Source organism: Fusarium fujikuroi, chromosome FFUJ_chr01, assembly GCF_900079805.1.
Source record: "Fusarium fujikuroi IMI 58289 draft genome, chromosome FFUJ_chr01".
NCBI classification, from domain to species: Eukaryota; Fungi; Ascomycota; class Sordariomycetes; order Hypocreales; family Nectriaceae; genus Fusarium; species Fusarium fujikuroi.
In genome coordinates, this window is record NC_036622.1 from 3,183,806 (window position 1) to 3,249,853 (window position 66,048).

Consider the following 66,048-nt stretch of genomic DNA (forward strand, 5'->3'; position numbering starts at 1 on the left):
TGCCTAGACTGACTCCGAATCTTTTCCCGAATTAGCCGAAAGAATACCACCAAAAAGACACAAATGCCTGCTCGTTTCCCCATTAAGCACCCACAGGTTCCATGATCTGACGCCCAGCTCCATCGACAAAAAAGTGACTGAACGATTCTTCGTCGTTCTCATCTATGAGAAGCGACCTGTCTTCTGTATCAGGCAGTAAATGTGAGTATAACCCCTGGCCAGCCTTTGCCCAAGTTGGCGGCAGAATATTGACATTATCTTCCTCTGGAGCACTTGTGATGACTTCTATGACCCGAGTGCGTTTGAGTATCTTTTTCGTAGTCTTTTGCTTCGGCTTTGCTGCTCTGTTGACAAGAACATGGCCATGTCGAGGTTTCTCGTCATGCTTTGTTTTAGGAGGGCGAGAAGTGTTTGACAATTGACTATCCCAGTCTGGCGAATCGAATATGGGCATTTCAGGATGCCGTTTTGAGATAGATACGAGTACGTCAACAAGAAGGTTTGGTTTCAGTTGATCGCACAATGATAGAATGTTAAGAAGGTCCGTCTTCGGCATTGATTCAAAGTATTGTGCTCGCTATCGTCGTGTGAGCCATGGTATCCTTCTCCAGCGTCGTAGAACTTACTGAAACATCCGAAGCCCGGCCAGGACCAAACCCTACGAGGTGAGATTTGGCAGGGACAACACCCTTGGGGAGAGAAGACAGACGTTTCTGTCGAAGCCGCTCGATTTCGTGCTGCCGCTGCTGACTGACTCTGCCCCTGAGTCTAACGGTCTGCTCCCTGCCCGCAACGCACTCCGCACAGGTGAAGCTTGCAGAAGTCATGTCCTCGCCCCTGATCAAAGGAGGATGGCATTTTTGGTGCCAAGATACAAGACATCTAATGCATGTGACTAAGGGGGAAACTTGAGCAGAACCGTCACACATTGAACATCGGGTTTCCTCTCTGGTATGCTGAGCCTCGATAGTAGCTTGTTGAGTCTGAGAGTGAACTTTCCACGGGAAGGGGACAGTGCTTTGAGTCAGATCAATCTTTTCCGACGGCTCTTCTCGTTTTCGTTTCACGCCTGCATTGAGAGAGTATGATAGTGAGGATTGACCTTTAGCTTTAGTAGGTGTCGGCATAGTCAAAGTGTCTTTCAAGTCTGCGAAATGTTTCTCTCTGATATTAACGTTGCCCTCTGTTTGGGAATCATTCTTGAGACGGCTTAAGATGACTGAGCTCTCGGATGGGAACTGGGGTGTATATGAGAGTTTTGGTATCGGTACAGTTGGAGTGACATCTTTGGCAGACATATCCTCCATCGTGACATCTAGTTCAGTGGTTTTCGGGGATTCGACGCGTAATTGCTCTGTGCCTTGATCCATGATGTATGTTCTCGTCCTCGTAAGATGGTATGTTAGTGATCATTTGTAGGCTGCTGTCAAAGTCCGTAACTGTCGCGAAATATTCGACGTCCAAAACTGTAAGAAAGACTTGCAAAATGAGGGGAAGGGCCCGTCCCAAGGCTGATCGGTATGTGGACTAATTATTATTTGAGAAGGGGACTGCAAGGTCAACTATTGCTGAGATTGGAAACAATGGATTTACATGGCAAAGTGAGATGTTCAGTTCAATCAGTGAACACGTGTGGTCACGTGGAGTACTTTGATCGTGCAAGGTAGGAACCACCACCCTGGGTGTTCAGTTCCGTTAGTTCTTGCCGTTGTTCACAACCACTAAAGTAGCAGGAGCCTCAAGCAGAAGTCGAGGTACTCGAATTGTTTTTTTTTTTTTTGTTGTCGCGCTTCATGTTCTATTCTCTAGTTACGTGTTCTATCCGACAATTCCCCTTTCCCTCAATGCAGTAATATCAGTTTCATTCAACCCAAGATGCTCTCGTAGCACTTCATTAGTATGCTGGCCCAACATAGGCGGCGCGCTGCGAATCGTTGGAGGGGTCTCCGACAACTTTATAGGCGTGTTGACCATCTTTAGAGGACCGCACTCATCGTGTTCCATCTCGACAACCATGTTCCGGGCCTTTGTATGCTCGTGGTTGAGCGTCCTCTGGACATCATTGATGGCAGCGTAGGGCAAACCCTTGCCCTCGAAGATCTCAAGCCATTCTTGGGTTGTCTTGAGTTTTGTGATTGCCTCAATCTTGGCCTCTAGATCGTTCCGATGTTGGACTCTATCAGCGTTGGTTTTGTATCGAGCGTCGTCCTTCCACTGTGGTTGACCTAAACCATCACAGAGAACACCAAACAGCCGATCATTGCCTCCACCAAACAGAATACCTCCATTTTTGGTCTCGAAAGACTTGTACGGAACAATGGAAGCTTCTGAGTTAGCATTGGAATTCTTATTCAGACAGTCAAACTTACGATGAGCTGTGCCCCAGCGGCCAGAATCCTTCTTTCCACTCACCAAACAGCTGCTGGCGATGTTGGCTAATGTCGCTGTTTGGCAATCGCTCAGTGCGACATCGATATGTTGACCTTTTCCTGACTTGGCCCGTCCCAAAAGCGCCGCCATGACGCTGTTGCTGGTGTAGAGACCAGTCGTCAGGTCAGTTACCGCGACACCAACCTTGACTGGAGGTCCATCTCGCTCTCCAGTAATATGCATCAGACCAAACTCAGCTTCAACCATGACGTCGTAGCCAGCGCGGTTGGAATACGGCCCTGTTTGGCCGTAGCCCGTAATAGAGGCGTATATCAGACCTGGGTTGATCTTGCGCAAGGTCTCATAGTCCATGGAATACTTCTTTAGAGTCCCGGGGAGGTAGTTCTCGACCAAGACATCGCACTTTGCAGCTAGTTTATGAAGAACATCGACTCCTTCTTTGTGCTGGAAGGACAAGCCCAACGACTTTTTGTTCCGATTTGCCTGCAGGACATCGTGAGACAAGTTCGGTACAGAGAAGGCACATACTGACCCCTAAGAAGTAGGCAGACTCTCCAGGGCCTTTGGCGGACGACCCATCCTTGTATTTTGCATATGGAGGTCCCCAAGCTCTAGTGTCATCACCGCGAACAGGATGCTCGATCTTGATCACCTCAGCGCTGCGCATTCGGCCATGTTAAAACGGCCAGGGTCATTGTTGACTTGAGTAAACTTACCCAAGATCGCCCAAAATCTGAGTACAATAAGGCTATGAAGGTCAGCACTTGTCAACCATGTTCATGCAAAAATCAGACTTACACCGGCCAAAACCCGGGTCATGTCTAGCACCCGAATGCCCTCAAGTGGGAGTCCGGTTTTCACGGCACTTGAGTACCGGCGCACTCCATGCGCACAGCCATTGATGGGCTTAGACCTCAAGGATCGAGCAGCAAGGAATAAGCTCATCCTCAGCGAACTGTCAGCTTGGCAGTGCTAAATATGAACCAAATTGAGAAACTCCGCTGCGAGACCTGAGATCTTGTGCAACGGTATGTAGATATGTATATAGATTGATGCTTGAGATATTGACACCAGTCATCGGAACCGGAAGGGTAGCTACGGGAGTTCGGAGTTGTGCGTTGAGCTTGTAGATAATAGGTAGTCTAATTGAGCTTGAACAAGGAGCTCCATGCGGGGATTGCACCTCGGCTTTTGGGGAAGAGGACCAATCACTATGAGTTCGGTGCCGAGTGACCTTTTGCCGTTGCTGGAGCTTCTCGGCTCCGACGATTAGCGATGAATTCCATGGGGTAGTCGATCGCGATGTAAACGGTTTCGTTGATGGCTGAGAAGAAGCATTCGCACCGTCGGCAACCTTGTAGTTTCGCCGTCTATGCGATGGTGAGCTAATCACCAATGGAGAAGCTATAAAGGCCTTTCATATGGTTGGTTGAGAAGGCAATATTCAGCAGCCAATGATGCTATGGGTACTAACTACCTTATCCTGAACCTCGATTCAAATATTAGTATTGGATGCTTGGATTTGGTCGGTACCCAAGAGGCTTAAAGTCACGATATTAGCTGTTAGAAAATGACCAGTCCTTACGGAATAGTGACCGCAGTCATTTCCAGAGGACTGAGTCTGTGAGATTGCGACAGTGTGATGCGTCTCATTCGGGCGCAGCATTGCCGATCAATAACTTGTTTAGTAGCAAACCGATGATGCTTCAGCCACACTCACCTTTCACGGAAAAGTGAACCCTCCCCAAAAGCTTCTTTCTCAACTTGAACTCACGATAGCATTGTTATCAGTTAGGCTTGTAAATATTCTGTTGTACCATCATTATGTAATAGACTTCTCATGTTGTGTCTCCCCGAAAACTCCAATCGCTAGCTGTATCCCGTTCAAAGTCTTGTCCATGTCAATATCTCCTCTGATTATAGGCTCAACATAGCCACCACCGGCTCGTATTAGTGCTTGGGGGTTGCTCCCATTCCGGATAGCTGGGCTTGTGGCTTGGTCTTGGCTGCTGAGTTTTGCATTCTGAAATAGCTATGGGATTGGAATCCTTGCTTACCATCTCATGCTTCTATTTTTCTGTCGCGATTTGATGCATCGATGGAAGTCTAGAAGCGAACTTCGGAAGAGATCTACTCCAAAGATAGACCTGAAACATGCCGTGACCTGGACTAACCATTCTACCAATCCCAGCAACCAGAATGAAGCGTCTCTGCTCGTGAAGAGACCTTGTCTTGGGCCTACAAAGAAAAATACATATATCAATCTCTTGACCCCGGCTCGCTCCCATTTATAGAACCGCGCCTCAAGTGTGCGAGCCGCTGTGCGCCCTTGACCACACCAGACAGATCAGTCCAGCCAAGGCAAAGATCAACTAATCTTTGGCCTACGGATAAGAGAGGTTCTACCATACATACTAAACTAACATATCATAACCGTCCCCGTAGTTACGTGGCCTTGCACGGCACGTAACCGTTTACCCGTTCCCAGGATCATCCATTCATACATAGCCCGTGGCTCCCCAGGATATCCCCGCCCATTCACGGAAGGCTTGAAATCTTATTGTAATTACCGACGTCTGCTGTCAAGATATTAAAGTAGGCACCTGGCAGGTTATCGATTCCTTGCTCGCCCTTTCATTCGTTCTATTTCTTTTGTTTTCCTCTCCTATCATCATGCCTCTCCTAAGTTATCTATACTCATGGGTCAAACCGCGCCAATGTCAACGTGAAGAACGATCTCCTTCTTTCTCTCTTGGCAAGAAGAAGCGCACAAAGTCAGGGCTAGATAAGAACGAAAAGGAAGATTTTCAGCGATCCAACATAATTCGCAAGTCCTTACAAAGTCGCGCCTCTTCACGAGCAACCGTGCGACAGGAAGATGAAAACGACACTGAAGAGGAGGATAGAAACACAAGTCTCAGGACAGACTGGAAAGCATACGAAGCTGATATTCAGCGAAACAAATCAACGCTGATGAGAAAACACCCGGGAGTCGATCGCTCGAGAATACAAACTCACGCAGGATCCTCCTCATCCCGACCTCAACCACAATCTTTCTCATCAAGCTCAACCAGCGCCTACTCTCCGCTTTCACCGACGACATCAACTTCAACAAGCCCAGCTTCGCCAGACATAGGGAGAGCATTTTGATACGCCGGGCTTGAAGCATGACGTATGAACCATGAAGCAAAACCCACAATCACGACATATACCAACAACATCTCTACATAACGATAGACAAAGACTGAAATTATTTATACCATGGGAGCAGCGGCGTCGAGACGACGAGAACGGCCTTTGACCAGTTAAAGGTTTTTTGAGAATGAAGCCTTGTATATGATAACATTTTCAATCGTAATAACGTATTCCTATCTCTTAAGCGCCGATTTCATTTGTGACCTTGACAAACTTTTCCCACTGTCTCCAGGCCTCGCCGCTCTTGAGGGCCCAGCGAGCTCTTCGGATGCCCTCTTTCCAGCGCTGCCCACCAGGTCCGCGCTCGGTGATGACCTTGCCGTCATCCCCCTCGCCCATGTTACTGGTATCGGACTCGCAGATACCTGATGTGACGAGCAAAGCCGCAGTGTTGAGTAGAACGAACTCAAGAATCGGGTCATCGTCAGGCAACTCATTGTGCAGAATTCGAGACAAGATCTCTGCATTCTCGGAGGGTTCTTTGCCTGAAGACACTGTATCCAGGGGATGGGTGCTCAGACCAAAATCGCTCGGGTGCACGGTGAAATGCTCAACCTCGAGCCTTCCAGTACTGGTCTCGTTGACCCTCCAGCATAGAGTGTTGCCAGCGCAGCTAACTTCATCAAGCTCTTCCTCGCCGCAGATGATGAGAGCCTTCTTGAAACCAGCCATGCACAGAGCCTCAGCGAATGCTGGACCAAGATCCCTTCGGCCGACACCAATGACACGGGCTTCGAGCACATCTTCGACAGGGTTGGCCAAGGGGCCGAGATTGTTGAAAACTGTCCTCCAAGGCAGTTGCTTGCGGATGGGCGCGACGTAGCGCATGCCAGTGTGGAAGACAGGGGCAAACAGAAAAGTGTAGTTAGTCTCAGAGTAAGCCTTGACCAAAGTGTCAGGGCGGACGGCGCTGATGATGGGAGGTTGCGGCTTCATACAGGCGACCAAGTCAGCACTGCCAGACTTTGAGGTGCTGGCTTTGTTGCCGTGCTTGGAAACCATGAGCAAGGCTGAGGCCAGGATGGATGAGGTGGTGCTTATGTTGAAGGTATCATGGCCATCACCTCCTGTTCCAACAATGTCACACTGAAATCATGTTAACAGCTGCTCATTGATCCGGCAGATTTGGTCCGATTCCTTACCAATCCACCGTTGTAATCTCCCTCCTTTCGCCCTCTTCGTTCGATAACCTCCTTCAGCTCCTCTACAGGAATAGAGGCAGCGGCCTTTCGCATGACACGGGCGCACTCAGCCAATACATCAGCTCTGAAATCAAGCTTTGTGAAATGTAATGCCATGAGAAGAGAAGCTGTTTGAGCCTCAGTGACCTGATTTGTGAAAAAGTGAGAGATGGCCTCGGCAATTTCCTGAGGAGAGACAGCAGACCCGTTAGGCCAGAGCTTGGTGAGAAGAGGCTTGATATCGACAGGCGAGAGGGCATTTTGCCCACCATCTTGGGATTGAGATGCCATCTTGGTACTTTGCTGGAACGATCAGGAGGCTTGTATAGAGAGCGATGATGGAGAGAATCAACCAAGCACAGCTGGTAAGTTGAACGGGGTATCGCTCTTCTTTGTTCAATATTGAGATGTTTGTTCTATTGACTCAACTTGTGAATGAGTCGAAAGTACGTACTGCGGAGTGGCCCTTCGGCACTTGGTGATTGGCCGACCTCGGACAATGGAAACTCTAGCGCATCGTTGATGGAGGAGGACAAAATAAAGAGACATTTCATGATGGGCCTGATCATGCAACGTCATGAGTTCTAACACAGAGAAATGAATCCTTATCTTGAAGTGCCAGAATACAAACCCAGGCTTGTGCTGGTGTTATCAATGACTAGTCTCGGCCATTCTACAAGATGAACTATCTGAAATGTCATCTGAAAAAAAGCTTGAAGAAATGACGTCGAAGGGAGAGCTTCAATGGAAATAAGAGTTTAGTGTTCTTAAGGTCCTGGCAAGGAACAGACCCGCTGTGGCTGGAACAATACTCAATTCGAGATGACTACTATGTAGGTACGTTCAGTTGGGACTACGGAGAGATTCGTGGTGAGAAAGATAGGGAATATTAAACCTGGAAAACGGAAATAAATATCCGGAACTCAGAGTCTGCTGTAACTATCATATTTGCGTCGGCTAGACTCATAAAAAAGCATCGACAGCTCGGACTTGGCGCCTAGGACTTTTAAATTGTTGTGAGTCACTACTAGTATTGGGGTAAGATACCTCAGTAGCAGGTACACAGGTAGGTGGACGAAGAAGGATTGCGGAGTAGGTAATCAAGTCAAACCTAGAAGAACAAAATAAGCAGACTTGCCAAAGCTTTATTTGTTCAAGGTTTCTTTGTTGGTAATTTGTAAACTTTCCCCAAGCTTCTGCAGAATCTGTCAGCAACAACAAAGAGATCACGTGCCCATGTATAGTTCTGGGTATCTGCCACCTGTTTATCGGTGTGCTTTTATGAACTCTGGCAGTGAATGCTGATCTTATTTGTTTCTTTGCAAACACAGCCTGAACAGCTGTCCTAGACATTTTCCTTTATGATTCATTCAGAAGCTGTGTCGGGTAAGGGTATTTAATCAGGCTGCCTGCCCAGACGGTCTGGAGCCTGAACGCCCATCGCAGTCAGAGGTCGCTTAGTCATTCTTATCATACAATCCATTGGACAAAGCGCCCTTCCTCACCTAACTTCGCCGCATCTCATTTTCTGACGAAACATCCTCCTCAACCTAAACGGCAGAACGTGCCGCCTCGGATGATGGCCCCAAACGGCAGCGATGCGCCTGCTTTTGAGGAAGACCTCAGTAACATCCTAGTATGTCCTGAGTGCAACATCAGCCCGCCCCACCTAGTCGAGGAGTTCTCCAGCGGTGATACAGTATGCGAAGACTGTGGCATGGTAGTCGGCTCGCGAATCATTGATACGAGATCAGAATGGCGAACTTTTGCAAATGACGACCAGGGAGGCGACGACCCCAGCCGTGTTGGTGGACCGCAGGATGAGTTTGTCGAAGGCCAGCAACTCGCGACGACGGTAGCCTTTTCCGAAACCAAGGCACACAGGCTCTGTCCAGGACCCAAAACAACACGAACCAAGACAAGTCGCAGAAGGGCCTCATGCAAGCTTACAAGGAGATCGTTTCCTACTGCGAAGCTATCAACATGGGCACGAACGTTTCCAACGCTGCAAAGCACATCTTCAAGCTCGTGGATAAGCACAAGTTCCTCAAAGGAAAGCCCCAGGATGCCGTCATTGCAGGTTGCATCTTCATCGCGTGCCGGCAGAACAACGTGCCTCGAACCTTCCGTGAAATCTTCAATCTGACTAGCGTGAGCAAGAAGGAAGTCGGTCGAGTTTTCAAGCAACTTCAGAGCTTTCTGCAGAAGCTACAGGACCAAGACGGCGAAGCCACAGGCCTCAACACAGTCACCAACTATGAAAACACATCAGTGGGTGCCGAGGATCTATGCAGCCGTTATGTCTCTCAGCTTGGCTTCACGAAACAGACCAAAATCTCCAAGATCTCTCGCTCCTTGGCATTGCGGGCCAACAGTATTTCGGCGCTCGCAGGACGATCGCCTCTATCCGTTGCCGCAGCATGCATCTACATGGCGTGCCAGATCGTTGGAGAACCGCGCAGCTCACTACCTATAGCCAAGCAGGCAGGTGTCAGCGATGGCACAGTCAAGACTGCGTATAAACACTTGTACTCTGCCCGCGAGAAGCTCATTTCGGAGGAGTGGTTCGAGGGAGGTGCTAACATGGACAAGCTTACACCGGCTACTGCGGTATAGGGGCGCCCAGATGCTCTCAGGGCTCCATGTGCTATCATGGTCTAGAATGACGTTATTCCGGCATTAAAGGATGTTATAAAGAAATTGCCGCCTTGTATTTTTTCCCCTTATTATTTTCTAAAATAGCGAAGTCCCAGGGTGGACCGCAAGCAGCGTATTGAATTTACAGAAAGATTGAAACCAAGAAAGTCTGCAAAGAAGTCAGGATGTTCAGCCATGAAGCTTTAAAGTAATCTCTTAAGTAGTCTCAGTGTCTCAGTGAAACTCAAGACTTTTTTTATTCTCATTCTTGCAAATGCCTTGGCAGCTAGTTAGCATTGCCTCTTCTGAGTGCCGGCATGAGTTGTCGTCAGCTGTGAGAATAGATGGGGCGGGAATGCCGGGAAACCGCGGGAGGGACCTTGAATCCGCTGCCTGTCATTCTTCATCAAGGAAAAAGAAAAAAAAATTCTACTCTAGATCGTTCTTGGAAGGCTAGGATGTGCTACTAATGCAGACCCGCTGTTGATGTTTCTTCGACGGGGCAGATATGTCTCCTCTTCTCTACATGAGGAACAACATACCCGGCCGGGTTTATTGAACAGGAGTCAGGCCTGATTTTTGCCTGGGGGGGCCTGTTCGTTCTTTATGTATGATCTGAGGACCCTTTGATAGTAGTCTTGGCATTGTACGGGTTGATGATGATGCAGGCTGCAGGCTGTTTCCCTGTGTGTCACTACGTATGTACGTGCATATGGGTATGCAACAGCTGGAGCTGAAGAAAGCACCTGATGTCTCGCTGCCATTCCCGTGTGTATGTGTGACGTGAGGAATCAGCCCTTCAAAAAGGTTCTAGGTACGGTAGGTAGCTACCTATGAACAGACTCGGGTACATAGGTAGTTGATGAGGTGCGTGTCAGCAACATCATGTGAATTATAAGATGGTGTTGCGCCATCGTACTCGAGTGGTGTGAACCAAATACTTGGTCAAATCCGCAATTCCAGCAAAAAACAAAGCTGGTGCAAAGACCTGGGCCAGGAGCACCGAATTGAGAAGCGCAGCTAACTCAGAGAAAAAGACCGGATGGATCAAGATGATGCTGGCATGTACAATGCTAATGCGCCGCCGGAATAAAGTGGCATGTGTTGTAAGCCAGGCTAAGGCAGGATGCTGTATTGGTATGGATATGGATATGGATATGGGTGCATGTTTAGAATTGCCTCAGACGGCATGTCTAATGGGTCTACGGGGCATCGGATGAGGCGCCAGGTTAGGAAGCCCCACAGGTGGAAGAAGAATAGGTTGAGAACAAGAACCCTGCTGTTACTGTCCTGTACAGCATGTGCGGTGCATGTGTGTCTTGCATCTTGTGCAAAGTAACCTTGGCGTTGCAGTGTCGTGTCTGCTTTGGGCTGTGTTTGATAGGTAATAAAATGTGATGACCATGTTTTTATTCTTGGATTTTGACTCTCTTGACTCAGACAATACATGAAGAGACAACCTATAAGAAAAGAGATGCTGATGGTATATATCACCTACATTGTGCATGTCATGCCACGAGTCAACATAACGATTACCTATTCTTGTTTGCTACGCACGTCCACTCTAGTTGCATGCCCGCTTAGCTAAAGCCAACAACACAACACATCTGTCACGACGCAACGCAACGCAACGTTAATAAAACTATGAACCTAAACCTGCAAGCGTGGATGTAGACTGGATCGGATAGCCGTGGAGTCATCAAGAGGGTATTCATTAGTTATCGAACATCCTTGAGCACACCAAAGTGCCAGTGGCACCCTTGTCGGAGCCGAGTCGACCAGGCTGTCGTTGTCTTGGCTTGAGCAAAAAAGACAGAATTACTAGCTGCAGACAGGGTGATTCCCTTACCACGATACATACACCAGCGGATACTCAAGGTATTTTCATACATAAGCACCAAAGTATGACCTCGTAATAGGCAAGGCATCTACATATTTCCTGCAGCCATCGTCATTCTCTCGGCTGCTATTCAGCCATTCCCCCTACTGCACATCACATCCGTCCATCCACTACTGTATTTCATCACCACCACCAAATGCACGCACCCACTCACTACAACTCCCACTCACACTGATCCATCATATTCCGTCTGCTTTGCCTGCCCCCATGCTCATGCTCTTCTCCATAGCCGTTGTCTGCCCCATAACAGCATGGGACCCCCCCATCCGCTCCCCCATGTTTAGTGGAAGAGAACCCTGGGCTAATGGCGCAAAACGCAATCACCACTAGGGCCTTGCCGAGGGACGAGGTGCAAAGTTCATCAATTGTTTGCTGCTGCAGAACCCCCCAAAAAATGCGTGAAATGCAACCATGTCAGACCACGCCCGTACCCTGCTCAGTCAGTGTCCAGGGGTCGTTAGATAGACTGCGATTCGTCTGACGGGCCGATGCACCGTGCTCAGAAGCAGAAGCTCGAGGTTGGAGAAATTGACTAATAATTGTACTGTACTGTAAACAGACAATCCAATGCAAATGGGTTAAGTTAGCCATACGCGCAGTACTACAAGAATGGTACTTTCGCTGCTGGGTTCATAGTTTATCTAAATCTCCCTCTCTCACTTTCCTCAGAGGCTGGACCTTGGCTGGCGAGAAAGAAGGACAAGCGTCCTCCCGTATTGTACTCGATGTCTAAGCTAAAGACTCAAGAATCACAAATCATGATGCCCAGCTTTAAACGGCTTCACGGCCGCGCCTTGGTTGCTACTGCTCCGGTTTACTGCTCCGGACCAGCTGCTTCGTCGACCATCAAGATGACCCCTTCAACGGCTTCTTGGACAACTTACCTGTGGCGAATCATCCTGAGTGTGTTGGCCCCTTCAACGGCGCTGCTCCAGTTCGGTTCGTGGGCCGCTTCAGTCTTGGGTCCTCCTGTTCACGAGCTGTATCTTCAACCACACTTCTCCGCACTGCAAAAGGCGCCAATACAGACAGGCATTCCCTTTGAAATCTCAACTACCCCTGAGTTCAACTGCTTCAGTCCGAACCTTCCAAATATCACCATCTATGCGACAGGGGGCACCATCGCTGGATCTGCTAGTTCCGCTGACCAAACGACGGGATATCAATCAGCTGCGCTGAGTGTCCAATCCCTCATTGATGCGGTGCCACAGCTGTGCAATGTTGCCAACGTGAGAGGCGTCCAATTCGCCAACACAGACAGTATAGACATGAGTTCAGACATGTTACAGGCTTTGGCGGAGCAAATCCAGGCCGATCTCGACAATCCATCTACACAGGGCGCTGTTGTGACGCACGGAACCGACACTCTGGATGAGTCGGCTTTCTTCCTCGATCTCACGATCCAGAGCGATAAGCCCGTGGTTGTGACGGGTTCTATGCGTCCTGCAACGGCTATAAGCGCTGATGGACCCATGAATTTGCTGTCTTCAGTGACTTTGGCTGCTAATGAGAATGCCAGAGGCAGGGGAGTCATGATTGCCATTAACGACCGCATCGGATCTGCTCGCTTCACGACAAAGGTGAACGCCAACCACCTCGACGCTTTTCAAGCTCCTGATAGCGGCTTGTTGGGAACATTTGTCAATATCCAGCCAGTCTTCTTTTACCCGCCATCACGGCCCCTGGGCCACCACCATTTCAAATTACCGTCCCGACCTCCATCGGCAGCAGCACTGCCTCAAGTGGACATACTCTACGCTTACCAGGAGCTCAGTGTTGGCATGTTCAAGGCAGCTGTTGATCTCGGCGCACGAGGCATCGTCCTCGCAGGCCTTGGTGCTGGATTCTGGACTTCCAAGGGCACTGAGGAGATCCGACGCATAGTCCGTGAGACCAAGATCCCCGTGATAGTGAGCCGTCGACCAGAAGGCGGTTTCGTGGGACCCTGTCAGGCAGGAATCGGAGCTGGTTTCCTCAACCCCCAAAAAGCGAGGATCCAGCTCCAACTCGCGCTTGCGGCCAAGATGGACAACGACGCCATCCGAGCTCTTTTTGAGCACGCGGGAGTGCACTAAAGGGGCAAAAGATCAAAGGTTCAGACCACAACAGCATGATGATACATACATATTACCAACAGGACCGGTACCTTTTTAGAGGAACTTCCAAAAAGATCACGATCGAATAGGGAAACTCGATACAATTCGGAGGCTTACGCATGCATCAGAAAACGGTTTGGATCTTCAGGGCGCATTTTGTCCTTTTAGCGAATGTCAAAAAATTGGGTGTGGCTATCTGCTTTTTGTTTTGTTTTGTTTTGTTTTGTTTTGTTTTGTTTTGTTTTTGCAAAAGATCATTTTTCTTTTTTAATCTGGGAGGCATCTTGAATTGGAGTGGCAAAATGGTTAATACAACCAAACGATCATGGAGGGAGGCGGCTATCTGTTTTTTCGTTGTTCTGCATTGTTGTGCTTATAAAAGTTGATGCGAAGGGGGTGATAAAGCTGGTCCAGCAATCTGTTTTACAGGTGCTTGACATGCAGGAGTATAATTACGTTAATTGTATTCAACATATATACTCAAACTACGGAGTACATCTTAACGTGGTTCTCAAAGCAACTTATGAGCAAATGTCTAAAGCCAAGATACTCAAGTTGTGGATTTAATGATAATCCTTGCTGGTAGCTGCACAAGTGACAGCGGAAGAAGCAAAAAAAAAGACATAACCGAAACTGCACGAAAGCAGGCAATATACGGATAGAGGTCCAACAAGGGGGGGTCTGGAGAGGGAGCCAGGGCTCACTCGCTGCAACTGAAGATCCTTGGTGTGTGGTTTGACAGGGGGAGTTGGACATGGAGGGTCGTTAAAATCCCGAGTTGATGCCTCGGGGTTCAGGAAAGATCCGGAAGTATATCCATATCTACTCATTTCGCGAGATTGCATCATATAATTGTGATAAGTGAATGTCAAAAGAAAAATTGGGGGTTAGTGTTTCCCATGATGTACTGTATGGACTTTCCAGGACCGTGAAATGGTGGTAAAGATATAAATAGTAGCAATTTCTCAATCTGCCAAAAGAGCATGTGTAGTTGAGTTTAGATAACACAAAGTAATCATATAATGAATTATAAGAATGATAGAATCCTAATCCTAAGCTTGTTGGCGGATGATGGGATTGATACTGGCTGTGATGTTCGTCTTGGTGCGTATGTATTCCACAGGTGGTTTTATGATCCACTATGACGGCTGAGTCTGAGAGAGAACCTGGGATGTGCAGCTGACTGTACTTTGTAAATCGAAGAAGAAGATTTCAGTTCCAATTGCCTCATCAAACTGTCTAGAGCTTCCGAATCAATTTGTGCACTAAGCACTTGCTTCGGAACGCATGGGTGTAATTGCAAAAGTTTATCAGATCAACGTCGTCCTGAACTCTATCAAGGACTTCCCTCAGATTGAGACATAGAGGGGGAGCCTCCCGTTCGGCCTCAACGCTCCACGCGTACTCCCCATATTTTATCCCTTTACTTGTAAAGCTTGTCATAACATCGGTACACCCATCCAAATAGATCTCGAATCATGATAAACTAAACTCATATCTAATTTTCATATTCGTTTATTCCCGTTACAACGCGTCAGCCACCTCGTATAAGCTTATCCTTATTATTACCTAGCCGACTACTCCGTACCATCGGACAAAACAACCCTGCCACAGACACGCCACCACCGAATCAAGGCAGGCCAAAATTCCTATTCCAGATCGAGATTCAACCACCTTTTCATCCCTTCCATTCTCACTCATGATTTGATTTGCTCCGCCGTTCCTCTCTCCCCCGGGCAGAGACCATTACCCCATGGTTGAACAGTTGGGGTCAGGGCAGTACATACAGCAGCAACAACAACAGTCACTCGTTTCAAGTTAATCGACCCATCACGCTCAATTGATTCATTGCGACGTCACCGAACATCCCGCATGTCGGCCAGGATAACCTCAATACACTCGTTTTGCACCCTCGCCGAACCATTATGTTCCAAGATCGATCTGAGGCTGAGGTGCCATCAGGCACCGAATCTCCGAAAGCCAGTTCAAAGGTCAATGTTCGCCGTCGCAACAGTGGTGCCGGTCGCTCCGCGCCATTGGTCAATCGCATAAAGGATGTTGCTGCAGATGTATATCAGAAGACCGTTGTTGAGCTTATTCTGCGTCGCAAGCATGTTACTGTGTCGACTGATGGGCGACGTATACCTCTCCAACTCGAACACGAAGCCCCTTTGATCGATACTCGCCGCGGTCTCGCATATGTCTCGAACAGCATTCGAACGTCCAGATACACAGTATGGGACTTTATACCCAAGCAACTTTTCTTTCAGTTCTCTCGCGTTGGAAACTTTTATTTCCTTTGCGTTGGTATACCGCAGATGGTGTGTATGAGCGTAACCTTGAAGATGGATTTGTTGCTAACAGCCACACCAGATTCCAGGCCTTTCGACGACCGGATCCTACACCACTATTCTACCGCTCTTATTCTTTGTGATGTTGACGATTGTCAAAGAAGGTTACGACGACTATCGAAGGTATCGCCTGGATAAAATCGAGAACGCTGGCTTCGCGACTGTGCTTGGACGAGAAGATAAATACACGGGAAAGCTACGACCAGTTAATAAGTGGACAAAGCTTAACCCGTTTTTGACCCATTCGACCGCTGAGCCGCATCCCGTACCGGAGGAGGAATTCAATGGATTGCGCTGGGTTCCTGTGAGATGGAGCGAGATCAAGGTCGGAGATATCATCAGGCTTTGCCGAGACGAGCCTATTCCCGCAGACCTTGTTTTGCTACATAGTGACGGGGAGAACAAGTTGGCGTATATCGAAACTATGGCTCTTGATGGAGAGACCAATCTCAAGAGCAAGCAGGTCACGCCTGCTTTGGAAGGCTGTGATACGATCGAGGGGATTTCCAAGTGCAAGGCCGATTTCGTCGTTGAGAACCCAAATCCTGACCTCTACAACTTTGATGGTCGCGTGACAGTCAGCGAAAAGACTGTGCCCTTGACTTCAAATGAGGTTATTTATCGCGGAAGTGTTGTTCGCAACACCAACACAGCAATTGGGCTAGTAATCAACACTGGCGAGGACTGCAAGATTCGCATGAACGCCAACAAGCACCCAAAAGCCAAAAAGCCGGCCCTCGAGCGCGTTGTCAACAAAATCGTCGTTACCCTTGCCACTTATGTCGTGGTCTTATCTGTTGGGGTGTCTATGGGCTATGTCAAATGGCAAAAGAGCACAGAAAGGCATTCATGGTATTTGGAACAAGCAAAGGTACCTTTCTACCAGATCATCATTGCATTCATTATCATGTTCAATAATGTGGTACCCCTGTCGCTTTATATCAGCCTCGAAATCGTCAAAGTCGGTCAGTTGCTGATGCTGAACTCGGATATTGAAATGTATGATGAAGAGACAGATACCCCTGCCCGATGCAATACGAACACTATCCTCGAGAATCTGGGTCAGGTGGGATACGTCTTCTCAGACAAGACAGGAACCTTGACGGACAATATCATGAAATTTCGAAAGATTAGCGTTGCAGGAACTGTTTGGTTGCATGAGATGGACCTGGAACCAAAGGTCGATGAAGCGGAAGATTTTAAGCTCGATGAGGAGTCTGAGCCAAGTGAGCCTTCAGTCTACAAGACAGACCCCGTCACGGTCGTTATCAGAGAGGAACAGGCCGAGGCGTCAAATGAACCGTCCACACCACTAGTCCTCGCCTCGCCATCTCGACCCTCCATGTCACCTCGCCCTTCCATATCTCATCGCCCATCTATGGCACCCTCGAGACCTTCAATGGCACCATCGCGCAATTCGTTTGGGAGTCGTAGGTCTTCGTCCCAATGGCGTTCAACGGGACGACCAGATCATATTCAGCCCGACGTTACTACGAATGATCTTATTGAGTACCTACGTCTCCGTCCTAACTCGGGGTTTGCTAGAAAGGCGAAGCAGTACATTCTCGCCGTAGCTCTGTGCCATACCTGTTTGCCTGAATATAAGGAGAACGGAAAGCTAGAGTTTCAAGCAGCATCTCCCGACGAGCTAGCTCTCGTCAGGGCTGCTCAGGAACTCGGTTACCTTGTCATTAATCGAACGACGCAAACCATCACTCTTCAGGTCACTCAGCCTGACGGCCACGAGGAAGAGCTCAAGTACGAGGTGCTGGACGTGATTGAATTTACCAGCGCAAGGAAAAAGATGTCCGTCGTTGTGCGTTTCCCAGACGGTCGTGTGTCGGTCATCTGTAAAGGTGCCGACTCTGCTATCTTACCTCGTCTTAAGATGTCGCAGATTGCCAAGCAGAAAGCTAGTGAGGTTCGAAAGAGCGCCGAGCTGGAGCGTGAGATGCACCGACGCAGCGAGCAGCAAGAGCCGCGTAATAGTTTTGGTGGTAGGCCCAGTCTCACCATCCGACGAAACCCAGGCGTGTCGAGGGACCGGAGCACAAGCAGACGGCCCAATGTGGACAGAAGCAAGTCGTTCGAATTTGGCCGACTTTCTAGGCGCTCGGAGGATAAGCCCCGCCTGTCCATTGCGACTCGCGGTGTGTCAATCGACCTCCCTCGAGGCCAGTATTTGAACACTCCCGTTCATTACCAGCAACCAATTCCCGAACACCTGGCCTTCCTCGAGGATCCAGCCCTGCTTGACGACTCTGAGACATTTGCTAAGTGCTTTAAGCACCTGGATGACTTTGCCACTGAGGGCCTTCGTACGCTACTCTTTGCGCAAAAGTTTATCACGGAACAAGAGTATCAGGCCTGGAAAAAGATCTGGGATGAGGCCACGACTAGCCTCAGTGATCGTCAACAGCGCATCGAGGATGCCGGCGACATGATCGAGCAGTCGTTTGATCTTGTTGGTGCAACTGCCATTGAGGATAAGCTACAGAAGGGTGTCCCTGAGACAATTGAGAGGTTGCGAAAGGCCAATATCAAGGTTTGGATGCTTACAGGTGATAAGCGAGAGACCGCTATCAACATCGCTCACTCCGCCAGAATTTGCCGGCCCGGCTCAGATCTCTACATCCTCGACATTACCAAGGGAAGTCTTGATTCGCAGCTGGTTGCCCTTCAAGAGGATCTTTCAGCTGGCTCGGTCCATAGTGTGGTTGTTATTGATGGCCAAACGCTGGCGGCTGTTGAAAAATCGCCAGAGTTATCTGCCACATTCTTTACGGTGATGTTACAAGTCAACTCGGTCATTTGCTGCCGTGCCTCTCCAGCGCAGAAAGCACTACTGGTAAGCACCGTTCGGTCTCGCCTCAAGAAATACCATGGTAAGAAACGTCGAGGCCTAACCCTGGCCATCGGCGATGGTGCAAATGACTTGGCCATGATCTCAGCCAGCCACGTGGGCATTGGTATATCTGGAAAGGAAGGTCTTCAAGCAGCTCGCGTGGCAGACTATGCCATTGCTCAGTTCCGGTTCTTGCAGAGAATGCTGCTTGTCCATGGGCGATGGAATTACGTCCGTACCGCCAAGTTCATTCTTTATACCTTCTGGAAGGAAATGTTCTTTTACCTGCCAACAGCGCAGTATCAAAGATACACCGGCTATAGCGGCACGTCTCTGTATGAAGCTACCAGTCTGACCGTTTTCAACACACTTTTTACGAGTCTCTGCGTTATCTGTATGGGAATTTGGGAGCAGGATCTCAGCGCTGAGACACTGCTGGCCGTTCCCGAGCTTTATGTCTACGGACAGCGCAACCAGGGCCTCAACATCTGGAAGTTTGGTCGGTGGATGCTTCTTGGTGCCATTGAGGGGGTGATCTGTTGGTATGGTGTCTGGGCTGGCCATGGTTGGATCACGCCGGCAGCGCGCGACCAAGGCTTGTATGCCCTGGGGACGCTCGTATTTTCAGTTGGAGTTCTCTGGATCAACTGGAAACTTTTGTAAGTGACTACTACCTCGTCTGGGTACCATTTCGAGACTAACGAACTTAGCATTTTCGAAACCCATTACAAGTCTACCATTGTCATGGTATCTTTCTTTGTTACTACTATCGGCTGGTTCGCTTGGCTGTCTTTCCTCGACGCAGCCTATGCGGGTAGCCCGTCTGGACCATACGCAATTCGAAATAGTTTCACGGAACAATTCGGGGCCGACGCAGTATGGTGGGCAACATTGTTCATCGTACTAGGGCTCCTGGGTTTGTTCGAGATCGTGCTCAAATGCGTGAAGCGTCTTCTCCTCATTGCTGGACTTTGGGATTGGCCGCCCTGGGGAAAGAGTCGTCGCGGTGAGAATATCGAAGAATGGGACGTTGAGCTATGGCAGGAGTTAGAGCAGGATCCGGCATTACGAGAGCGCTTAAAGCGACTTGCTCGTGATGAACAGGTGGAAGAGGAGGATGAATTCGAGCACGGCATTGAGGAAGGGCTCCGGGGACGCTGAAGTGAGTGATTATGGTGTTTTGATACCCTATAGATCGGTACTATCTTGTCATTGGGATTGTGTTATTTATTGCATAGGCTTGGATATGAAACACGATATAGCAAGGAATCTTCTTTTACAAACGGTCAAATTGTTTGCCCAGCACCTCAACCTCTATCTCAACACCCGCCTCTGGCTGCTTTAGCCTCGTTACAAACTCCTCACCCAATGCTGCAGGTGTCAAAATGCCTCCGCGTTTATGAGCAGGGGTGACTCCTTGCAGGAGGACCAATGCCGCTTGCGTCAGTGCCACGCCTGTGAACACATACGGATCACCACCATAAGCGAACTTGACTTCAACTTTCGGAACAGGCTCAGCTCCTTTGCTATCTGCTATAGCTAGAGTGCGATACTTGAAATAGTGGCTTTTACGCGCCTCCTCAGACGGACCTGTTCCTGGCCGGAGCACCCGGGCGGCCAAGTAGCGTACGGGGGGTACTTTTGTGATTGCATTTGTGAGAAGGGAGAGGCTAGTTCGAAACATCAGTGCTGATACAGCATTGGAACATTTCATTCGTGATGAGAAGAAGAAATCCTCTCCGTAGCCTTCTGGGCTCAGGGAGCCTGATCCATGACCAGCGTATAAGCCCCAGCTTCGGCAAACGACAATCTCTTCTATCTGTGCATGGGTACTTTCCACCAAAACGCCCAGCTCATCAACAGTCTGGACGTCAAAGGCGTTGGGAGGCGGGAGAACCCCAGTTTTGGCCACTTGTTGTTCAGTCCTTGACACAGGAGATAGGCTAAAAGGGGCGATGTTGACGGGCTCGAGGCTACACAGTGAGCTGAGACTTCCGCCGCTGAAAGAACCGCGGACGTCTTCAAGACAGACCAGGACTTCACGAGTAGGAAGATAGAAGTGACGCTGAAGCTTTAGAGCGGCGAGATAGACGGATAGATCTGCGGGAACGGCAGCCCAACCTGCGGTCATGATAATCTAGCAGCGTCAGACAAATACGAGAAAGTAGACAGCTGAATTATCATACTCTTGAACCTGAATTACAGGCTATCGTGTCATACTGGGCGATAATATCTCGCATCCAGGCGGGCTCTCCGCTACTGTGTTGGTGTAAGTCGGAATGTGACCTACACGCTGTGAGATGGTGTATGCTTACCAATCCACATAATCGGTGCCGTTCTCAGCGCAGGCTCTGATCACAGCCGTTCCACAAGTGGTAGCATAAGGACCAATAGTATTTATAATCACACGGGATGTCTTGACGAGTTCGGAGATGGCTTCGTCGGAGGCGAGGTCAAGAGCGTACACAGTACCTATAGGCTCTTAATAAGCGGGATATAACACGAGGGCGTACAACAGACATTTTGGTTCTTCAAGCTGAAGTTCTCTGTGTAAGGCTTGGAGTTTACTCTTGCTGCGACCTGCGATGGCCCACGATACATTCCCTGGGAGGACCTGTGCCATGTATGATGCACACAGGCGGCCTGTGTAGCCCGTTGCACCTAGGAGGACAATGTCGATCATTATGTTGACGTTGACGTGGACTTTGGGGCTATCTAGGAAACGGGATATCAGGATACATAGATATACATACATGTCCCATCTCACTTGTAAGCTGAACTGTGTGTCCTTTGAACGGCTGTTCCGGCCAAAACGGCCCTACAAATCGGGCTGACTGATAGCCCGGCGGAGAGATACCAAGGCAAGGAATAGGATAACGGCGCAATAGAAGAACCGGTCCTGATATGCATATCGCCAAATCAGGAACAGATATAAATGTCGGATGTTTGTTTTTACTATGCTTGTTAGATATGCATAAGTACCTATTTTTGACTTGTCTTGTCACGTTGGAGTCTCGTCATCCTCGTCTCTCAACGTCTGTATCCTCCTGGTTAACCACACCCTCAGATCTTTCCGGGCGATCTGGAATCTTTCCTATGATTTCCATACTCCTAAAAGTGTACACAACGAGTGCGAGTGCAATGAAAAGGATGCCAAAGTTTGTCCAAGCTCCGGCGCGAAGACCGTTTAGAGACGGTGCATCCCATTCCTTAACTGGTCCTACATCTTGAACACTCACGCCTCTCTCTTTAGCCATAACAGATGACTGTATGGAAGTGGCAATAGCCAGTGAAATGGCGCGACCGATCATACCGGATGAGTTGATGAGTGCACCGCCAACAGCTTGATCCTCTCTGGGAAGAGAATGCGAAGTAAAGAGTGTGAGGCAAGGCCAAGCCGTGTCGGCTCCAACAACAGATAGGATCATAGCCCAGAACCCCCATGCGAAATATGATGTCGTCGGGGGGATTGGCACCGCGTACAAAACAGCAGCAATGCAAACAGCCACATGTCCGAACGCCAGGATAAAGAACGTCGGAACCCGTGAAAGGAAGTAGGCCGTGAAAAAAGCAACCACGAAGCCGCTTACACCAGTAGGGATGAATCGCAACATTGTCTGCAGTGGTGAGAGACCTTGGTAATCCTGGAAGTAGTACGTTGCGTAGATGAGATAGTTGTTGAATCCACCAAAGAAAAAGCCCATGATGATCATGACGGTTGTGAATCGCCAGTTGTTGAAGATTGACACTTTGACAAGTGGTGGTCGATTCGTCTTCTGCTCGAGATATCGCTGCCAAAAGAAGAACGCAACGATGACTCCAAACGACACAACGATGAGCACGGGGATCCAAGGTGCAGTCCAGCCAACAACGTTTCCCTCAGTCAAAGCAAACATGAGTGCAAGGAGTCCACACGTGATGAGAGTAGCGCCAATCCAGTCCACGGCCGCCGTCTTGGACCGGAGGTTGTTATGCTCGGGCCGGAGCTCCGGGGGCGGAGACGGGATGCAGAAGACACCGGCAACGGCGATCATGCCGGCCATGATGGCTAGGGCACCAAAGACCCATTTCCAACTGGCGAATTCCGCGATGAGACCGGAGACGAGATTACCGCAGACGCTACCGAGGGGGGCACCGGCAGCTGGCGTCGTTAGCAAACTCCAGACGAGTATTCAAGGAAAACACACCGTATGCACTGAAGGCGTAGTTCTTTGCCTTGCCCGGAGGAAACGTAGTCCCGAGGATACCAATCGCCGTGGGAACATTAGCAGCAGCACCCTGAACTTATTAGCTGAGTCCTGTGTCAGAGTAAGATGTAACTTACCAGCCCGTGAAGGCCACGGAATAGATCGAATGCAATCTCAGTAGGTATGAAAGCATTGACAACACAGCAGATAGTAACCCAAAAGGACCCCAGTATGAAAATCAGTCTCTTGCCGTAGATATCTGCGATCCGGCCCCAGAGTAACAAGAAGCAGCCAAATGTCAAGACGTAAGACGATACTACCCATTGAAGTCTCGTATCAGGAACATCGAGGGCCCGACCAATCTGAGGAAGGATGATAACGACACTTTGGCTAGCAAGAGTCTGTCATTGTTAGTGTGTGTGAGTTTGATACCTATTTGTTATAGTAGACTCACGTTGAGAAAAGAAGCTCCTGTGACAGTGCAGACGAGAGCTATACAACGCGCCTTGGATAATCTCAACTCATCCTTCGAATCTACCGATTCTGCATCACCGCTCCCGTCATCGTTGGAAGAAACATTCTCTTGAGGCCGATTGTCGGAGCTAAGAGGGTGACAAGACTTTTCGTTATCAATCACATCTCCAGGGACAATCTTTTCCTGCCCTGGGGAGGTTAGAGCAGTATTTTGGGGAGCAGAGTCGATGACAAAGTCTGGTCTCTTCTCACTGGAATGGTCAGCCATTATCTCAACTCTTTTTGCTCACTCGAAGGAGCAAGAATGAAGAACGAGAGAGAGAGTCTCAAAAGTCATCACCTCGGAAACAATGGGGAAATGCCCAGGGTAATATATAATTCATTGACCCAAACCCTTGAGAGCCAAGCCTAAACCCCCAATGGATGATTTGAGGGATGACAGAAAACTTGGGGCTTTGATTCTGAGTGATAAAAATACTTGTGCATGGTCAGTATATTTTGGGATGCCTTTGGCAAGCTCTTTGGCTGGGTTATTTTCGCCGCCTCGGTCCAAATGGCCTCGAGGCTCCGTATCAATCAGTCAGTTGACTGGGGTAGACTGTGGGGGATGGGGTCTAGCCGAATGGCGAATTCCTTTTCATTTGACGAGGATAATATTATTCCCGGAACTGCAACACTTGGTTACATTGACAGGCAAACAAGCTTCAGTAGAAAGCAACTCTACTCTCTACCAAGGTGATCATCCCTACAACAACCTTATCTCAGTGACATGATGGGCTACCTACACGATGGAAAAGACGCTGCTCTATTCCCTTCTTTGCAAGAAGAACCACTATGATAACTAAAGGTATTCTCTCATGGTAGATCTTGTTCGCATCTTCAACCCCACTCCCGTCATCCCCAACTCACATGCCGGGTTCCGCTGCCGGGGGAAAGCCATCCAGCACCAACAGCACAATCTAGTCCATCTATTGCCTAATTCTAGAGCAAGAGGTTATCTATCCCGTCATTCTCTCCCTCCCTTTCTCCTCTTTTGTTCATAGCTCCCCGCATAAGTCGGTGACTAATCATCTCTATAGCCGAGTTTCACGGTCAACAGATTTGGTAGTCAGCCAGTCATACACACGAAGCGACCAGCTTTTTTCTCCTCATGCAGTCTTGCCTGTGCTGCTGTCTACGTGGTACACATTGGATGTCAGCATCTTTACTTACAAGTCAGGCCGGAGCCTGTCTCCTGTTTGGGGGTGCCTGCATAAGGAAGATTTACATCCCCCAACAGGCCTCGCTACAATCAACACCCTCAGCCTACACAATATGCACGTATCCATCCAATCACTCATGTACTCAACTACTGCCTCTCCAATAGGTTTTCTCATTTTCGTAGATATCATTGGATCAAAGCCCGTTTAAGGGAGCTTCTCAATCTCATGCCTGACCAAACCAATTCATTCGATTCCTTTCCGTTGCCTTCTCCCATGCACGCCTTGCCTTTTCCCTTTCCTCATCGCCCTACGGTTCAAGTCAAGAAAGAATACATTGTTAAACGAACACGCGTTCAACCCCGTCTCCCAAAAGTTTGTTTGTTGTCGTAAATAAGAAACCAGCCGTTGCAGTTGAGAACCTCCCCCGACAAACAACCCAAAAAATACCATCAAAGCAAGCAAATCCTGATCCAGGGAAAGAAAATGACACGCACGCAATCTCTTTGTTTGGCTCCAGGCGTTTCACATCAAGAAATACCAGGTAGAGTGAGAATGACAGTGAGGGATAGAGTGAATGAGAAAAAAAGACCATGGCGAAACGCCTTGCCCTTCCATTCCGTACCGTCCCGTTCCGTTTCCTTTGATTTGTTTTGCCACATGCCACCCTGATCTTTTCTGAAGGCGATTCTCGAGAAAAAGAAAAAAAGAAACAATCGTACACGTACACGTAGACACATTTGAGGTGTGAGACTGAATATTCGTCCGGCTTCATGAAAGCCATATGCATCATGCTGATTATAACCCCCCCGACTCCTTGATCATAGTTCACCTCTCGTCCCCTCTCATCCCCTAAGATAATCCGTAAGACATTACGTCGGCTACCGACAAGCCAGTCGTCACGCATCGGCCTCGTCTGCCGCTACGCTCCTGTTGGGCATCTAATCTCTAATGATAGTTGCCTCCCCAGCCGCCGCGCTGCTGTTGTTGCTGCTGCTGCTGCTGCTGGTTGCCACTGTAGTAGCCACTGCCGCTGAAACCCTGTCCATATGACCCATAGGGACTATTTCCGTGCTGGTTGGTTCCAGCGTTACCGCCCATGCCATATGCATTGCTACCATGGAGGCTATGGCCTTGAAGATGGCTAGGATAACCGCCGTACGCACCAACATTCTGGGGGGGCGGAAGACCGCTCTGAGCAGGCGGGGCGTTGGTAGCGGAACCGGGTCGAGCTCCACCCAGAGAGGGAGAAGGGCCAGAAGCGGCCTTGGGCTCGCCAAATGGCTTCAGGTCATCAGCCGCGGCATTGCCGGGCTGCGCTGGGCTGTTGAACGACTGACCCTGAGACGGGAAAGCAGAGCCTCCACGATTGAAGCTATCATGAACGCTGTTGAAAGCGCTCCCACCAAGGCCGGGCTGACTGCCAGCCTGGGTTGTGGCCGCGCGGCCATAATCACCAAGACCAGAGCCCAAGCCACTGTCTCGATGAAGAGAAGACTGAGCGAATCCAGCAGGGGATGAGCTGTGATCATAGGGGGCATTGGGGGAGATGCCGTAGGGCTGGCCATACATGCCGCCCTTACCATATGGGCCAAATCCGCCTTGGCCGTATCCAGAGTAGTATTGATGATAGTACGGGTTGCTGTAGTAGGGGTGGTTGTAACCGGGATACTGCTGGCCGTGTGACTGAGGCTGAGATCCCTGGCCTGGCTGCTGCTGTTGCTGCTGGCCGGGCTGTTGAGGCTGCTGCTGCTGGGCCTGTGTAGTAGGGTTGGGAGTGCTGTTCCCGCTGTTCTGAGCATCCACGGCACTTCCGCCGAATCGGGGTTGGTTGTGTAGACCACTCTGGGGGTATTGGCTCAGGTTATCCACCTGAGATGCCCCATAACCACCAAAAGGTCGCTGCTGAGACACAGTGCCATCCTGCTGGGCCTGTCCTCCTTGCTGGCCGAACTGTTGGCCGTAGTAGTTGTAGGGGTTTCGATCGGATTGGTTCGCAGTGTAGTAAGAGGAGTAATCGCCGGGTGCGGAGCTGAAAGCACCACCAGGCTGTTGCGCTTGGGAAGTCTGGGCAGCAAAGTTGTCGAAGGGAGGTTGAGTAGAGGGAGTGGTCTGTTGATTAAAGGGGTCCAGTGGCTTCTGGGGGACTCCGACTGTCTCCTGGACACCAGCCTGGCCAAATCGACCGTATTGCTGAGCACTAGCAGGGCCTTGGCCAGGAATCTGAGCGTGCACTTGCGCAGCTGGAGCTGCGAAACGTCAGCGTTTAAACAAGAGCAAACTTGAAGTCAATAGATAGCATACCGGTAGGAGCTGCAATAGGAGCAACTGTAGAAGCGGGCTTCTGTGCGAATGAATCGGGGACTGCCGCTTGAGTAGCGGGAGGAAGCGAGGTCCGAGGATGAGTGATAGGCGAGTCAGCGGGAGGTTGAGCTCTAGTCTCGGGCTCCTCTCGGTCGCCGTCAATATCTTCATCGCCATTCAGGCTGAAGGCTCCGAATTGGACAGCAGCTCGGTCAACCTCTCGGTTGCCAGGCATACGCACAGCTTCCTCCTGGTCGAGGACACGGCGCTGATGGTGATGATGGCTGGGAGTACGGACGGTTCGCTCAGCCGTAGCTTTAGCAGCGGTGGCAGCGAATCCGCTGGGAGGGGCGGCATGCTGCTGCTGAGCAGCAGAGATAGGTGTAGCAGTAACACTTGCGGGGTTCTGTCGAGGGTCCCAAGAGTCAGCGGCGGTGCTTGCTACAGTACCAGTCGGAGGCGGTTTGGATTCGTCAACAACCTGTTCAAGATTTGATTCGGTGAGCTCGTCCTTGGAGGGGGGAAGAGCCACCTCGGGCTCTACATTAACGTGAGGAACTTCGGCGGGAGTAGCGGTATCGACAACGGGTGTAGTCTCATCAGCTTCGTCGACGGCGGGGGCAGGTACGTTTTCGGACTCGGGCTCGGGCTCGGGCACGACCTCAGCCTCGGGTTCGATAGGTTCGGGGGCAGTTTCAGTTTCAGCGTGTTCGGCAGCTGGCTGAGGAGCAGCAGGAGCTTCTTTTGGCTTGGGCGGGGCCTTGGGAGGAGCGGACTGACGGAGCATGCTTGCCCAAGTCTTCACTGCAGGGGCAGCAGGCTTGGGTGCCTCCGTTGTGGCAGATGGGGCAGGTTGTTCAGCAATGGGCTGGTTCTCCTCTGAGGTATCCTTCTTAGGTTCCTTAGTGCCCCAAGCAGATGACTCCTCTGTGGGAACAGACAAGGCTGAGCTGTCCTTGGTTCCAGCGCCGTTAGTGGGAGCAGCAGAGGGTCGGCCACGTGTGCTACGGCCTCCTCGATCTGTAGCTCGGCCTCGGCCACGACCTCCCTCAGATACAGCTCGGCCACCACGAGTGGCCCGGGGTCCAGCAGACGTCGCGTCGTTCGAAGATGCGGGAGCTTGGTCCTTAACCTTAGCTCGGGAAGCCTTCTTGGGCTTTGAGACTTCACCCCATTGAGAGATTGTTCCTGGAAGAGAGCATGTGTTAGCAGCAGAAACAGGCGGTATCAGGTCACAAGGGCAGTGGGCAGTTGATGCGCAGCTATCCCGAACAGGTTGTACGTGTATAGCGTGGGCGCGAGGAGTGGACTGAGGTTGAGGTGGGTAAAGAGCGTAACATACCCTCAGCAATGCGGGTGACGGCTTCGTTCTCGTCGCCGTTTGTTTCCTGGAGAGCAAAGAGGACATCGGCCTCAGACCAGTCGGGAAACATCTCACGAATCACCGAAGTCTTGTCGCCATATTGCTTTCGAAGCTCGCCAAAGTCTCCTTCATCTTCGAATGCACCTTGGGAATCAGCGGTGCTGTGGTCGGGCTTGTCGCCATTGGTTCGTCGGCCGCCGCGACCGGCGAAACCTCCTCTACCACCGCGGCCAGAGCCTCTGCCACGCGAGGCGGACGTCCGTGAAGTCACTTCGGACATTAGATGGGTTGTGGTTGATTATGGGCTGGGTGTGTGTGTGTGTGCGTGCGTGTTGTGCGGGAGGAGAGCTATGGAGGCTCAAACTCAAAGTGTGGAGAGGAAATCAATGGAAGGAAAAAGGAAGCGGCCTGTCAGCTGTCCTCTGCGGGAACAACAGGCAGGTTGAAGGACAAAGTCGACCGTGAATCCGTGGTCGACAGTTGAAGGCGTCGATGATGGATGGAGGAGAGAGGAAAGGGTTTATTGTGTTTTGGCTGGTGCTAGTCAAAGGGAGAGGAGGAGGAGACGGGACGAGGTTTTCCCCAGAAGCAGAGCAGAAGAAATGGAGCCTTGGGCTTGCGTTCACTTTCAGGGCACTCAGCACCCGCTCCGTCAGTCAGTGGCAGTGGAGGAGGTGGAGGTTAGGTTACGAAGGTTTTGCCTCTAGCGGCTGGTCACCACTGTGACAACGTGAGATCCCTTTTTCAGGCCCCCTTGACAGACACGTCTGCGCTATATCTCAGCCCTCTTACAGTGGCTCAACAGGTGCTCCCACGCTGCGCTGAACACACTAACAAAAGCGTCCAAGGATCTAAAACATTCAATTCGTCCAATTGAAAACGTCCGACGTCGACACTTTGCCCTGGCCGGAAGCAGATCGACCTAACTATTGGAGACTGTTTGCCAGGTGGCGTCAGTACCTCAACGGCATGGCCGCAAGTACATCTACCTGCTGGACGCATAGCTGTCCTTTGCCGTCTTTGTGTCACTCGGTACCTCGAGAGTCGGGGCCTTGACCTTCCCTTGGTCGCTTAGCCCCAAGTTCAGCCAAGGATCTTGGAGTTTGGAGCTCGCCGTGTTCGGGCCCCTGCGAGAAGCCCACACGAGCAGGTAGCAAATAATCGGACTTGGACTTGAAATGTTGGAGAAGGACGTCACATTCGCATTTCAGGGACAGGGACTTGCCTATCAGATGCTTCATGCAGAAAGTCAAGCATAACGACAATACATGTTCCCAGAGGCGCGTTTTCCATCACCGCTCTTTTCTCAGGCGTGCCGAGTCTCAGTGAGACGCAATTGGTGGTTACACGCCGGTCAGATAATCAAGCGCCATGTCCTCAATACATTGCGAATGGTGGTTTGAGAATGCGGCACCTGAATATTCGGTTATCAGCACTCACCCGTAAGCTGTGAGGCTCCTGTCAGGCACCCTCCCAATATCACGTACCGGTACTTTCGACTGGCCGCATCTAGCGCTCAAAAGGAATGAGCTAGGCCTTCATCGAAGTCTCGATACACCAGACAAAGACCAATTTCCAAGCCAGGAGCTCTTGCAACACAAGCACGCTTAGCGCAGTCAGGCTGTGTCCACTCAAGCTCCCTCCACTCCTTGCTTTGCATATCCATCCGCAATTCATACTCATGTTTTGTGTTCACACTATGTACCATGCATTCCGCCCTCTATCAGACGTAAAGAGCACGGGTAGCTAGCTAGCTGTAACAGACCGCTCAAACCCAGAGATTAATATAGATCTGCAAATGTATTTGAGAAAGGCATAGCAGCCTCTTGGAAGCCAAAGGAGCAGTGGTGGCTTTCCCCATGTTTTGGATTGAGCCACCCGAGGCTGGAAACCCCTTGCATCACATGATGCGCCTCAGCGGCCCGCTTTGTGGCGTAGCTCGTTCGACGATGGCATCATGCTAGATTCAACTTCAGAACGCATGACCGAAACCCATCAATACCGACCCTACTCCACGCTGCTTCCCCGACGACTCGCTCCATCCCTACATCCCTCTGGCATTCTCAAGGGTAGGGTTTGCCAGCAATACAGCCACCTACCAGATTCACTCTGTCTAGCCCACCATGTTCACAACAAAGTCGGTTCAGTCACTCAAGAATCTGTTCGCATCCTATCACGAACCCCTACCCTTGTCGAAACAGCAATCTCAAAAGCTTCTTGACGGTCTCAAGACTTCCTTTCGAAAACAGCTCGATCGCGAATATGGAGAGAGCCCCAACAGTCTATCACCGGCTGCTGCGAAACCTGTAGATGTTGATCCTGCCCGACTATCTGCTACAAACCGGCATTTGAAAGATATCCTGTCGAACCCGCTGTTCAGCTACAACAAAGATGTCACATCGACGTTCCCTTCTAGCCTAGCATCGTCTTCTTTAGCTGCACCATCGCGTGATCCTATAGAGGTTTTCGACCATGCTGTAGCTCGAGGATTGATGACACCCAAAGCCGCCATCGGTGTGATGGTCGCCAAAGCAAAGCAACTGCAGGCGAATGAGCCAGGCCTTGGGGGTCTAGCTACATCGGGTATGTCAGGCCGTATCATAAGATGGCTACGAGCTTGCGGTGCTGAGCAGGATCTACGATTTATGGACAATTATTCTTTTATCAGAGCGTTGTCTCCATTCCTGGTGGCAGAAGGCATGGAGGAGATTGCTTGGGAATGGCTTGTGCGGACGATCAACGACACCTCTGGAGACCTGCCAAATGAAAAGCGTCTCAGGAGAGCATCCAACTTACTCGGGGAGCTCGTCAAGACAAAGTGTCAGCCTCAATATGGCAACCTTGATTCAGGCATTTCTACCATGCTGCAAGCACAACAACTTTTCCGGACCAGCCCGCTACTATCGGATCTTCTAGTCTCGTCATGGAGGTCAGTCTCATGGCTCTCGACCGTCGAATCCTACAGTCGACCGGCTCCATCCGAAGAACTCTTTGATGCTCATATTGCCACGGCCGATCGTCTGCCACAACCTTTTCTCTTGGAACGTGCTCATTTACACCTTTACCACCCCACACATCCCGATCACCTTCCTGCTCTGAACTTCTTCAAAGACAAGCAAAGACTGCGAAAGCTGGTTAATACCGTTGAGCCTAAGAAGTCGAAGCCAGATAGGCTAAGCACCGTATCATGGCTCGCCTTCTTAGGCCACGACACAGTCAACCACTTGACCCAATCTGGAAGAACACAAGAGGCGCAGGGAGTTACGGAGCTATTGCAGGCAGAAGTGGCTGGCCTTTTCAACCATAAATCCGAACCCGCTCTTGGGTTGTGAGGAGTGAAAGAGTAAAGGCAAGCTTGGGTCAGGTTTTTGGGATATTCAATTTATCATGCACATATTACAGAATCACAGCGGTATATAGGGAGTTGGTTATAATGATACCACGATGGAGTTTCATAGAGACTATCACACGAAAGCGTGTCGATTTGCATCAAAGAGGTCAATTAAAACAGATTTTATTATCAAACAGACTTTCAATCATCGCCGTGCTTTTTTTATCCTGGTATCTATTATTGCAACATAATGCAAGTCTCAATTTCTATTTTCATATGGCTCTTATTCAGAGTCGCTCTCAGCTGCATCAGGTGAAAAGCCTTGGAACTCCTCCTCGTCATCATCATCATCATCTGGCGCAGCTCCTTCGCCAGCGTCTTCATCGTCCTCCTCCTCCTCGATCTCAAAGGCACCAGAGATATCCCATCGGTCGCCCTTGGCGCTTTTGCTGACGTATTTGACGAACTTAAGAGCGCCGCTGTCGCGCATAACAATAGTCATCTTATTCCATGACGCAGCCTGGAAGAAGAGAATGTTGTCGTCGTCATCGCCTGTCTTATATACCGCTGCATCTTCGTCGGCATCATCATCACCGGACATGAAGATTTCTTGGCCACCGACTTCAGGTGTTTCCTCCTCCTTCTTTTTCTCTACAGCCTTGGCTTTTCCTTTTCCTTTATTCTTTACATCCTCGCCGTTCTGATCTTCAGCTTCTTCCTCGGGGTCCTCTTCCTCATCTTCGCCCCAGCCAGATGTAGGTGTGAATCCGAGGTTAATTTCTACGCGCGCCTTGCCCTCGTGGCCAGTCGCGAGAGTGTAGTCGAGACCGCGGCGGAAACGACGCGCGAGGAGATCGGCACTTTCGATGGTGGTTTTGGTGGCCATCTGGAGCCATTGGCGGAACTGACGGCTGGGCAGGAAGATGTCGAGAAGTTCAGTGATGGGAGATTCCTCCTGTGAGGTGCGAAGCTGATCAGGTCTGCTGGGCTGTTGGTAGAGATATCGCGCCTTGTGAGGAGGCTTGGCTACACGCCATGAAGTCTTCTTTTCTATCGTAGCGGTATCTTCTTGTGCGGGTTTCTTCTCCTCAGCCTCAACGTAGTCTCTTAGGCGCTGGGCAAACTTCTTGCCCAGAATATCTGGCAAGGTGATTTCAAACATCTCGTTGAAGGTCTCGGAGATCTCCTCCAAGGCATCAGGAACCAGATATGCAGGCGAGATGTACTTGAGCAGAAACTCAAGATCAGCTTCGTCGAAACCATCCTGGCTGGCCTTATCAACTTTCATAACCTGAGGCTGAGGCATATCGTACTGAGCAGGATTGCCCTGAAGTTGCATCAAGCCGCTGTTCTTGGCGTTTCTCTCCTCTTCTCCCTTGATGTAACCATCCTCTCCAATCTGGGGAATATGGAACCATCCACTGATAGCCATACGAATGCGACCACCGTCCCTCTCTAGCTGCTCCTTGGTTTCGGCGCGATAGACCTCCTCGACGTCGTGGAAACTCTCTCCAGGCTGGACAGCGAAGAAGCTCAGCTGGTTCCACGCAGGCGGAATGACCTTTGTAACGTCAGGAAGCGGTGTCTTCGCGATCTCGCCGTCCTTGTCCTTGAGCTCCTGCACGGGGAACAGACGGAGCGCACCACCCCATTCGGGCTTCCAGGGGGTGTCGGGGTCAACGAGGTAGAGGATATAGCTAACGCGCCGGCTACCAATGACGTCGTCGTGGCAAAGGAGGTAGCATCCAGGCGTATAGATGTTGATAGCCATGTCAGTCTTGCGACCGCTCAACGGGCCGCAATTGGTAATGTGAGAGACATAGTTGCGGAAGGCTTCGGAGTATATAGCATCGCGCAGCTTGAGCAGCGAAGGCAGCTTAGCTAGAGACTCGTCGTCTAGACCATCGAGGTTGGCCAGGTCGCCTGACTGGTGGATCTTGTAGATGTCGGTCTCCTTGGGGGTGAACTCGACGTTGGCCTTGATCTCGCTGCGAACCGATCGAAGAAGGGAATCGTCAACAAGGCCGTTGATGACGGCATGCTTATAAGGTTCTGACTGGGCATATTGATCTGTATAGGAATCGAGGACCTTCTTGTCGAAAAGACCAGCACGAAACCGCTTCTGAGCTTCCTCTGAGGTCAAAGCTGGAAAAGTCTGGTGAGTGGAAGGTTGCGAAAGTACGATTGGGAGTGCTTACAAGGCTTGGACTTTTTCTTGTTGGCCTTGGAGGATCCAACAGCTGCTTCCACTTTTCTCTTCATAATGGCCAGCGCAATTGGTTTGATTTCCAGAAGCTGTGCAAGGTGGGAGGGCTTCTGTTGTAGATAAATTGAGGACGTGAGGTAACAAAAGTTGTGCGAAGTCGCAGCGCAAAGAATGGGCTGACGTCGCCAATCTATAAAATTTTGGCTCCAAAAATCGACCCATTTCAGGAAGCGTATGAGCCTGTCACCTCTTAACGCTTGATACTGCAGGACAAAGATTTTAAGAGCAACGAGCCACAAAATGTATTTAATATGAATTATGTGTACTCCAGGTAGGTACTCTGAGTGTCTTGGTTTCTTTCAGTCGAATCTAAATTTATCTTGCATAATTTAATTGTAGTCGATCATGCCGTTTATTGACCAGCTCTTCCTCATGAACCAGCCATGGGCGCTAAGGAGAGCAGCCATGATGATGGGCCGATGGTGGACCTTATCTGATTACTGGCCGGAGCCAGCATGATGCATAGAAATTATGCAGGGCTATGCATGTACATACGCGCCGGTTCAGCCCTCATCATCGAGTAAAAAATTTCTGAGGATGCCAAGCACGGGATATTATCTCGCGATCCAAGACATTGGTAAGAGTCGTATACGCCGTGGGTTGCAGCATCACCTTGGCCGAGGATCCCACCAGACATCCATTATACCTTGTACCAAATCAGAGGCAAGATATAGTGACAAATCTTTAACTCGTGCTGCTCTCAAACTACACTTGACGTCTCTACATAGCCTTTGGAGTTCTTATAATTACCATCATGGCCAGTCAGAGTAAAGAAGAAGGGCGGAGAAAGGCACTGAAGCAAGTCAGAACTTCAACAATAAGGGGATATCATTCTAGAAGCTCCCTCGACTCTTACATGTTCTCTCATCTCTCGTCACATCATCACATCATCACTAAACTCCGGTATGTCGATTCGTGTACTTAGGCCAGATGGAATGACACAATTAGGTAGGCCCGCTTGTACGGACCGTATCGAAGCATTGGTTACCCATCTCGCACAGTAACGTACGGTTTTGGTGGGGTCATGCTAATGGAAGTTGACGTCCTTGAGGCTTGTAGGGGCTGGGGGTGTTAAACGGTTATTGGAGGTTGTCAACAGAGAAGCCCGGTTCAGATTGACATGTTGGTTACCTGTCTTGAGCTGTTGGTCTGTCTAGAGGTGCATCAAACAACCAATTGATCTCCAATTGCGGTGCTGGTGTAAGCGCTTTGTATTGACTCATAGAATGACGAACATGTCACGCCTAATATGGAACCAGAAGAAGGATGTTCCGGGTTAGGCACCAGGAAGTATGGGGAGTATGGAATGTGTCTTGAGACAGAATATCAATTGATATAAATTTACAGACCATCACCACTAAGAGCGGTCAGTCTTGTGGCGACCACATAGTAGTGTATGGCTTCAAACGCCATAAATTTGCATGCGTAGAACAGAAAATCACAACTTCTTTGCTTATTCCCAATTATACATCCCTCCTCTTGGTGATGAAACAACTTGAAACGAATTACATGGTACGACTATTGTCCCTTAGAGGGCAAACAGCATAGCCATGACAACACCCAAGACACCAGCGGCGCCCTCACGCGCAGCAGTATTGCCGCTATCGCCACCAGCGCTGCCAGACGCCGGCGTGGTCTGGCTGCTACCAGCACTGGACGTGGGAGTGGTGGCACCAGAGGCGCTGCCAGAGGCGGCGTTCTTGTCGCATGTAACCTCGTCGGGAAGATCGGTCACTCCGGCGGTCGAGCAGATCTGCTTGGCGTACTTGACGGCGGTTTCCTTGCCGGCGGCATCGCACTTATCCTCAAGACAACATGCGATGCCAGAGAGGAAGTCCTTGTTGCTGCAGATGCACTTGACGTCGAGCTGTCCGCATCCCGCGACGCCGCCACCGGTGGTGTACTTGCTAACACATGGTTGCTATATAGGCAGACAGAAGAGATTAGCATAGGTAGTCGAATTGCGAGCGGTAACGTATCAAGTCTGGATATTCAGCTCATGAGGGAGGCTCTGCGACGTACAGCGCAGGTTGGTAACTTCTCTTGCTGAGCGGCAACAAGGCCAGCCAGGAGGACGGATGTGAACACCGACAGCTTCATGATGAATACTCGGACAGTAAAGATGATGAAACTGAAATTGAAATTGAAACTGAATGAATGTCAAGAAGAGAGAGTTATGCGGTTTCACGTACGCGCGTCGTAGATTTAAGAAAGACTCCTTATGTGAGACAAGACAGTTTTACCCAGCTATCACCAACAGCAACAAGCTTACACAGGAGCTACGCCCATTATGTACTCTTGAGCACCCTGACCTAAGTTGTAACCATGCTAGCGGGCCTTTTCCTTCGTAATAAACGCTCACGGTCCCCAGAAGCGGCAAAATGTCTGAGCCGTATCCGTAATTCCCCCCAACTCTAATGATTCATATGCAAATCACCAGCCAATCGCCATATTTCCACGTGTTCCAGACCATTTCGGCAGATTGCACGCTTGGCTATCGCTATGGAACCGCCTGATGATCGGGTGAAACGGCCCCGCGGGGACGATGATCAATACCCAAATATCTGCAATAATTTCAATGAGATTCAAAACTTGAACACGATGTATCGTTCTTGTTGTACTGTATGCTACATACACAACATGGGACATCTTGGCAATCAACAAGGGTAGCAAGATAGCTTGGTTTCAGAAAATGTGTCTCAATACAAGCCACTTCATATCAATAGAACTTAGTCTCATTCTTATCGTCTAGGCGTTTTTAGAGCATGCCAACCTTGGTGCCAGTTACACCGAAAGGAGAAATTCATCATCAGGTACCTGATAAATATCAAGGCTATAGAAAACAAGAACGCCTCGATCCTCTGGGAATGGTTGCCACTCACTATTGATCCTTTAGCGTCTCAATTCATGCTTCTATCTTTGGGGTCCAGCCCGGTTATTCACAGCAAGTCTATCTCTGCTCAATAGACGCCTCCGCCAATAGTTCCTTTGCTAGCCACCGCCATCAGAACTGCTATCATATCCTCTCTTACGAGCTGAGCTGTAAGATGCTCGGAAGGAACCTGGAGTGGCAGGTTGCATGCGTATTTGCACTTTGCATGACTGTCATATTAACCTACCCACTTTCTGTGTGCTTTTGAAAGTATAATCCGGCTCCTGGGCGGTGCACCGCTCGCTGGGTCGCCATCAAACCTTGTTTGATGAAGCCAACGTCATGAGGAACACGTTAGGCCTTGTCAATTTGGTCTTTTTCATACTCTTTTGCCCTGTTTGAGAAGATCCGAAACCTTAGGAGGAAGCACGAGAGCACTCCTGTCGTTTCTGCGAAAAAAGTCGACCAACGAAACGGCTGTCTTCTCTGGCAAATCTTCGTGAATGAAGTGACCGGCCTCAGGGAACACTTGCAAGGCATATTTCCCTATCGGTCAATCAGTACGCAATGTTCAGAGAGCGGCATTAGTCCAACGGTTAACAAACCCTGCATTTGACCGATGGTCAACTCGGTGTCCAGCCTGTCAGTGCCAGCGAGCAGTAGGAGTTTTCCTCCCTTCGCCCCCAAGAACTTCTTGCTCAGCCCTATAAACCAACCTTCCCAGTAAGGCTGTGTTGCGCCCAAGTTGGTCCGCCATCGCCACGGCCTTGTCGGGTCGTCGTTCTCGTTGAATACGAGTAGCGCAGGAACAGATGTCCGAGCGGAGATGGAGTTTCGTATCGTCCGAGATCTAATGTGCCATTCGATACCTGCTTGCAGAGTTGCAAAGCCCAGTGGTCTCGTAGACAAATAGGTGTGCATTGCTTTGTAGAGCATCAATAGCGGAGCCTTCCACAACATCCAACACAGCGTACCCTAGAACTGACGTTCCTAGCCTACCGGACTTGGCCAGGTCAATAACAACTGCTCCGCCTAAGGAGTGTCCCACGAGCACTATCGGGGGCATCTCTGGCCAGGCCATCTCATTCTTTGTGAGCTGCACCATGCTGAACAGATCCGACGATAGAGTGTCCAATCTCATATCTAGTGCCTTGTCGCCAGGTGCGCTTGTGGACCCGTGACCTCTACAGTCAATGGCCAGGATACCTGCTGTTGACAACCGCTTCTTTATTTCAGAAGCAACAACGGCGAACGACAACCCCGATGATCCGGCACCATGATGCATCACAAACAATGGCCCTTTCCCGACCGGTGAAGTGAGATAGGCATGATAGACTACTTCCGGTTCCTGCTCTGACTTCAGAGACAATTCGCGCTCAAAATAGGTTGTCCAGGGGATCTGCTCCAGGGTCCTGCCGCGGGCGACTCTGTAGCCTGTCAGTCCCGCCATGTTTCACTTGATCAAGGTGCTGATTGGAAAGTACCCTTGGGGTCGAGCGAACAGCTTCTGGTTGGGCGATGGTATGATGGTTCCTGTCGAGGAGACGGATGAGGCGGACGAGGCTGAGGAAGAGTCATCGTCGACAGGCTCCGGCAACTCGGGGAGTACATCATTCTCGTGCTCCTCGTCGACCTCGTCAAATGTATCGTTAGATATGCTGTACTTGGCCTTGGCCCATGCTCGCTGCAGGTCGCTCATGATAGATACGGTGTGTAGATGACGTAGGGTCCATATGCACTGCCAATATGCGAAAACAGATGCGGACGGCACGAGACGAGCGCCTGGTGCTGACACTCGTGGTAGCCTCTAGCTTTCTACGAGCGACGTCGCTTCTGATCAGTACAGTATGGGAGCCGCAGTGGTGTCCTCTGATGTCTTTAGCAACTGGTGATGATGGTCGGGCGATACCCGAGTCAGCCAACCAGCACAATCCAAATCGACTTGCCTTTGCAAACACTGGGGCATAGTGTGTGCTTTTGATGTGAACACTGTATCTGTACGGAATTCCACGGCAAATCTACAGTGCGGGTAACTTTCTTCATGTGGTTTCTAACCATGGGTTCTCTTATTTTCCTAATAAACTTCGTCATTAAGATGGTACATTGTCTTGTAACAATACTATTTTCTTACTTACCTGAGAGCGGCTTCTTTGTGAATGCAGACACGTCTTTTACTAAGAAAAGCCATTTTGACCGATCAGTACTTAGTTGAGTCTCGAACAGCAAGTTGACTACATTTTATATGCGACCTCGACCATTCCTAGTACATCGCTAATTCGATAATACCTGATCGAGGTGTCATCGTGAAAAGCCCCAAGCATCAATATTTCCACATCCCCATGTCCGATCAAGCCACTGTGAGTTGGCACAGCTATCTCATCGATAGGCTAAGCTTCTGGCCACACTGTTCTCTGATAGGGCTACAAAGTTCTGGCTCGGCGCCTCGCCCAGATCTTAGGCTCAACGCATCTTAACTATAGCATCGTGGCTTCTTCATTCTTTAGATCTTGAAGGATCTGTCTGACACCCACTTGTGCAGTAGCTCACTTCTTCGACAGCCTGAGGGGCGATGGTTACTTGACCCTCGTGGGGAGGGGATGGAAAGTGGAAAATCCCATCACGATCTCAATTCGTAGTATAACTAACTGTATAGGTACTTTCCATGGCTACTTGCCCGCCTCTTTGTTTTTGACCTAGTGAAGTGTCTTAGGGCATTTGTTGACAATTAAGAACAAGCATTCACGTTAAATAATTCGCCTACCCTGCAGTCAATATATTGACAATTTGGATCACCTTGTTCACGAGACACTCGGCCGAGCAAGAAACATCGCCTGCCCGAGCCCCTGTCGGCAAAAGAAACAGGAACCTTGTTCGACGCCGAATCAACCTGAACAGGGTTAGCAACCCACCGTTCACCGTTCGAGTGCCTAATCTTGCTCAAGCGAATTCGCTGGCGCTCAGCTAGCGGCTCAAAGATTCCATGTTCCTGCATCCTGGTCCGATATTGTGGTGCTGGCAAACGAGAACTCAATATGAAAGCTACCCTCTAGCTAGCAACTATCGACTCTCTGAAGAGGAATGGAGAACGAGTAGACGAGCTAAATAAAGTAGCTAGGTGGTGTAGAAGTGACAAAGATTAAGGTCAAAGAAGGCACGTCACAAAGTTGTCATTCGCATTTATGATCGACATGACCATACATACATCTCATTGGTTGCTGCGCGAGTGTTCGTCTGTCTTCGGATATCGCAACCCCACTGATGTGACCGGGATCAACTTAGATCCTCGCAACTCTTTGGCAGCTGTTAGCGGCACAACCCAGGACGTTCACGTAGGAAATAGAGTAATAGAATCTATGACCTTTACAAGTTTCAAGGCATTACCTCTATCCGTACACCAACGGAGACGTACGAAGAGATATCACGAGAGGGGTGGTGCAGGAAATTCTGGTATGAAATCCCCACACCCTAAAGAGTCGCTTCCTTTGGAGCATTTCCTTGACGCTTGTCAAGCTGCTTGAATCTCTTGGAAAAGGTAAGATAAACCTGGGCGAATTGAGCGAGCAATGTCATGGTGTTCGCATAGTAGTGGGATGGCTGTGAATAAGAACCGCTGCTGGCATGAGCTCGTAAACTGTGCAATCCCAGGACGACGAGTCTTGGCCCCATTTCTTTTTCTTTTCAATAGTCTTCAACATGTAAATCCTTGACAATGACACGAAAGACATGACCTCAGTGGCCCGTATGTGGGAGACAAAATTCAGGAGGCTGGGATCCCCGACTGCATGGAATTCAGGTCACAGGTCTTCTCCTGACAGACCATAATGGAACAAAGTGTCTCTCGGATATTTTTGTAATAGTTCCTAGGGCGAGATCTGAGACTTGAGAGAGCCATCTGACGGTGGCGCCGCCTCCAACAGCCTGGCGTAAAGATCTAGCGATCGTCCAACAAGATCGTTCCGGATGTCCGAGAGGCAGAATGCTTCAGTTGGTGTTTCCCCGAACTCTCACCAACTTGACGGATTCAAATGGTGGGGGTGGCTTTTGAAAGTGAGTGAGTATGCCCCGACAATATGGATAACCTTCAGTTAGCGGCGTAACTATTAGCAGCCTTGAGAGCCCGTGACAAACTAGCTCAGAGCCGCTGAAATCATCGCTAAGTTTTCGCATCTGGAAAATGTCTGAGGAGCTCCTGAAATCTAACCCTAGAACTGGGTATTGTGTGACACTTGCTGTTGGCATGGGGCACGGAAAATTGTTGGCCAATAACCATGTCAGTCAGTTGCTGCAAAGGCTTGTGCTGCTATACAGGGGACTCGCAACCTAGTCTCATCCTGATAACGAATTTCTTTCCATACTGGGTGTCTGTGTGCAGTGTTGAAGGATATCTGAATCAGATATTTGGAAACAAAACCACAGTCGATTTGTGACACACTTGGTCGATTTCCATTGGAGTTCTCCTTGGTTAGAATACTTCTTACCCTCCCAAGACGCTGGATCACGGCGCACGGGATCAAGCCACACTTCAAATTGAACTCCTGGAAGTTGGTAGGCTTGCCATCTGCGAGAATCCGAGAACAGAAGCCCTCCCCCCACCACCAGATCGACATACAGTCAGACCCTGATGAATGTTGGGTTATTTCCTCCCCTTCCAGCCTGTCTATTCAATGGCATGGGCGTAGTATGAATGATGTGATTGTGAGGGGCGGGTTTGCTTTGTAAAGTTTGGTATTGCTCATATGTTGTAATATGTATACTGTAAGGCCATTATTGGCTATGGACCAACAGGGGTACTCGGATCTGAGACGTACATAAATAAATAAACTCCTCGTTGCCTGAATGGTCAGCATATAGGAGCTACGATGATCCAGGTGATGGCCGCTTCCCGTAAATTGCTCAATCGGAAAGACTTTGCTATCTAGCGCCAGATATTCGGAGCATTGGGGTTCTGGAGAAGGTGTCTCAGTTGCAAAGATGGAGAGAGGCAGAGGCAGAGGCAGAGGCATAGGCAGAGGACACCTCTGACATATTTTACCTGCGTCAGCTTTTTCCTCAGGGCTGACCGTCGCCAGCCAGTCAGGCAATAGAACCATCTCGACGAACTAAAACCTCCATCCTTACCAAACACAGATCAAGAGAAGAGGGCTTGTCGCGGCACATGATCCGGTGGCCGTACCTGTAATGTACATACGGGCCGTGCAAAAAAGAATGTGCTAATGTCAAGGAGATATTGCGTAGATCTGATCTGCTATTGGTGAGCCGGCACTTGACAAGGTTGGTGGAGAAGAAAAAGCAGCTGAAGTGGGGAGACTAAGGCGTAGCACAGGTAAGATGGCTAGGCTAGGATGGGCTCTCAAAGGGATCTGTGCACCCAAGGCAACCCCAGATAGGAAGTTCAGTGCACGTCAAGGAACGTGCACGTGCGGGAGGCTCGATTCCCGTCAATCAGTGGGTGGGCAGCCCCCTCCCCTGCCAAGCTGCTACAGTCTCACAGGAGATGGAGGCATTGGAGGTTAAAACAACTTGGCTTCTCCGCTGTAGGAGAAGTCTTAGCTAAGGCAGGTCTTGGGTATTTTTTTTTTTTCTTTTTTTTTTTTTTTTTTTTTGGTTCTTCAACTCGGAGCTTCTTGGCAACTAATCCCAAATCAACGTCACTCATCTCCTCTCCCAAGCCATTGCTCTCTCTGATGCTTCTTAGCTTCGTGTCTACTGGCACTAATATTTCCGCAGACTTCGCCCCAACACCCGTCCATTTAGCGCCGGGAGTATCCTCAGATCGACGTGAAGCCTCTGTCGGGAAGATCTTGAACTCTTTAGCCATCCCGAACTCATCATGTCCTGGACACGGCCTCACTTCTTCTTTGTATCTGGAAGCAGACGTACATACTCACCAATATCCTTGTGGCCCGTGTCTGCGTAAGCTTGCGCCGAGTCAACTCCCTTCCTTCTAGCAGTGCTGAAAAGGAGTGGTCCTCTTGCAACACCGAGACACCATTGGCATGGAACCTACCAAAACATCAGCCAGGTGGCGTCTATAAACACTACTGCATGTCTTTAGTTGCAGACGCATTCTCAGGTTGATGTTGTGTGAAGGGTCAGGCTCGTATTGGTCTGTGATGTTCTCAGACCTCATTGCCAACTTGAATGAGGGGGCACTGCTGGGGTACAGGGGCTTAACAATCAATTTGCGACAGGCTCTTCTCGCTCATGGAAACTTGGTGGCCTGAAATCCTTATATGTGCCAGGACTTTTGGAGCTGCTGGGGTTGATGCCAGAGTAGCCGTACCTATACAGTTCATCGTGCTCACCTGGCGACATGCACGAAAATTTTGAACGTCAAGAGATCGCCAAATGGATACTTGCAGCGCTTACGGCGATAGACATTTGCCAAGCGAGGTTTCTTGTGACAGATAATCTCGCGTGTGTGCGAATCTGCAGAGCTGTCAGAGCACAGAGGGAAGCGCACAGACATACGACATCAACCTCTCTGAGTAAGGAGGGTATTATACCCGAGTTGAGAACTGACCTGGCTCACATAACTAACGCACACTGAGTGGTTTTGCGTTCTGGCTGAACCTTGTTTTCCAACCCCTTTGCCGCATTGGGACTACCTTGCGGACTGATCAACAACTTTGCTTACCCACTACTTGGTCGATGCCAGGTTCAGCTGGGATGTTAATGGGTTTGTGTTATAATTTTCTGGACTTTTGCAGTTGGAGCGCAAAGGCCCCTAGGACACACCCAGTCCAGCCCCGCCTTTGAGGTTCTCAAAATCGAACAGGAATATGAAAATCTGGCTGATGATCCACGCCTTGTCCGATTCTCAGGGCCATTTGTTCCTCCTCAATTGGGCCAGGATGTGTACCGACAAGACCCGTTGGCCTTTTGTAGGTGATTTAGTCCTTGCTTTTTCTTCTTCTTCGCCAAATGTGGACGATACACACACACATACCCATCAGTGGAGAGAAGGGGTAACATCAACGAGCTGAGACGCACGTACATACTGTATTTGTAACGCGCCAATTCGTTTTCGACTTCTCCGGCACGAGTAATTACATATGATCAATGGTATTTCGGGAACCGTGGAAAACTCGCAGGTCGCAGCTCTAATTATTTCCAAGGATCAGATAGAAGAGGACGTCTATGACTACCCCTGGAAGCTTTGCTTCAAATTGTTGTTATATTGCCCCTAGTGTGTAAATTATTGGCTGACCAGATATGTCTCTACGTATCCTCCTCATTATAGAGCCTACTGAATCAAAGTTTGGTACATACGATGCCGCACTGTCAATTGGTTCACACTAATCAAGCCAGCTCTTTATAGATGTCTACTGGGACTGATGCAGGAGAATGGTTATCACTCACGTCAACATCAATGCCCCGTGCTCACGCACCGCAACACTCATGGGCCATCAAGTCAATTGCATCGGGGCCCGGCTTTCTTGCCCTGGTGCCCCGGTCCCGGCACTCGTATCCTGACAGGGGTGACGGCCTCGTACTGTAAGCCTCACAAGCAAGAGTGATTGTTGTACTGTATGTACTGTTGGCCAGGCTCCTCCACAAACCGCCATCACCGAAGGCAGCTCAGTGGAGGTTGGAGCCACTATACTTCTATGGCCCAGCGTACGACCTAAACTCCACAAGATCTTGGGTCGGGGAGCACCTCTCGATAGTTGATAGCTAACCATTGATGAGATGAGAGCTCACAATTTCCTTCTGATTCTGGTTGTGAGGCCCCGCGTTGTGATTTAGCCGCTCCCTGTGATAGGAAGCGTCGAGACACTTGAAATGCCACTACTGAACCATCGCGCTTGTTGAAGAATCACTTTGGTATCCGTAGCTTGGTAGCGTATGTATATATTGTCCATATCATCCTTGCTTGCCTCCAAGGATCTTCAGGTTTACTTTTGATCTTGCATCCTAGTTGGCACTTATGCTGCAGGCCCATCTTCCGCGGCCCTGGGCTAGGAATGTCTTGGCCGCCTGTCATCAACAAACCTAACTACCTACCTACGTGCTGTGCTGTTACTTCAGCGGTAGTGCTAGCCCACCACCGCCGAGGCAAGTCGAGAAAAGAAAAAAAACTGAGTGAAATAGGTATGCTAGGAAAAGTATTCAACATCATCGATATCTGACCTGTCGATAACCGCTTGGGTAGCCCATGTTGCACCCAGCTTGCTCTGGGCCAATATAACATCACGGTGGCGCTCCAACTACTTCGTTGTCACCACCCTTTTTATTATCCACCATTTTAGTCGTCGGTACTCATCAGTGCTAATGCCACAAGAGACTACATGCTAGACCATCTTTGTCAGTTTAGCCTCCGACTCGATCTGAGTCCCTCACACCCCAAGACCCCCCCCCTTTCCTGGTCCATGGTTTAGTTGCCGCTCGATACCTTACATTATCTTTAAGAGCATAGACCCTGGTCTGCCTTGACCCTAGAAGTCGATCGTCTTCGGGACCAGAGGTCAAATACATGCCAGGGACCACATTTTGATCTGGTCAGAAACCTGATCCTATTATTGCTGCCATCCTTGAGCTTGATCTTCCCTCACAGCGTGTCTTTGCCTTCTGCCACACTGGGAGTCTCTTATTCGTTGCTCTCTTGTGTCAGAGTCAGAAAGCCCTGCTCGTCAATGTAAACATCGTTGTCGTTGAAAACCCATATCACAATTGCTACCCAGGCTCTTCAGCAACGTCTTCAGGGACGTTTTCTACTATACGTCTTCGTTTTGTGTGTACCGATGCTGTAAGGCATCGGTACTTCTATCCAAGTGTATCGTCCCTGACATACCTTAGACTACCACCTCCGCAAAGCTTCTAGCTCCAGTTACAGCTTGCGCAAACTCTCAACTCAACTCAATTCAATTCGATCCGGTTGTTCATTCTTTTCAAGCAGCCAAATTCATCTTATGCTTTCGATGAATGCTGAAAGAGTGCCCAGCTAAAACCCCTTGCCGACAACTCCAACCACAACCACTGCACACTGTCCATGGCCATCGCGATAACGTCGCAAGACTGCTCGAAACTCTATTCGTCTGGAGCTGGGAATTCGTGGGAGAGTACATCGTCCGAGCTCCCCATGATTGGCGTTATGTCTTACCACTATCCACCACTCTCCCCTGCCGACCATGAGATGGGTATGCCACCCCAAGGCTTCATGCCTTCTTATACGCTTCCTTCTCAACAACTCTCTTCTATGACAATGGTCGACCCTCACGCCCCATCACTAGGTCAAGATCATAGTCTGGATATGAACGGGTCCTACTCAGCACCGAGCAATGCCTCCTTACTGGCTTCTGAGGCAGAAGAGCAACAGCAAAACGGGAACTTGGGCGAGAAGAAAAGAAACAAGCTGGGTTACCATCGTACTTCGGTGGCTTGCGGTAGGTCTAGGTTTTCCAATACATGAGTGTGCTCGTCTTAACTTGTTTTCACAAGGTCACTGCCGGCGCCGAAAGATCAGATGCATCACGTCGCCTAATGATACACAAGGACGCTGTATCAACTGCATTCGTTTGAAGAAAGACTGCAGTTTCTTCCCTGTAGACCAGGCATCGATTGACGATTCACGAAGCAAGCAAACATCGAAATCCTCTACAGCTCCAAAAGGAAGCTCGGGAACCTCGTCTCCGGTAACTCCGATCAGCAACCCAGTTGAGCAGCCCAAGAAGACAAAGCCACCGTTTGTGCCATCGTCAAAGAGACCTGGGCCAATTGCAGTTCCCAAGATTACAGAAGCTGAAGGCGTCAAGGGGTTTCCCCCTCAAACAAAAGGTTCATCCATGATCATCAAATCTCTACAATGTTGAGCTAATTGAGAATTGCAGCTTCAGGGACTTCACCTACAAGCATGACCCCTCCAGAAGCCGGAAATCAACATCCTGCCAGCTGGATAATTACAGCACCTGAGCAAAGCCCAACTTCGTCCTCGAATTTGAGTACTCCATGGCATACATATGCCACAGGATCTCCGATGAGTGCGCAATTCTCTCCATTCACCTCAGTGAACCACTCCCCATCGGGATGGCCCCCTGTGAACTCGGAGCCAGTACCCCAGGGTGACGTGGACATGGCTTGGGGTCAGTTTGCACCACCAACACGGTCCATGTCGTACGGAGGGGAGCCCCTGTCCAGCAACCATCCTTCTCAGTACTCTTTGATGGCCCCAGGCCGACAATTCGAGCGAAGGCCATCCGCTTTGTCCGATGCCTATGCGACTTCTATGAGCGGTATGGTCCCTGGGTTCGATAGCTCCGGCATGAACACAGCGGTCCCCTTCCCACCAAACGCGGTGTCTGCGACCAACTACCCAGCATGGAGCCAAACACAGGCATATCCTGGATACACGTATGTGAAGAATCCAGAGACTTACGGGGATGATTGGTCTCACGAAAGGAAGGGACAAGACCAGCAACTTCAGGGAAACTCTGGTCAGCAGGTCATAAGTAATGCGGCCATGAATACATATCAAACCCAACGATAATGGTCTACAGCACAGAAGATATCTTGGGCTTGTAATAGGAAGGGGATAGCTTTGGGAGGTCGCGTTGATGACTTGCTCAGTCCGTCAAGTGATCTGAGTAAGACTCATAATGATATGCATCCTATTTTGGCGTTCATCTGCTGCGTTACTGTGAGCTGACGAACTGTCTGTGACCTGTAGAATCTCAGTTTACCTTAAAATCCAGTAATCCATACTTGTATTATTTCATTAGGCAACCTTATAGGCGGCAGTCATCCCCATAGCGGCTTTGAATCTTTCTTTTTATGACGAAAAAATATCTGTTTTTTCAAACTCTCACTGCTTTTATTGGATTCTGATAGCTGCAATGATCCATCAACCCGTCGTTATAAACGTCAAATCAAAAGTCTAGGCTTTGTTCCCACAACCATATATACCCCGACATCTGTTCATATTCAGGGGCAATAGAGAAGCTACCGCATGGAGTGTATGAGTGCTTTTTGCCCTGAATAATGTTGAAATGTACGTCCTATCTTGACATCCGGTTCTTGAAGTTGTTCTTTCGTAGTATGAAGCTTCCGTCATATCTCGTTCCTAACAGGGAATATGTTCTGAATATCTGTGCTATCATGAAAACAGAGCCTGTTTTCACGTATTAAATACTAAGATATAGTCTCATATCTTGTTTATGGTTATAGGCGGTGGCAGTCCCTATCCGTTCTAGATAGCTTTCCCATGCTCCTTTATCTAGCCCGGAATATAACAAGACGAGACAGAACGCACATGATATAACAACAACCCGCCCAATATAAAACGCCTTGGGCTTGACCGAGGTGGCATCATCAGTCCAGAAAACCAGGAAAGCAAGAGCAGGAATGAGCCAAGGGAATCCTTAGGTCAGACCTGTTAAACGCACTTCATGGTCTTTATTCCAGCGTCATCTCCACTGCGAGGGGATTCACAAGGCGGCAATCTCCATTTCATTCGGAATTAGAGACCGCAGTGTACCAGTACAATCGGATGGTTAAGGTCATCAACGACGAGCTTCTGGTCGAGGCAAAGATAATAGGCCAGATAAGCAGTCGGACAGAGTTCGCATACGCATCCTTTCAGATACCCCTCCATGATTATCTCGAGAATTTGACCTTGATATGTGTATTTCTAGTGTAGTAGGATCATTTGGGGCTTTAGTACTGGATATTTATGTGATCAGAATATCACTAGAAGGGTTGAACTGTCTATAAGTTTGTAGTAGAGTCAAACTTTGTCATGAGTGAATGATCATTCCCTATGGAAGAATCATGTGGTTGTAATGACAGTTATTTAAAGTATTTATGGAATAAAAGTAAATACTAATTCCAACTAAGAGTATATATAGGATAAGACGTTTATTTTAAAATGTCACCTTGCTCTATCTTCCTGGAATATTGATAATATTTGCCTAAACTTGATGTATGTACTTGAGATCCACTAACTTTGTATTGATAAGAGCCATGCTCGGTAATAGCAAAGCTTCAAATGCTTTCACTTATAGTATCTGCTGCAACAGTTGGGGTGATGGTCTGTTGTCATATATTCTCAGGCTCCTTCAGAGCTAGTATTTCTCTATCTTCCCTGTGCAAGGCGAGGACCTAAGTACAATGGAGAGGAATAAGCCGTAAGCAGGACGCAGAAAGGGAGACTATTATCTGCTTTAAATGCCAAGCTATTACTTTTCTGCAGGCATCCGATGATATATTGAGATACCCAGGTGCCAAGTTGCATGAGAACTGGTGTTTCTTAACAGGACAGCGCAAAAATTGACGTTATGAAACTAGGCGCCACGTCAAAACCATCAAAGTTATATACGCACTGAGGCTCAGCATTGTCAACAGCAACACACTATTCCCGCTCGTCCTGAATTTCCGCTTGAGTGACCCGTCCGGGGATTCAGAAGTAAAGAACTGGTTCTGGCCTTCGTATCGGCGGTATATGGCTACTAGCATTACTGCGATCCCATACACGGCAAAGAGGGCACCGATGGCATAGAACTCTTGGGTGAATACCTTGAGGATGATAAGGGCGAATGAGAACTGGCCGAGAGCTGTACGGACATAGGCACCTTCAAAGGTACGCTGAGCTGCTCTGACCTCAACGAGCCTGTACATGTCAGCAAGGTGCATCCCTTTTATCTCGCGTCTTCCAGGCTCGGGCAATAACATATCTTAGTCCTCACATGACATAGAATCTGCATTGTTGTCTCCAAAGTGAATCCTGTGTCGGCGGCACTGAACTTACTCTTGTGTCGTCAATACAACTGAACGTGCTCTGTGAAGGCGAAGGTGAAATTGATCACCGGGGTGAGGCTATGTTCAAGAGACATTCTCAGCATCCAACAGACCATATAACCTCAAATTCGGCTACCAACCTGGAACATGGTAAGCGTATTGGCTCCTGAGAAAGTGCGAGCAACAATCACGCAGGTAATTGTTTGAGATTCTCCGAGCGTCGTTGTGTGTAGCGAGACGAAGGTAATTTGGTGGGCGTTTATAGTCCCGAATTTCACGAAGATGCAATTCAGTCTCGATCTTGCGTGAAGATGGAAGAGCTGATGTTGAGGAGCTCAATTCCGGTTTAGCGGCTGGGGAATGTCATGGGTGCCGCTCCCACGTATTGGTCACGGGTAGGCACACTCCTTGAGCATTTGACCCATGCATTCTCGACTTGATCGTTCCTTATTGATATGATATTAACTGAAGCCTTTCCGTCGGGGCCGATAAATAAATAGAGAGCGCACTTGAGGAACTTGGTTATGTCATGTCCATCGCATGTCAACACAGTAATCTATGTTAGTTGCCCTATTCACGTTGTATGAGATAATCGGGATCATCACGTTGATCATATGTCACGTGTATAATTAACCTTTCGTGACCTCCAAGTATCACTTATACGGAAGAGAACCAAGTCTGGCAAGGAGGATACAGTCCCATTGAGATCCTCTGAGTCTCTTATTACAGAAGAGCTGAAACCTTCATCGTTCGTTTTGGAATGCACTACCAGACATTCAATACACAACCTCATGGGCTCACAGCCTTTACACAGCAACTTAACAAGCTTTTGGGCTTTGACACTTTTTAATATGACACTGCAGTCTCAAGCTTAGGTTCGGGACTTGATTGCTTGGCCTCGGTCATGCAGTTCATCGACTGCGCCCCCATCTAATCCAACGCGATTTTGACCTCTTCAGGTTGCACAATAGTTGCCCAGTCAGGAACGCAACAACCATATGATTGTACCACGCAGATCAGAATAAAGAAGATAAGTCTTACAAGGCCAGACTTCAGGCCTTTGGTTAAGATGGTTGGTCACGTCAGGAAGCAGCATGTTAACTTTTAACTTTTTTATCCCTCAGTTTCATGTATCTAGCCACGGGTACTCCTCATGTCAAGTGATGAACAACTAGTAAAGCCACTTTTCGCCAGCCATGTGCGTCTCCCACGCTGCTCCGCCAGCTAGATTTACAGAAAGTATCGCAGTACCAGTCTTTCATGGTACTGCGACATTGCGGACTGTGCCTATTACGGACAAAACATAAATACATTCCAGGCCTGAGGGTGATATGTAGTTCCCATCTTCCCACCATTTCTCTTGTGGGAAGGGTTTGTTTGAATATGTAGTGAAGAACAAAGAAAAGAGGTGAACCATTCCCGTTTTGTAAGGTCAGGGGGTATAGGTGCGACAATATGCGCAGTTGGGATGTTATAGGTAGGTAGGTATCCATGATTCTAGGATACTGGTATCAAAAAGACTGTCGAATAGGGTACCGAGTAACACATGCGAGTCATGCTGTGCCTGGCTAAGGTATGGCTTCTGTAAAAAGGGGTAATTCTGTGTCCCCGAGGGTGAAGCCACTGAGAGGCCGAGACATCTGGTATCGAAATGTCTATTGCGAACAGCGCCACAATCGTCAGGGGAAGCATGCTCCCGAGACATGTTTTAGAAGCCAAAAAATGCAAGTCCGGAAATCGCCAAAGCAGATGCAGGTGAGAGAAAAGAAAAGAATAATGCGCGCCCTAATGCAGAATGGGAGTAAAGTTGGCTCCTTGGTGAATGAGGTTCCATCGTTGGACCATGTAAAGCGTGAAAAGTTGAAAACCATGAATGGGTCTGTCTGCTGATGCGTAAAACGTAGAAAAAGGAAAATAACAGTCGATGAGTGAGAACTCGTGTCAGTGATCTAAAAGCGAAGAAGTCGTTGCGGTCGTGGTGGTGCTATGAGCATGAGAATGATTAATCGTAGTGAAGATTAGTTGAAAGGTCAAGTTGTCGGAGCACATCAAATTACAGCGCCACGGTCGGATTGGCCGCTGGATTCATCAAGGCGGATGGTGTAGTATGAAGAATCCCCTTGACAACATTGTTGGGAAGAGACGATAGAGAGGAGTGACCATAGACCTGAGGGAGCAGACAAGGTGAAACCAGCACCGATAGAGTCGAACTCTACCACGTGCAAAACAGACCAAGTCGTAAAGATCATAACGTCTAATAAGAGGCCATACGGCGAGCATGTGATCGGTCGCCAATGATGGGGGAGGCACCAAGGAGGGAGATTGGTGCATGGAGAGTTCGTGACTGAGGCCTGCTGGGAGCAGTAGGTGACTCGTCTACACAAGGCTCACGTTGGCCAAAAGCAAAAGTCGCGGCGCGGCTGAGACCTTTACGAGATTTCAATCGGCCCATTTCGCGTTCGCAAGTGCGCTGGTGAGCCTCATCAGACATCTCAACGTATTCTTGAGGATAGCAACGACCCCGGTGTTCGGTAAAGAAGCCCGAATACCCACCGTCTAAAATGTAGACTTCGGGATATGTAAGTTTGGGGTAGAACTCAGCATTCACGGTGCGGTCCTCAGATCGAACATGACGAGCCATCAGGGGGGCACGGTGGGCTGAATACTCGCAGTGGAAGATGAGAAGCGTCCGCCCATCCATAGGAGTCTGGAAGAGCTGATTTGTGAGCAGGTCCTTATCATTGTAGTTGACAGCACCATCAATGTGGCCGCCCTCATATTCATACTCAAACCGGCAGTCGATCACGATCTTTTGGTCGAAGTGGGAGCTGTACTTGCCATCCAAGACGTCGACGAGTGTCTCTCGAGTGATGCGAGGAATGGTATCGGTGGGATCTTCCAAAAGAAAATGGGGGAGGACGGGCTCTTGAGCCTCCTCCACATCCATAACCGATTGAAGCGCGGAAGAGGTGGTCTCCTCTCCCTCTGAATTGCTCTTCATTATGTCAGCAGGATGCTCGAACATGCTTAATGACCGACGGAACTGCTTTCGATTCCTGAGAAAGGGATTGGACTGTCGCCGGGAATGGGAGCTCATGGAAGGAGAGCCATTGACGCGAGAGCATGCATTGAAGTTGAGGAATTGGGGTCTAGTGCGGCTGATAGAAAGACCAGGGCATGGACTGTTGGCAGATGCGGGTCTGCGCTCCTGAGGTGGTGATGTCGACTCGAAACATTCGCTGAGAGACAGGTTGGAGCTGGTATGGTTCAGGCGAGAGCCAGCACCGAAGCGGAACGGAGGCAGCTCCGTGTCGGCCTGGCGACTTGGTACGGCTGTGGTACTGAAACCCTTCATCCGGGTTAGGGATGGTCTTCGTGGGACAGCTATTCTACGGTTTCTAAAAGACGTCAGTTGGGGTTCCAGGAGGAATGTGGGATTATGAGACTGACTCAGCCATGATGGGCTTGGGAGGTTCCAAGGAAGACTGCCTAGAGATAGGAGCCGGGGAATCAAGAATCATTTCATCGTCAGCGGCTGGTGTAGACCCCGGAGTTGGAGAAGTTATCTCGAACTGGGTGAAGAAAGGTGTCTTGTGAGGCAGAGGTGACACCTCCATCAACTCCTTGAGCTCGGCCAGTGGGGCAGGCGACGAGGATGGTAATGGGGGAGTTGTGACTGAATCTATAGGAACATGCCAATTAGCCACGAGGTTCTTGCTCTAGACTTTGTTGGTCCTTCTCACCTCGACCTTCCAAGCTGCCCATCATGCCAGCCGTGAAGAGTGCTCTTCTGGGAGTGGGGAACTGAGGACTGGAAGTTATGTTAGCCAAGACACTGTAAAACGATTGCCAGGCGCCGCAACCAACCTCGAATCGCTGTCAAGTCGGAAGTTCTGGGAAAGATCAGCAGCCAAACTCGCAGCGGGCGAGGAGCCTCGTACGTCCTTGACGTTGAAATAGTCTCCAGAGTGCTTGTGCATCTGCTCGCGCAGACTCATGCTTGCGGATGTGACAGATGATGTAGAGTAATGAGGGTGCCCGCGAAAGACATCTCGACTACCCCAACTAGGGAGCATTGACGGGCGGTGTAATGCCGCCAGAGGGGAAGAGGCTTCCATTGTGAATGATGGTAATGAAGCAGCGGGACGATTCGAGGGAACCCGGGTTTAATCGAGTTCTGTCGAAGCACGTCAGCTACTAACAGCTACTCGATATCGAAGACACGGCGATGGAGTATTGGAGAGGTAGTTCTGCAGTAAGTCAATGCTGCAGTAACACCTCTGTAATGGTATCGAACGAGCGTCTGGGCAAGTGCCTTGAAGCCAAGGTTTGCACAGATTGAATTGTATTAAAATCGGCTCGTGGGCGAACCAAGTATTAGATGGATGATAGGAGATTAGCTCGTGGCGGGGTTTCGACGATAGCGTGTGACGGCGGTCGTTATACTCGTTCGAATGACATCTGAAGGAGGGACGAACAAGACTCGATAGAGACGTAATCGTGAATGCGTCCGACGACAGGGAGAGTCGTCGCCGTTACGATTATGAAGCAAAGAGTCAGGTTGAGTCGAAAAGACGTCGAGGTCTTAGTCTATCTCGAGAGGGATCGAGATGGTTAAGCTGGTCCAGACCAAGTGCCAAATTGACCAGGGGTGGGCGTTGCTGGGCGGATGGCAGAGGACCAAATCGCACAGGTCTCAAATACGCACAGTACCAAGGAAAAGATAAGGTTACTGAGTACCGTAATGCTAAAACTAGCACACCGAGACAGACAGAAAGCCTTTTTGTCCAAGAACGAGAATTGAATTTGCGCCGGGTCTTCCTGTCTTTCAATGCTTTCCCCTTATTCTCTTCTTTTATATCGACCACTGGTGAGAACCTGTCCGATATCCGAGGGTGGGCTTCGAGTTCAGGCTAGTTAGTGCTGCTTGTTGGCTGGATCGAAGGACTGATATGGGGGTCTAATCGATTGGAAGAACGAGCGGCTGTCTAAGTTGGATATAATAAAGATTGCTAGCCGTAACCGTATTTGCCTTTTTGTAGAGACTGTCGGACGGGATGGGTGGGAAGGGGGAGCAAAGTGAAGATGTGAGTGCGGGAGCTGAAGCCTTTTGAATGGATTCAACCAAGCCCAGTCCAGGCAAAGGCTTGTCTGCCCGGTTGGAGTTTTTTTCCCAGGCGATTCCCACCAAGGTTGTTAGGGGTGATTTGGGTGCGTGCTGGGGCCTTGGGGTCGCTGGGGAGCACCGACTTACAGTGGAGTTTAGTGGGCGAAAGCTGCACCCCCAGTGCAGTGAAGGGAGAGAGGTGTGAGGGTGTGAGAGGGGCGTGTCGAGCCAAGTCTACCAAGATCCCACATTGGATAGATGCCGTGCCTTGGGTGGGCACCTATCTCACTTGCACGCACCTTCAGGGCCTCAAGGCAAGGCACAAGGTACCGGGCAGCACAGCAGAGCTCCCGTAAGTCGTTTTACGTTCTGCAGCAAAGGCCTGCACTGCTGAAGCAAATCACATCTCTCGCCAGTCCCTCCCCCCAGCCGGTCTGCTGCCCACTTACCAGGTATCTGTCGATGCTGAATGGACGTCGCCCCGGAGGACAGCGCGCGGTTGCTCAGCGGAGGTGGGGATGTCACTTTTGGACCTTTGGGGCTATCCTTGTCCTGGATTCGTCAGGCGCTTAACAGAACAAGACCCAGGGCATTATAGGCACTTTACGTAGTATGGTAAGGTCGAGCACCACCTCAGTTAAGCTACCGTGCGGGAGCTTGTCCTTGGCCAAGGCAGGGCAGGACAGGACAGGGCAGAGCTATGCTATGTTTGTGAAGCTGTGCCTTGAATTGGATGATATTCAGTTGGATTTGGATGTTTTGCATCAAACTTGGTTCTGCCAGACTTTGCTAGGTTGGCAGACGATAACATCTTGTTTACTTTTCTGGAATAACCTTTTGATAGCGTCTTGGGTAAGGCAAGGCAAGGCAAGGCATCCTGATTGACGTTTTATGTCTCTCGACTCTGTCATGTGCATTCCCGGCTTCTAGAGCTTCCATTTATCATTATGGATCCCATCCATTGCACAGACATAAACCAGGGCAGTTCCAGTTCGCATAAAGAATACCACCCATAGAGTCATGATAAATTAAACAGTTGTCGATGAATACTCGACAAACCTCCATGACAGCGATAAACGCCATCTGTTTGCTGGCATTGTCTCAGACTCATATCGCAAGAGATCGAGCTCTCGGTCATTGGCAGGCTATCTCTTCGTCTTTGTTCATCTCGATTTAGCACAGATACATCGACAAACTTGATCTCATTGCGTGAATGATCGACCGTTTTATTTTCGACATCCATTTCCCCTGGTCAGCCTTGACGCACGCAACACATCCAATCGATGGATATCTTACACAATTGCTCAATGCGTTTCTCTATGCCAGCAGCCATGCACCGACCAATCGGGTTACATCATCACCCTAGGTTAAGAAGCGGTGAGGGCATCGACATGTGTAATAAAGTATACTGGCACCCATGCCATGCGTCCTCCCGACCCGCGATGCTGGATATGTTAATTCAACAGCTGGATCCATGACCATGCGTCGACCCAGTAACCTGAATGAGAAGACATGACAGGAGATGAGTTATCACGAGAATGGCGAAAGGAAAAGGAGAATCAAATATCTCCCAAAGCATGGATACCGTTGCCTGCATAAACGTTGAACAAAGAAACTCGCCCTGGAGCTGAGACTTTGTTGAAGCCATATTGATTTGATGGGCAGTCTCAAAGAGATCACCCTCGAAAACAATCCACAATAAGCCACTACCTGAAAGGGTTCAAAGATAAAGTGGAGGTCCATAGTATACTTCTCTGTTTCCGTAACAAAATGCCTATTGCCAAATTTATTAAACGACGATACTGTCGACGCAGTGTTTTCTAACATTAGATATCCGTTCTCTTGCTCTCATACCAATCAAGACCCAGAAACACCACTTCTCAATCCGGAGCCTTTGTCAAGCCTCATGATGAAAGACTGAGCACTTGACTGTGATCAATTGACCCTGTATTGCTGTGGCTTGTTGCAGCTTCAATGTCCTAGTCTTGTGCCAGCCCAAAAATTACCGTCGCTTCGGGATTGGATAAACAACCTCGAGTTTAGACAACAATAAGTCAAGTTCAAGTCAGCTCTTTGTCAGTTTCCTGACGGATTGTCACTCCGCCAGAAACAGCGGCCCCAGTGGCGTGAGGACCCCGATATAACTCAGACAAAGGAACCTCTTAGTCTGAGAATGTCGATGCTCGTTGTCCACCAGGAGCTCGGAACTACGACGTTCCTCCGCGACTCGGTTGAGACAGCGACAGCAAGAGTGACACTGGGGGTAGAGACTTAATACGGATGTGTAAGATGTGTCAGGTCGGAACGTAGAAACGAGTCAGATGAATAGAGTGATTTGTGAGTCGACTGTCCTACGGCTATGGATACAGCTTCACTCTCACCGTGAGCTATCTCTCCCTGCGTAGGTGAATCTCCCTCCCTTGGGCAAGACCGCTGTCAAGTCCATAATAATTTCCATAGTGTTTCGTACCCAAACATTCAATTCACCATCTTTGTAATCACACTATCGTCCCTGTGTCTCGGATGAAAGAAGTAAAAGGCCGCAACGTCTCCATTCTGTTGCTCCAATTCAAATGTCAAAATGTCGCCTCCCTTTCTTTGGTGCCGGGTCTTTACTCTGTGCTAGGAATAGCACACAGCTTTGGCACCTGGGGCAGGCATTTCCCATGTCGAAATTCGCACAATTGACAACCGTGCTGCTGGTCTTTATTCCGGGGATCTAGCATTGGAGCTCCAGCTGTATACGTGCGTGCCTTGAGTGCCCTGAAGCATGACGTTAACCGGCCACTGGGATCTTGGTCCAACCGCCAAAACCGGTTCTTGTTGTTTTGAAAAACTGCCCCGACTGTAACAGAAAGAGCCGTTAACACTTCGACCCCTGGTCGACCTCGACTCTGCACTGGACATCTAGATATCCGTCCTTGTCACCTTTACAGCCCTGTCCGCTTGCCTCGTGTACGCTGTTGTTTCAATGCCTGGTCTATGCTTATGCTAAATGGGATGCTACTGTGTGTTCACTTATCCGTATGCTCAATGCGTTCATCATCGTGCCCCAGGAACTTAGCAGCCTCGGCGCCTCTCGGTTGCCCGGGCCCCCTGTCGACAACTGGGGGGTTGTTCCCTGTACTGGGTTCCTCAACTCTGAAGCCGCCGGCGCCCGTTGAAGGCTCTTGAGAATGACGCCTCTCGAGGCCTCGACCGTCTTTGCTGAAGAGCATGTCCTTGTAGAGAATACTCGGCTTACTTAGGCCAGTGGCCACCGCTCAGATTTAAGGCAAGAGTCAATCGAAGCGGCTCCGTGGAAATTGAAAGAGGATGGAGCCGTCTGTCTCTGTGAAAATTCAGGGTCCTTTTCTCCTTGTGAGACAGTCACACTACGACTAGGGCCCTTGTTCAGAAACACAGCGGTTCCACAGCGAGCACGACGAATGACAATGGTGAATTGGCGATTCAGAAGACTCAAAGCGATTCCCTATTCAGCCTGATGTTGTTCTCTAATTGTTGAAAGGGGCAAAGTCAAGCCATCGAGACCCAGTGCAATCATCACATGGAATCCTCCGAGAGACATATCCGCATTCTCAGTATGGGATGAATCGCGACGATTGACTCGACTGGACTGGGCTGAGAATTACATGACAGGATGGTTCCTGAGTGAATGCAAGGCATTGTGAGTTGTGCAAGGTTACGATCAATTAACGCAGCGTTGTTGGGTCAGAAGCAAGATCCAACCCTTGTCTAGCCCGATGCTAGTGTCCAGATAGAGAAGTTGGAGACAAGCTACAGAGGCAACTCCATGGATGAACAAGCGAGGTGGGGTGAACAGAGAAGAGCCCAAAAAGGGCAGTTCATGCTTGCAATTGCAATTGCAGCTCAGCCTTCGCGTCGCCAACTTACATACATCCTACATACTGTAGCATACGACTGACTTGCAGCAGGAATCAGGTACCCGAACGTCCCATTATTGATCAAGTCAGATATCCAATGCCTCGAAGCTTGCGAATAGGATCGGTACTGCATGAGCATTGCGCTGTTGCAAAGTATTCAAGAGTTAGATTCGGTTTGCAGATCAGTCCGAGTCTGTCCGTAATTTTGCTGCAGATAATACAAAGTACATACCTACCTATCGGACTTGATACCATTCAAAGATGATCGCAGTAACTTTTCCGAAATATGCCCAGCTTCTGCAGGATGAAAGCGGCTTCCAGACTTATCATCGCAGGTATTTGACTTTAGGCCCTGATCCAATCGATACGAACGGGCACCTTCGATACGGTCCGTAAAATCTGAACAGTAGGCTATTCCCAAATTGGCCGGTTTTGGTGATGAATTGTATGGATGAGGGATTTTCGATCCGGTCAGCATTTATGCAATGTACCTGTTTTGCCGTAAACCTGATAGGGAAAGGTCAGCAACAAATGGAACCGAAATGGTGACTTTTTGGCTGCTTTTCTGCCGTCCGCTTGTTTTGCCGTTTGTTGAAAACAAGCGTACAGTTTCGTTCGATCCGTACGAGGCTGCGAGGCTGACCCCCGGCTGTGACGATCTCCAAATGCCTGATAACGCCCCCAACCGCGGCGATGATGATGATGCTGTTAGCTCGGATGACGGATACAGTGAGGAAGAAGACCTACTTATCATAGGGCTAGCTGTAAAGACCCTTGAATCGCAAGGGAACAAAAAAAGGCTGCATTTCCCTACTGTTTTTGATCGCCGAGAGATCGTCAACCCCGGCGGGTCGGCTGCAGCAGAGGAATTCGGTCAGAAGCTGCTGACGGGCCACGAGAGGAGATTTGTGGAGGAGCTTCGGGTCACGAAGGTCCAATTCTATCAATTAGCTGACTGGATCAGTGTAAACACAAGCATGAAGGGATCTAGCCGGCAAAGCTTACATCTGAAGCTGATGATCTTCCTGTATGTCATCGGTCAGGGCTGCACGCAGCGGGCGGCGGCACATCACTTCGGCGTCTCTCAAAGCTCTGTATCTCGGATAATGGCGACAGGTCTCGAAGCGTTTGCCGACATCCACAGGACATTTGTTGTCCAACCGGAGCCAACAGAGGTGTGCCACGAGCCTATAACCAAGCCCAAATGTCAGTATTTCTTCGGTTGTATCGGTGCTGTAGATGGTACTCACATAGCGGCTTGGGTCCCTGAAGAAGGTCAAAGGAAGTGGTACAACAGAAAGTCCCTGATAACTCAGAATGTCCTCTGTGCCGTCCGCCTTGACGGGACTTTCTCGTACGTCCTTGCCGGCTGCGAGGGATCAGTCAACGACGCCTCCCTGTTGCGGCATGCTCGGTCGAAGAGCCTGAAATTGTATGCCGATAGATTCTATGTTGGGGATGCCGGCTTCGGTGCCTGTACAGGACTTCTAGTCCCCTATATTGGCATCAGATATCATCTTAACGACTGGAAGGTGTCGCTGGAAGGACCTCAAAATAAGGAAGAACTGTACAACCTGCGCCACTCACGACTGCGAATCATCGTCGAGCTGACCTTCGGTCGGGTCAAGAGGAAATTTCGAATAATGCGTTCTTCGCCGCCTGAATATGATATATATAAACAGATCCTGATTGTATATGCCTGTACAGGCCTGTGGAATTTCCTGAAGTCGTTAGAAGAAAAGCCGGCGTTGAATAAGGCACAAGAGGAATACCTACAGTCGATGACTGCTTGGGCACGAGATAATCTCCCCAGCGACCCTGAGGTTTTGAGAGATGAGATCGCGATAGATCAGTGGGAAGAGCATTTGGCGTATATTGAAGAAATGAGGCAATATAATAATGCTATTCTCCAAAGGAAGCACGAGAAGCATCTTGGTGATGAGGAATGGAAGGCAGCGAGGCATTTCCGGCTCGAAAGGTGATGTTGAGGGAGGTTAGTGGGTGAAAAATGAAGCTGCTAGGAAGAAGCTGTGATAATCATGAAAAACCCCGCCTTTTGACCCCCAAATCACGTTTTTCCTAGCCTGCACAACAGGTCGGTTGAGGTTGAACCTCTCAAAATGAGCCCCTTTGGGGAGGGATTTTATCACCATGGTGTTGAGTCTCCAATTGACTTCAGTTTTACTTCAAATTTCTGGAGCGTTATCTCCAGCTTCAGGGCTATCCAAAAATATATAAATCGTCAGAAGCGCCTGATAATTGACTAATCCCCCGGCTTAATTCCTAATAGACCTCTTTTTGGTCAATATCCGGTCAGTTTGATGATAACCTCAATTCAGAGGCACGGCTGTGGAGGGGTAGCCACGCTAGCAGGCGGCCGCTAAAGTAGTCACATTAGTGGAGGAATTAGCTAAATTGGGGATTTACTTCTAAATTAAATTGAATTATCTACAGAAGTCAGAAAAATTCCAAATTTTTTACATATCTCAATTTAGGTATAATTGACTTATTTTCAAAATTTCAAAAAAATTGAAGCTATTTACACATTTTTGTGGCATATGATGAAAAAATGCAGCTTTTGACTAGTCTTACGGGTCAGTGGGTCAGTCACTCAAAGCTGCATAACCCGGCCGCAGGGGATTTCTAACCCCTCCACCAATTTCATCAGCTACACCAAAAGCTTCACATCTTCAACCTCACAACAGGATCAAGATACTGCATTTCCAACAGAACAAAAGCCCTCATGGGAAAACAAACTCGCGCATCTTATTCTACGAGTCAAACTCACTATCCTGTGTCATTTCCAGATCAATCTGCGGACTCCTAAGCACTATACATCCAGACTTCGAACAAAAAAGTCTCTCCTTCATCCTCTCGTTCAGACTATTATAAAAGACTGCACGCATGCTGTCCCCAAGCAGCCAGTCAAAGAAGGTCTCTATTTCTCCCTCATCTGCTCTCTCCAGAAACCTCTGCTGTACATCCTGCACTGCTGATTGTGTGTCATCTGCACCGATAGGTCTCCGACTTTTCTCCCGACTTGTCACCAGCTTGGAGACTGCCTTCTCGATCGACCCTGCCTGTGGATCTACATGCCGGTGAGGTCTTCGTACACGCTGCGGCGACTGAGAGTCTCCAGAGCTGCTAGTTGTCGGGTGCGAGGGACGACCTGACGGTGAGGAAGTCAACTGAGAAGTCTGAGATGACGACGGAGCAGGAGTTGCTGTGACTTCACGGAAGGGCGAAGGCGACGGCCGACTGGGTAAGTGCCGCTGTGCAGCTTCGTGAGCAGATGGCTGACTGTGGAACACTAGGTCTTCGTCTATTTGAGAGTCTATTTGAGACTCTTCCATGTCGTTACGGAGGGATAACAAGCCTGAAGTGTCAGTGACCTCGAGAGCCGTAAGTCCGACTTCCTGTACGCCATCGAACGCCCGCTGATACAGATCCATCTTCTGGAGCCCGTTCCGCTTGATAGCGGCAGCCCCGATTCCATGCTTCTTCACCCACCGATCCCAGTTATCGTCGGTTGTGGTGACGATGCCCAGCTCGTGGTCGTAGCCTGCACCGCTCGTCTCCCTCATTATCGCAAGGAATGCCTTCCAATTTCTCAGCAGTTCACCGAGCTTACGACCGACCTTCGTCTGGTCAAAAACGTTCGGGGGATATCGCTCAGCAAGCTCACAGCCAATCTTGGCGTGGATAGTCTTCAGCAGCTGGGTCTTCTCGTTCTCTAGCTCCCCAGCTACCCTCTTCGCGCCGTAGCTCTCGAGGAGATACTCCATCTGGTCCCTGGTCCACCGTGCCTTCGAGCCGGGATTCTGTATGTCACTCCGAGGAGCTCTTCGCGTCGCTCTCTTGGACGCATTCTGTCGTGCTGTTGGACGTCGAGCGGGAAGAGACTGACTTGGTGCAGGCTGACTTGACGGCACCTCGATCTCTTCTTCGGCCTCACTTTCGCTTGCGGTTGAGATCTCTTCTTCGGACCGGGCCGGCGGGGCCATAGGTTGCTGTGACGAGGCAGGCATCTTCGTAAGTTCTTGATTGTATGAGACTACAACGGTATTGCTAACTTCAAACGATTCCTGACAGTCACACCGCCTAGCCCCTCCCCTGTTGACCGCCTTCCTCATCGATCAAGCCCCCAAGACCGACTAGGGCTAGTACAGCGGGTCACGCATAACCCGGTACAACAGCTCTTTTGTGCAAGTGGCGAAGTCACCCGGACCGTATCGAAGGTGCCCGTTCGTATCGATTGGATCAGGGCCTTACTCATTGTTGGTCACCCACGTGTGCATGACAGCGCGAGGAATGCAGACAGTTAGGCGACAGCTGTCATGTGAAACCTTCTTAAGACTCAATACTAGTGTAGATTTTGAAAGGCTGGCCAAGGGACCGGACCCTTGAATTCCTTCGGGAGGCGTTTCGTTCCCAGGCTCCGAGTACCGAGTACAATTTTGTGTGGACATCAGCTGATGGGCAACATTCTCCAACAATAGTCCCCAAGCAACTTGCATTGCTCTCTTCCGAGATAGGAACCAACAAAGACAGAACAGGTTATCTCGAGGTTGTATTCAGCGCTATCGATGGCGACAGCACCTTAGCAGGTGTTATTTGCGCGGGGTCTCCGACGCCAAGGTCAGAAGTCCTCTTACACCTAAAGTCAGACTGCTCACTTCCAACACCAAGTCGTCCAATGGCAAGGCTGGAACGCCATATGACGAACGAACCTGTTTGCTGATCGTGGCTCCTTCGCTTCACACCCTTGTTCAGTTTACATACAGCCTTGTGTTTCTGTATGAGTGCTCGTAGTTTGTATCGGGGATGCGATCCATCTCTACGTCCTGTCCTCGGCATTCGAAGGTCCGAAACCTGTGGCCCCAGCGGGATGATCATCGATGGATCTTTGTTTCTTCGAGACGCTCGAGTCCATTGAGACGATTTCTTTGTCTGATTTCTTTGTCGTCTTTGTTGGTGTGCTAAAAACTTCCCCTCACTGAAAGATATGTTGATCTTTTTAGACAATAAGAATTGACTTTAACCGATACAATATTCAGCCATGCATGCGCCATGATTGCTCAATTGACTCAAAGAAAAGGCTGAAAATTTAGCTTCTGATTGCTAAAGACGTGGAATACTAATTGCCGGTAGCCGCTGCCCCCTCCTCTCGAAACAAAGCTCTCAGTCAAACCATCACTATTGTCGTTAGCTCACACGGGCTTCACCTTTACTCTCACCAAGCACAGCCTCCGCTGCCAAGCTGATGCTATCGCTGACACTGCAGCAACCCTCCCTGTTCTTCACAAGGTTTACCAGGGTCCTTCCCTGCCGCCATGAAAGAATGATGTGAGGGGAAGCTGGGGGTTGGTTGATGACATTCAGCGCAGTCTATGAGAAGCCCAGCAGCATCAACTGCGATTTACAGATGCTATTTTGAAAACCTTCCGAATAGTTATAAGAGATGGAGAAGTCTGACCCGTGGTCTTTGATTTTGTACGAATAATCTCATATCTTCTAATGGAAAATTAACATCGACATCTTGAGACCGCGTCTTGACGCGACTGAAGGGAAGAAAAAAAAAAGCGTCAATTGTTTACTTCAAACCGCTTTTGGCATCAAGTTGTCTGCATCCAACCCACACCACCCAGTTCTTTGGTTACATTGCATTGTTCGTACCTGGAAGATACAGCTTCTTGAGTGCGCGGCTCCGACCTTGTGACAGTGTGACTGAGGGCAACACGATATCCAGCGGCTCAGCTTCGAGAATTCAGCAATGGCCCTGGTCAATGTTGTATCAACACAACATCATCAGTTGATATCGGAATCAGAAACACAGCTTCTCGGCCTGGGTTATACACGAATCTTCAGGTTTCATAGTAACAGGCTCAACCCATTGGTCTCTTTGTACATGGCCTATGCTTGCTCGTTTCTTAGCTTCCATATATCAAACCACCTAAGGATGGGGACTCCATTCTTTCCGGTCAGTTTCCACCAGAAGTACAGTAACCGTTACGAATCTACATCATGTTTGGTGGAGTTATGTCAATCGCTATATTTTTGCCTCTGTTCCCTGAACCTCACCAAGATTCAAAACTCGGCTGTCAATGCAGAATAATTCCCTCTTGCGTGGTCCAAGCCCTTCTCGACAGCGTGGGCTCGTTGGATCTTTGTTCTCCCAGGGTACCACACTTGAAGATTTCTTAGACTGCTACGAAGGTTCAATGGTGTCGCTGTTGGGCCAAAATAAATGGCGTGTTTTTAGTGACATGCGATGACGAGACACTGCCTGGCTGGACTATTCTTCAGCCATCCTCGATCTGCCTTAGCAGTATCAAAACGAGCTGTGGCAGGTTTCTTAATCAATTCAAGATCGCCAATCTCGATTTCAGCCCCGAAAAGACTGTCTCAATCAAGTCATCGCTCTGCTTCGTGAGCGGGGAATATTCCTGTTTGGTGGCGTCTAAAAGCCTCTCGAGGGATTGTCAATGGCCAAAGCGAACAATAACACAGCTGAAAACCAGGTTTATCCTTTCATGCTATAACGAATTCGAGCAAACATACATTAACCTCTGTCGCTATATCGGGTCGACCTTTGGCAGATTGGCGGGCCGTTCGCACTCAGTATGCCAATGCCTGTCAAAACTCCCTGTATCAGTAAGTGCCCAGAGTTCTTGAACTTGGACGACCCGGCCAGGAGGACATGGCCCAAGTGCGCGCTGCACAGTATCTTTATCGTCGATCCACGACCTTAATTCCCGATCCTCCCTCCTGGCACCGTCTCAAGATTCGACGTCATTCTTGGCCGTGACCGACTTTCTCTCATTAAAACATCGTCATCGCACTGGGAGAGTGGTCCGAATAATTAACTGCGCAAACGGGTAGTAACCGTCCTTCTAGACCCAGATCACGGTACGCGCACACTGCCGCATGTCTAAGCCGAGCCTCATCGTAGGCCATTGCGCATGCCCAATAAACATGGCTATCGAAGAACTTGCATTCCCTTGCATTGCGGCCCGTGGGTAAGCAGACTCAGAAGAGCCAAGAGCAGCGGCTTCGCAAGCTTTGGGTTCTCTCAATAGTCCACCTCTAGCTGCCACTTACCAGCTATCAGAGGCCGAGATGCGACGGCGTAGGCTAGTAGCTATACGGATACCTCATGGTACCATCTCACCTTAGCTTTTGTTGTTTACTTGACTTGATTGACATCTCCCCAGAGACGAATGGCACTGCAGAAGCCGGGTTCCACGTTGTGGTGAGCTGCAGCCAAACCCCCATAATTTACAAGAGTCGCCCTCAGCGACCCAATCGCTTCGCATCAGTGGATAGTCCGCTGCTCGTCAGCTCTCCAGCTCGTCTGAGGATCCATTAGCATCTCCTAATGTGGGATGGATTCACGGCTTAGACTCCACCACGTCACCCCTCCTCAAAGCCCTCCCGACGCTACCAGAGGCTCACCATGCCTGAGCCTTACCAGACTTCAACGCGAAAGCGTCTCCTGACCGTCGAATGAGGGGTAATCGCGACAATAAGTTCTCTCACTAATGTGATGGTGTGATGGAGCGTGCAGAATTCTGTTAGAGAATTGACATGGGCACAGCGAGAGTCGAGAGTGCTCGTTACGGCGCAGTTGCAATTATTACCATGTTCCCAGTTCCAACGTCGTGGGGTAATGAAGGGTGATAATTGGCACCCGGTTTCCCAAGTAAACAAATAGGAAGCGTGTCGCGTCTTCT

The 66,048-nt window shown here is 49.5% G+C and overlaps 19 protein-coding genes; 8 read left to right on the forward strand and 11 right to left on the reverse strand.

The window, feature by feature from the left end:
• Window positions 1–82: 82 nt before the first annotated feature.
• FFUJ_01123 (uncharacterized protein) lies at window positions 83–1,370 on the reverse strand (the record flags this gene model as incomplete). XM_023582239.1 has 2 exons in its annotated part: window positions 83–577; window positions 627–1,370. The coding sequence occupies 2 exons, from the start codon at window positions 1,368–1,370 to the stop codon at window positions 83–85; spliced, it is 1,239 nt and encodes a 412-aa protein (XP_023424417.1).
• Window positions 1,371–1,818: 448 nt separating this feature from the next.
• FFUJ_01122 (related to alpha-methylacyl-coa racemase) lies at window positions 1,819–3,336 on the reverse strand (the record flags this gene model as incomplete). XM_023582250.1 has 5 exons in its annotated part: window positions 1,819–2,324; window positions 2,370–2,874; window positions 2,924–3,050; window positions 3,108–3,139; window positions 3,190–3,336. The coding sequence occupies 5 exons, from the start codon at window positions 3,334–3,336 to the stop codon at window positions 1,819–1,821; spliced, it is 1,317 nt and encodes a 438-aa protein (XP_023424418.1).
• Window positions 3,337–5,064: 1,728 nt separating this feature from the next.
• Window positions 5,065–5,541, forward strand: FFUJ_01121 (uncharacterized protein; the record flags this gene model as incomplete). The annotated part of the gene is made up of 1 exon (XM_023582261.1): window positions 5,065–5,541. The coding sequence occupies one exon, from the start codon at window positions 5,065–5,067 to the stop codon at window positions 5,539–5,541; it is 477 nt and encodes a 158-aa protein (XP_023424419.1).
• A 225-nt stretch (window positions 5,542–5,766) lies between these two features.
• FFUJ_01120 (related to anthranilate phosphoribosyltransferase) lies at window positions 5,767–7,058 on the reverse strand (the record flags this gene model as incomplete). XM_023582272.1 has 2 exons in its annotated part: window positions 5,767–6,672; window positions 6,729–7,058. 2 exons carry the CDS (start codon window positions 7,056–7,058, stop codon window positions 5,767–5,769), a joined length of 1,236 nt encoding a protein of 411 aa, XP_023424420.1.
• Window positions 7,059–8,346: 1,288 nt separating this feature from the next.
• On the forward strand, window positions 8,347–9,383 carry FFUJ_01119 (probable transcription initiation factor IIB; the record flags this gene model as incomplete). XM_023582283.1 has 2 exons in its annotated part: window positions 8,347–8,622; window positions 8,691–9,383. 2 exons carry the CDS (start codon window positions 8,347–8,349, stop codon window positions 9,381–9,383), a joined length of 969 nt encoding a protein of 322 aa, XP_023424421.1.
• Window positions 9,384–12,065: 2,682 nt separating this feature from the next.
• On the forward strand, window positions 12,066–13,379 carry FFUJ_01118 (probable ASP3-1-L-asparaginase II; the record flags this gene model as incomplete). Its single annotated transcript, XM_023582294.1, has 1 exon — window positions 12,066–13,379. The coding sequence occupies one exon, from the start codon at window positions 12,066–12,068 to the stop codon at window positions 13,377–13,379; it is 1,314 nt and encodes a 437-aa protein (XP_023424422.1).
• A 1,946-nt stretch (window positions 13,380–15,325) lies between these two features.
• FFUJ_01117 (related to ATPases) lies at window positions 15,326–19,757 on the forward strand (the record flags this gene model as incomplete). XM_023582305.1 has 3 exons in its annotated part: window positions 15,326–15,721; window positions 15,774–19,255; window positions 19,307–19,757. 3 exons carry the CDS (start codon window positions 15,326–15,328, stop codon window positions 19,755–19,757), a joined length of 4,329 nt encoding a protein of 1,442 aa, XP_023424423.1.
• A 115-nt stretch (window positions 19,758–19,872) lies between these two features.
• On the reverse strand, window positions 19,873–21,279 carry FFUJ_01116 (uncharacterized protein; the record flags this gene model as incomplete). XM_023582316.1 has 4 exons in its annotated part: window positions 19,873–20,733; window positions 20,783–20,855; window positions 20,912–21,068; window positions 21,117–21,279. 4 exons carry the CDS (start codon window positions 21,277–21,279, stop codon window positions 19,873–19,875), a joined length of 1,254 nt encoding a protein of 417 aa, XP_023424424.1.
• Window positions 21,280–21,613: 334 nt separating this feature from the next.
• Window positions 21,614–23,525, reverse strand: FFUJ_01115 (related to aminotriazole resistance protein; the record flags this gene model as incomplete). XM_023582327.1 has 4 exons in its annotated part: window positions 21,614–22,737; window positions 22,784–22,874; window positions 22,921–23,184; window positions 23,238–23,525. 4 exons carry the CDS (start codon window positions 23,523–23,525, stop codon window positions 21,614–21,616), a joined length of 1,767 nt encoding a protein of 588 aa, XP_023424425.1.
• A 1,879-nt stretch (window positions 23,526–25,404) lies between these two features.
• On the reverse strand, window positions 25,405–28,403 carry FFUJ_01114 (uncharacterized protein; the record flags this gene model as incomplete). XM_023582339.1 has 3 exons in its annotated part: window positions 25,405–26,705; window positions 26,761–27,948; window positions 28,103–28,403. The coding sequence occupies 3 exons, from the start codon at window positions 28,401–28,403 to the stop codon at window positions 25,405–25,407; spliced, it is 2,790 nt and encodes a 929-aa protein (XP_023424426.1).
• Window positions 28,404–30,246: 1,843 nt separating this feature from the next.
• FFUJ_01113 (uncharacterized protein) lies at window positions 30,247–31,455 on the forward strand (the record flags this gene model as incomplete). The annotated part of the gene is made up of 1 exon (XM_023582350.1): window positions 30,247–31,455. One exon carries the CDS (start codon window positions 30,247–30,249, stop codon window positions 31,453–31,455), a length of 1,209 nt encoding a protein of 402 aa, XP_023424427.1.
• Window positions 31,456–31,737: 282 nt separating this feature from the next.
• On the reverse strand, window positions 31,738–33,716 carry FFUJ_01112 (related to component of NuA3 histone acetyltransferase complex; the record flags this gene model as incomplete). XM_023582361.1 has 2 exons in its annotated part: window positions 31,738–33,599; window positions 33,653–33,716. The coding sequence occupies 2 exons, from the start codon at window positions 33,714–33,716 to the stop codon at window positions 31,738–31,740; spliced, it is 1,926 nt and encodes a 641-aa protein (XP_023424428.1).
• A 1,532-nt stretch (window positions 33,717–35,248) lies between these two features.
• FFUJ_01111 (uncharacterized protein) lies at window positions 35,249–35,820 on the reverse strand (the record flags this gene model as incomplete). XM_023582372.1 has 2 exons in its annotated part: window positions 35,249–35,641; window positions 35,743–35,820. 2 exons carry the CDS (start codon window positions 35,818–35,820, stop codon window positions 35,249–35,251), a joined length of 471 nt encoding a protein of 156 aa, XP_023424429.1.
• A 1,151-nt stretch (window positions 35,821–36,971) lies between these two features.
• Window positions 36,972–38,291, reverse strand: FFUJ_01110 (related to ribosomal protein YmS2, mitochondrial; the record flags this gene model as incomplete). XM_023582383.1 has 4 exons in its annotated part: window positions 36,972–37,138; window positions 37,198–37,515; window positions 37,592–38,019; window positions 38,077–38,291. 4 exons carry the CDS (start codon window positions 38,289–38,291, stop codon window positions 36,972–36,974), a joined length of 1,128 nt encoding a protein of 375 aa, XP_023424430.1.
• A 7,293-nt stretch (window positions 38,292–45,584) lies between these two features.
• On the forward strand, window positions 45,585–47,078 carry FFUJ_01109 (uncharacterized protein; the record flags this gene model as incomplete). XM_023582394.1 has 3 exons in its annotated part: window positions 45,585–45,978; window positions 46,034–46,369; window positions 46,423–47,078. The coding sequence occupies 3 exons, from the start codon at window positions 45,585–45,587 to the stop codon at window positions 47,076–47,078; spliced, it is 1,386 nt and encodes a 461-aa protein (XP_023424431.1).
• A 1,784-nt stretch (window positions 47,079–48,862) lies between these two features.
• On the reverse strand, window positions 48,863–49,473 carry FFUJ_01108 (uncharacterized protein; the record flags this gene model as incomplete). XM_023582405.1 has 3 exons in its annotated part: window positions 48,863–49,196; window positions 49,335–49,402; window positions 49,465–49,473. The coding sequence occupies 3 exons, from the start codon at window positions 49,471–49,473 to the stop codon at window positions 48,863–48,865; spliced, it is 411 nt and encodes a 136-aa protein (XP_023425501.1).
• A 2,105-nt stretch (window positions 49,474–51,578) lies between these two features.
• FFUJ_01107 (related to protein-tyrosine-phosphatase) lies at window positions 51,579–53,442 on the reverse strand (the record flags this gene model as incomplete). XM_023582416.1 has 4 exons in its annotated part: window positions 51,579–52,722; window positions 52,775–53,006; window positions 53,068–53,135; window positions 53,192–53,442. The coding sequence occupies 4 exons, from the start codon at window positions 53,440–53,442 to the stop codon at window positions 51,579–51,581; spliced, it is 1,695 nt and encodes a 564-aa protein (XP_023424432.1).
• A 1,936-nt stretch (window positions 53,443–55,378) lies between these two features.
• FFUJ_01106 (uncharacterized protein) lies at window positions 55,379–55,631 on the forward strand (the record flags this gene model as incomplete). XM_023582427.1 has 2 exons in its annotated part: window positions 55,379–55,421; window positions 55,468–55,631. 2 exons carry the CDS (start codon window positions 55,379–55,381, stop codon window positions 55,629–55,631), a joined length of 207 nt encoding a protein of 68 aa, XP_023424433.1.
• A 3,349-nt stretch (window positions 55,632–58,980) lies between these two features.
• On the forward strand, window positions 58,981–60,297 carry FFUJ_14431 (uncharacterized protein; the record flags this gene model as incomplete). Its single annotated transcript, XM_023582438.1, has 1 exon — window positions 58,981–60,297. One exon carries the CDS (start codon window positions 58,981–58,983, stop codon window positions 60,295–60,297), a length of 1,317 nt encoding a protein of 438 aa, XP_023425502.1.
• Window positions 60,298–66,048: the final 5,751 nt, after the last annotated feature.